The following is a 72,089-nucleotide window of genomic DNA, read 5'->3' as shown; positions in this document are numbered from 1 at the left end:
TATATGCCCCAGTACAGGAGAATGCCAGGGCCAAGAAGTGGGAGTGGGTGGGTAGGGGAGCAGGGTGGGGCAAGTGTATAGGGAATTTTTGGGATAGTATTTTAAATGTATATAAAGAAAATATCTAATGAAAAATAGAAAAAAGAAAAAAGAAAAAATGGAGGGAATGAATAAATCCCTTAAAGAAAATCAAGAAGGCCAAGAAAAATAAAATAAACACTTGAAGAAAAAAAAAAGAGAGAGAGAGATCCAAGATCTGAAAATGGAAATAAAACCAGTAAACATACACACACACACACACACACACACACACACACACACACACACAAAATGAGGGAATCTCAGCATAGAAAATCCAGGTGAGTGAGCAGGAACTACAAATGCAAGGCTTACCAAAAGACTGGAAGTCATGGAAAAAAGAATCTGGGGCATTGAGGATATGTTGGAAGAAATAGACACATCAGACAAAGAAAATGTTAAATCTAAAAATTCCTGACACAAAGCATCCACGATATCTGAGGAGATGAACTCAAGCAGGGCAGGAACGTCTAGATGATACAAAGACCATGGAAGAGTGTTGCTTACTGGTTTGCTCCCATGGCTTGCTCAGCCTGCTGTCTTATAGAACCCAGGAGGACCAGCTCAGGGCTGGAACCACCCACAATCTTCTGGGATCTTCCCCATCAATCACTAATTAAGAAAATGTCCTATAGGCTTGCCTACAGCCAATCTTACAGATTTTCTCAACAGGGGTGTCACCTTTCTAATGAATGTAGCTTATATCAAGTTGACACAAATCTGATACAAATTTGTCTTTGTATTTATGACTGGATTTTTAATTAATAAGATACTAAATATTGGTTTATATCTGTTTAAGATAGTTTGGAGAGTTATTTAGTTATTCTAGTTTTGAACCATTTTTAATAACTCTGGGAAGAAGTGAGTTGAATTTATATTAAATATTTGAAATGTCTGATTTTAATTAGTAATATAGGAGAGATGGAATATACAAATTATTATTATCTGTTGGATGTATATATTAGTATCAATCAAATCATGTTGTAGGATAGAGGCCTTTGGGCTCAAAAGTCAATTATGACAAGATGGTGGGACTCTATCCTCTGGAATGACTAGGAATTAATACTCTTATAACAGACTCACCAGGGATCTTTGCCCTTCTGTTACATGAGAATGCTTGAGAAAGGTGCTATAAGAAGCTATTAACAGTTTGACAAACCTTTATCTTAGATTCTCAGCCTCTGGAACCCTCAGAAGTAAACACACTTTATAAGTTGTTACAGAAACATGAACGAAAACAGCAACAAAATAACGAAACCAAAAAAAAAAAAAAAAAAAAAAAAAAAAGAAACAAAAAAATCAAAAACAAACCAACAACAAAACCGTAGCCAGGGCCTGGGGGAAAACCATTAGGTAATCTGCATTGAATTAAAAAAAAAAAACTATTATTTTAATTCAGGTAATATTAGACTTAAAAGAGAACTTGATTAGTGTTCTGTCTCATCACTTTAAGGATGAAAATTTTGAATTGAACTTTCTATAAAAGAATGTAAATATGGTGTTCATGTCTTTCTAAGTATGCATCTCAACCAATTCATATGGATTTTCAAATCACATGCTACTTTGTTCATATTTGAACAGTTTTATACAACCTTATTTTCTAGATAGAATTCACTTACATATGAGATTCCAAAATTGTGGCAGCATGCACAAATGCACAGGCTCAAGGCAGACACAATACAGGACTTAAAAGAGGAAAGGAACTTAAAAGCTCTCATCTAACCAAAAAGCTATTAGGGATTGATAACTTTTAGGAAAGTAAATATCAGTTTTCTTCAGAAGATTGTCAACCATACTTCACGGTAGGCCCCATGATCTTAAATAGTTGGCCAAGAACTATAAAAGTTTTGAACAGGAAAATTGATCTAATTTTGTTCTTTTATAATTTAGTTTACAAGTAGAAGTTAAAATCCTTTCCTTTCCTAGTATTGAATTAGAGCTCTGTGGAAATTCAGCAAAGATATTGTGAAAAACAAAATTGAAATATTTAAAAGTAAAGTTTAATTAAATTGTATACTATAGTATTTTTTTAAAAAATCATTTAAGTGATAATACACTTTTTCTAAGGTTAATTTTGTCAAATTCTTTTAATAGATACATAGTTATATATGCTTTACTAAACCTTTGTTAATTATTAATTTTCCTATATATTTATATTAACTTAATAAGCAGATATCATGGAAAAATTAATAGTAGTGGAAAATCCTAAATCAATAAAATATTGATAAAATTTAGTTATTATGATTTAAAACTTTAATCTTCTCTGATACATATTTAAGAATTATGGCTGCATATTAGATCGCACCTCATGTATCATTTATTTTCCCAAATATATATATATATGTGAGATATATATGTATGTATTTATGTATATATATATGTATATATATCTCACATCTGTTGCCAGTTTTACTTGCATTATAAGACTGCCTTGATAGCTTATTATTATATTTTAGGGATCTGAAAGAAATAACAAAGTAAATGAAGTACAAAAGATTTTTTTGGAGGACTGTAGGCAGATAAAGCTGATTGTCTCAAGAGACATTTTGTAATTACAGGATGATTTGTTTCGTTTTTTTTTCCTTTTCACTTCTTTTTTGCCATCATTGTCATAAGGAGTCATTTTTGAGGCTGCATTAAGATAAGCATTGAGAAAGAATACTGATGGTTCTTCAAAATGACATGCTTTGCTTGAGAATTATGCAAATCCCTTTAAAAGTCTCATTAAAAGATAATATTTAAGCTGAAATGTAAAAATTTTCTGTTAAATTCAGATCATTGAAGCATGAAGCTAAGTAGCAGCTCACTCTACACAGTGACATTGATACACACGGTAAATATTCCACTTTTATTTTGTCTCCTTTATATATCTGATCTCTCCATATGCCTTGTCTATTCTGATACAATTTCCTATATTTTAATAATTAGGGAAGGAATTTTCATGGAAATTCGACATTTTGAGTGAAATTGTAAAAATTCAATATAGGATCTGCACTTCAAATGAATTATATTAATATCATTAGTATAGATGTGAATGTGGTGGTCTGAATTAGACTGGTCCCTAGAGGCTCATGTATTTGAATGCTTAATGACTAGGGAGCAGACATATTTGAAAAAATTAGAAAGATTAGGAGGCATGGCCTTGTTGGAGGAAGTATGTCACTGAGGAAGGGCTTCAAGGCTTCAAAAGCAAATGGCAGACCCACACTCTTTGCCTGTGGTTCAGGATGAGGCTCTCAGCTACTCTTCCAGAGCCATGTGTGCAATCATGTTTTCTGCTATAATGATGATAGACTGGGTCTGTGAAACGGTGAGCAAGTCTCAATTAAATGATTTCTTTGTGCCTTGATTATTGTGTCTTTTCACAGCAATAGAACACTAAGGCAGTGAGCATCTCTTAATATACCAATAATAAGGGTTTGGAAATCTTTTGAGAATTAATTAAAAGTATTCTTGTGAACCTACATGCTTCATATTGCCTTTGCATGGGAAAAGAACTCACCACATTAATCAAAGTATTTGAAGAATAATGGAATTCATTTATAATCCTAGTCTAGTACATATTTTTAGTGACTGGATTTGTCAAATTTAGTGACAACCTGAAGGGCAATGTAGCAGTTGCATTGATTAGCAATTTAGAATGCAGTTTAGGTAATACAGAAGGCATTCTGGGAATTGTTGATAGATGATAGTAATATCAAGAAATACCAGCATTAAACTTATGAGATTTAAAGTTTTCTTGTCTACATATTTCTAAAGAAAAAAAAAGCAAGTCAAGATAACTGTCTTTGATGAAGGGAATAAAATATGTTTTTCACGTAGTGCATGGATTATGTTTTATAACTACATCTGTAGTTCTCCAAAGATAAATAAAATTGAAAAAGAATTTAGGTTGATCAAAACAAAGATCCACTCACACTTGATGATTGCAGTATTTGTTTTCCATTCTTGTTTATTTACAGAGAATTGGCTTGCTTCATAAATATAAAATTATGTTCAAGCAAAAAACTTTTCATATACATAAACAAATATCCTTGGAAACATTGAAGAGTGTTTACAGCAATAACTTTGAACTAAGAGTAGAAACCTGGATAATGAATATCTGGGAAAGTCAAAGTGCAATCTAAGTATAATTTTTAAAGTGGAATGTTAATTTTATAATGAATATTGGAATTCTACTCTGTAGCAGCAGTGAGACTGGTTGGCTCTGCTCACTTCCCATTACTTTGTGGAGGTTTAATATCTATGATTTATCAGAAATCACTTTCCTTTCTCAGAACTTTTCAGTGAGTTCCTATGAACTTAAGAGCACACTATTGCTGTGATTTCATATTGAAGGAGTTCTCATTAAATCACACACTGCTGTACTAAAATACATGATTACACAAAAAGTGCTGACACAAATGTTCTTTGATGTTACCTTTAACTTAGTTGATTTTCCTCTGAATGTTAAATCAAGGGTGAGGCCACCCTCTTCCTCATCTGCATAGAGATGAAGATGCTGCATAAATTCATTGTTCTTATACTTTAGATACACACATACATATGTCTAGCTGTGAGGGACAAATATTCTGAAGAAATCACTAATAAAACTACCATTTGGTATTACAGGATCTATGATTTTAAAATTATATTGGGTAATGAAAATTTCATTTTTTGTCATTTCAGTAAAGTACATTGTTTGTACGATTAACTAACTTAAGAACACTAAAATGTATTTGAAAAGCAAAGTTTAATATTGTTTCTTTCTGTAATAAATTTTGGAAATAAATAACAATACTACTGATAAGTATTTTTGACTCATTTGAATAATGTTTATGTTTTCCTAAGTACACATTTATTTTATATCACCATAACTTTCGCTTTAAAAAGATGTGCCTTTGTCAAATAATTCAGCACAGTTTAAAATCTTTTAAAGTAATAATTATTAGTTTACATGTAAATGTTGAGTGTGCATTTAGGAACTTAGCTTTAAATTTTTCATCTTACTTATATTTGATTACATTTATTTAATTGATATTTAAAATAAAAAGTCACCAGGATATAGATAGTTATAGATAAGAAGTAGAAAGACAGATGCTATTATAAAACTTATAGTGTATAATTATATTTCATACATATGACTTTTCTCCTAATTTGCTTTCAATGTTTGGAAAGAAATTTTAATGTCTCCTTACTCAATAATTTATAGTCTAAATTATGTTCTTTGAAAATATACTGTAGATATCACAAATCAATGTGTTAACCAAAAAATTCTAGATTTATATCACAAGGATGTGTGAATGCTCTATTTGACAGCCACTGGAAGTCTGGGCTACTTATAGCACTAATAATGCCTAGGTGACCAGTCAGCTTGCCCTCTCATTCAGTGAGGAAAAAGAAAGAGGAAAAAATATAAAGGCAGTTGTGCAGTTTTGCAAAGAAGCTAATGACTGTGATATTTTAGTACTCCTGAATTTCACTTCCGCATTGCATCATAGAGTTAGTGTAAGTCCAGGAAAGTTACAATGTTTGTATTAATTTGCACTAATATGTGTCCTATCAAGTATTAGTGAAAATAAAATCTCTAGTGGGAATATCCACAAACTGATATTTAAAGAACTGTGCTAGACCCTCATAGAGGCAAAGGGGAAGGGGATGGGAGAGGGGTTGTGAAGGGAGGAAGAGGGAGAGAAGAGAGACAGAGACAGAGACAGAAAGTCAGAGAGACAGACAGAGATACCATGGACAGGCTTGGGATTTTGAAATGCCAAAGCTTTTCTCATGAACACACTATCTCCAAAAAGCCACACCTATTCCAACTACAGCACACTTAATTCTTTTCAAACAGTCCCACTAGTGACTAAGCACTGAAATATGTGATTTTATGAAGACCATTCTCACACAAACTATCACATTCTACTTCGTGGCTCACATGAGATTTGAATCATCTGATGGTGCAAAATACATTTAGCTGAACTTCAAAACTCTGCTTAGAATTTTACGTCTAAGACACTGGCTCAATAAGTTCAAAACTGGATCAGAACATCTTTCCACAATACTTGTGGGCCAGTCAAACTTCTAATCCTTCTTCAAACTGGCCAACCATAAATTAGGAGGATGGAGCTCTTCAGAGACTTTAAAATACCCAGTCATTGAGAAGGGACTGAATTTTCAGGTACTGAAAGTTCCTCCTCTGTTTGTGAAGGGTAATCTTCTCTGTGTTTCTGTTGAATGTTGATATTACTACCCCCTAAGTAATACCTTTCTTTAATAACTGACTCAATTTACTGCTATTTGAGGTGCTATTGCTTGAGATTTATCTGTTGCTTCCTGTTGTACTCCCAGCTTGTCCTGCCTTTTATTTCTTTAATTAGCCAAGAATAGGAGCTTGATCAAGATTTCTAGCCCAAAATAATTTTTCTGTAGTACATCCTTCACATAGCAAGAATCCTGCAGTATATTCCTCCATAATTTGCTTTTCTGAATTCTTTATGATGTAATGAGTATAATTGATTGTAGAGGAATTTTAATCTAGCACACCTTTAATCCCTCAATCTGGAATACATACATACCCTTATTATACACCTTTAATTCCAAACAATGAAAGTAAAGTTAAAGTGCAGAAGGAAGCAGATATGTTTGAAAGTGATGTCCTAAGTCGGGCGTGGTGGTGCATTCCTTTAATCCCAGCACTCTGGAGGCAGAGACAGGCAGATTTCTGAGTTCGAGGCCAGTCTGGTCTACAGAGTGAATTCCAGGACAGCCAGGGCTACACTACACAGAGAAACCCTTTTTTGAAAAACCAAAAAAAAAAAAAAAAAAAAAAAAAGAAGGAAAAAAAGTGATGTCTAATTGAAGGACAGACAAAGTGGTGAATCAGAGAAAGAGTTGACAGAATCAGTCAGAGATAGGATATGGGCAATTCTCACAGGAAAATAGAGAGGAAATGGAGACACCTTAAGAACTGCACAGAGTGAGACAGGCACTGAGGGCATTTCAGTTGAGTGCTGTTCAGTTGAGTTTATGCAACTCAATGGAGTTCCATTGAGTTTAGTTCATGGAACCAGTGCTGTTCAATTCATGGAACTCAGAGACAGTTTTCCCAAGATGAAAAATCAGTGAGAAGCCAAGACAAGCTTGAATCAATCATCTTGGAGAGGAGTTTTGTGCCAGAACATCAGAGTTGAAACAGCCACCCTGATTTCAGAAAGAACTTACTCAGCATTTAGCCTCTGAGACAATTACATCTGGCAAATAAATATTCCTTTTATAATTTATAACAAAGAATGACATACTATAGGGAAATATTTTCAGATTATTTTTTGAAGAGTATTTTTTAAATACTTAGACATCAATAAATATACTTTTGTGAAGTGCTCTCAGATAACAAACATAAAACTAAACATTTTTTTCTAGTTTCTCTAGAAGAATGCATGGCATCTTCCATTACTTGGTTAATGCCTGGGGTAGCTGCTGGAAGACTGAATCCGTCCTCATTCTCTACGGCTATGCTTGTATTCAGTGTTTCTAGTTAAAATATGGAGGAGTGGGTCATGGCATCTCAGCTTAGCCAAAAGTGTGGCCCTTTGTGGACTAAGTGTGGACAGGATAAATCCTTGTTTTCTAAGTCTGAAGACTAACTCTATTTGTACCTTTGTGTGAGCTCTAAAATGGATAATGTTCAAAAGCCTGGCAAGTCATCTCCATTGCTAAAATAGTACCAGAAATGTAGTGGGAACAACCAGTCTCTTTATGATTTGATATAAGTTTCAATGTATGAGATGAGAGCCATGTCTGATTTTGTAATTGAAACCAAGAACATGATGTAAATGGGCCACAGGGTCTGGAAGAATATCTACTAAATGCCCACAGTGTTCAATGAATGCTTGATGATTTATTGCTGTACCCAGAGATTAGTCTATTATCACTGATCTTATCATAACAGTTTCTTCCTTCAATGAATTAAAACAGACACATATACCTAGTAAAGTTGAAGAAAGTGGAGATTGGGGATTGCTTAGCCCCAAATGGGATAATATTATACTCTTCATTCCTCTGAAGCATCAGGGATCATTGAAGCATTATAGAAAAAAAATATACCCACTGGAAGACCTATGAAGCTACAATAAATGACAGCACATTCAAGAGTATATGAATAACACAATTTGACTATGTGTCTAAAAGGGGCATGGGATACAAAGATGGCTCAGGGATGAAGAACTCTGATTATTCTACAGAGCCTTGAGGTTCAATGCTCATCAGTACCTGCATGCCAGTTCAAAACTTTATCTCCAGTTTCAGGGAATTTGATGATGATGGATTCTGAGGGCATTAGGAACACAAATGTTGCAAATACATACATACATACATACATACATACATACATACATACATACAGGCAAAGCACTCTTTGTAATTGTTTTTATTCACCTGAAGTAGTTGTTATCTTAAAGATTTACTGGTGAACATCCTTTCTATCTCTTTCTGAATTCTGGATGGTTCTTTCAACTCAGATGTTTTCACTGAACCACCTCTCCAAGCAGACTGATTCAAACTGACTTCTCTCAGTTTCTGACTAGATTGCTCTGATTGGTTTCAAACTAACTCTAACAATCTGTTCTAATATTTTGGCTCTCTTTCATTCTCTAGCTCAATCTGTCTTCACCTTTGTCTAGTTTTTACCTGAGCCACCTGTCTGTAAAACCATCCTGGTGAAAACTGCCTTTGAACTTTGTGAACTGAACTGCCAGCAACTCAACATAAACAAACTCAATTCCACTGCAACGCCTCTCAACTCACTAATTAGAACTCCTCCTCCTCAGAGGTATGATTAAAGGCATGTATCACCATGCCAAGACCTAAGATTTTTTGTCCCTAGAACTTGGTCTGTATCAGGCTGCCCTTGAATTCAGATCTGCTTGTCTCTCTCTCCTGAGGTTAAATTATGTATGGATTCCAACCAGAATAAATATGTTACTGGATTAAAATTCCTCTACAGCTTTTAAACATCAAGTAAATCCAATGATTTTAGTAAGAGAAGGACTGTTAACAATAAAGTGAATAAGATGGGCAGTGGTGGCACATTCCTTTAATCCCAGTATTTGGGAGGCAGATGGTCTACAAAGTGAGTTCCAGGACAGCCAGGGCTATACAGAGAAACACTGTCTCGATTAAAAAAAAAAAAAAAAGAAAATATATACATATATATATATATATATATATATATATATATATATATATATATATAGAATAGAATAGAAAACATACAACTTTGAAGAGTTATAGCATGGCAAAACCAAAATACATTGTAAAAACTCACAATCCAGAGACTGCTCCATCTGTGGATCCATCCCATCGACAGACACCAAACCCAGACACTATTGCTGATGCCAAGAAGCACTTGATGACAGTAGCCAAATATAGTTTTATCCTGAGAGGCTCTGCTAAAGCCTGATCAATACAGATGTGGATACTTACAGCAAACCATCAAAACTGAACAAGGGTACCTCAGTGGAGGAGTTGGGGAAGAACTGAAGGAGCTGAAGGGGTTTGCAACCCCATAGGAAGAACAACAATATCAACCAACCAGTCCCCTCAGAGCTACTAAGGACTAAACCACCAACCAAAGAGGGACCCACGGCTCCTGCCATATATGTAGCAGAGGATGGCCTTGTCTGGCATCATTGGGAGGGGATATCCTGACATTGCTTTTCCTTGTTGGTCTTTGCTGACAATGCTCTGGCATTTTTTCACCTTGTTTTCTCTGCTGACCTTTGCCTTTTGTGACTTCATAGAGAGAATCACACCAAAGAACCACTTCTTGCAGCTTCAGCAGACTGATGCCTATCAGCCTCATGATTTCTTCTGTATTGAGCTGCTATTGATGATTAGTGTGTAGTGTTTAGTTTTTAAGTGCTTACAACAAAAATGGAATGGTCCCAAGGAATTACATCTAAACAGGCCCATGTTTCTGTTTCTCCTATTAGCCATCTTCCTCCACTACCTTTGGTTCATGGGCTATAAGGGAAGTTGAAGCATTTAAGAACCCTTATTATCATAGGTTTTCAAAAATATAGGCCTACAATAAAAATTAATTTTTTCTTTGATAATTAAAAAGTGCAGCTCCACAGATGTTACCATATTTTAACTAGAACTTTGCTTAGTATTTATATTCTATAAAATTTGTATAGATATGCTCAGAGAAGCACTATTCATCATACCTCTTAGTAAAAGTAAAGCAAAACAAAAACTCATGAATATCAATCAAAAAAATAATATATTATTGTACATTCCAACATGGGAGCATTAGTATATTATAACAGTAAGTATTGTGAAAGAAAAATATACTATGATTGTTTGAATGAAAACAGCCCCTATATAGGCTTATATATTTTTATATTTGTTCTCCAGTTAATAGAACTCTTTTGAAATGATAGGAGTAATAGCCTTGGATTAACTATGTCACTGGATGTGGGATTTGATGTTTCAAAAACCCAAGCCAGATCTAGTATTTTTCTCTCTCTTCCATGTACTTATTGATATTATAAAAGCTGTCAGCTTCTGCAGCAGAATCATGCCTGCTTGCTTGATGTCATGTTCCCTCAATAGTCATGGACAAATTTTAAACTATGAACAAGAACCCAATTTAATATTTTCTTTCCATGGATACCTTGGTTATGATTTTTCTTCGTATCAAAAGGTCAATACTTAGGATAGATTCTAAATAAAATAAATATAAAAAATATTAGAAATTTCTATGATTCTATTCATCTTTGATGTACAAACAAGCATCTTTCTATAAACAAGGTAAATTATATTGGATTGCATTGGTAATATGTGCCGGAATTATTTTATAGTAATGAAATGTTATATATTATTAGATATTCAATATCCTGCTTCACAACTAATTAAATGACAATACTAAGAATCTTAATTATACCAGAAATCTTAAGAAAAAATTCCCAAAATAATAGAAGTAGATTGCATAGGTTTATAATTCTTGCTAAATATAAATCTCAAAAATATATTGCACATAATTATTTTTTCTGTTTCCAAAGAAGTAAATTAGAATTCAGTCTGTAGTTACTCCCTGTAAAATGGCCAATTACTTGATTATTCTAATTTTTGCCTTTTAATTAAAGATTAAATATCCTCATATATAATTTATACTCCTATTCAACCATGTTCTCTGAAAAAGATACAAATATTAGATTATAATAGATATCTAATAATTGATAAGGCAGGACATCAGATTAAATTTGATGCTCAAAATTATTTCATTTTACTTGAAACATTTATTTTAATACATTTTCTTTAAATATTTATTCCTGAGATACATCATTATGATTTACTATGTATCCAACAGAAAAACTTGATAGTCACAGTAAGACTTTAAAAATGATAATTAAGGATGTTGAACATTTTTTCAGGTGCTTCTCTGCCATTCGCTATTCCTCAGGTGAGAATTCTTTGTTCAGCTTTGAGCCCCATTTTTTATTGGGGTTATTTGATTTTCTGGAGTCCACCTTCTTCAGTTCTTTATATATATTGGATATTAGTCCCCTATCTGATTTAGGATGGGTAAAGATCCTTTCCCAATCTGTTGGTGGTCTTTTTGTCTTATTGATGGTGTCTTTTGCCTTGCAGAAGCTTTGCAACTTTATGAGGTCCCATTTATCAATTTGCAAATCAAAACAACCCTGAGATTCCACCTCACACCAGTCAGAATGGCTAAGATCAAAAATTCAGGTGACAGCAGATGCTGGCAAGGATGTGGAGAAAGAGGAACACTCCTCCATTGTTGGTGGGATTGCAAGTTTGTACAACCACTCTGGAAATCAGTCTGGTGGTTCCTCAGAAAACTGGACATAGTACTACAGGAGGATCCCGCAATACCTCTCCTGGGCATATATCCAGAAGATGTCCCAACCGGTAAGAAGTACACATGTTCCACTATGTTCATAGCAGCCTTATTTATAATAACCAGAAGCTGGAAAGAAGCCAGATGCCCCTCAACAGAGGAATGGGTACAGATAATGTGGTACATTTATACAATGGAGTACTACTCAGCTATTAAAAAGAATGAATTTATGAAATTCCTAGACAAATGGATGGACCTGAAGGGCATCATCCTGAGTGAGGTAACCCAATCACAAACGAACTCACACAATATGTACTCACTGATAAGTCGATATTAGCCCAGAAACTTAGAATACCCAAGATATAAGATACAATTTGCTAAACGCATGAAATTCAAGAAGAACAAAGACCAAAGTGTGGACACTTTGCCCCTTCTTAGAATTGGGAACAAAACACCCATGGAAGGAGTTACAGAGACAGAGTTTGGAGCTGTGACGAAAGGATGGGCCATCTAGAGACTGTCATATCCGGGGATCCAGCCCATAATCAGCTTCCAAACGCTCACACCATTACATACACTAACAAGATTTTGCTGAAAGGACCCAGATATAGCTGTCTCTTGAGAGACTATACCAGGGCCCAGCAAACACAGAAGTGGATGCTCACAGTCAGCTATTGGATGGATCACAGGGCCCCCAATGGAGGAAATAGAGAAAATATCCAAGGAACCAAAGGGATCTGTAACCCTATAGGTGGAACAACATTATGAATTAACCACTAGCCCGGAGCTCTTGACTCTAGCTATATATGTATCAAAAGATGGCCTAGTAGGCCATGAACGGAAAGAGAGGCCCATTGGACTTGCAAACTTTATATGCCCCAGTACAGCAGAACGCCAGGGCCAAAAAGTGGGATTGGGTGGGTAGGGGAGTGGGGGGGAAGTTATGGGAGACTTTTGGGATAGCATTGGAAATGTAAATGAGGAAAATACCTAATAAAAATATTTTTAAAATTAGATTTTAAAAATTACTTATAAAATAGAAAATATTGTTACCATAAATATGCCTTTGACAACTTTTAGAAGTTTATACTTCATTTCATGTCTTGAACAAATCGCAGAATATCATATTTTTTAATATATTTGACTACTATTTTAAAACATATTGTAGGACTATATTAACAAACATTAGCTACCATATTTGTTGTAAGGTTTGACTCCAGAATAAATATTTTACAACAAATAATGCATTCACATTTCAGAATGTGTCCAATTATTCCATAAACAAAAATTCAAATGGAAATGATTTTCCGGTGCCATAAAATCTTAGTTACAAGTTGTATATTTAAGGAGAAAAAGCTAAAATTTAATTATCATTTATTCTGTTCCTTGCATTATTTCATGGCTTCATATGAAACATAAGGACTTTAACAGTTAAAGAAAATATTTCTTAATGTTGCAATAAATGACATTGAAGACTTTCTGAGATAGATTTTGTGGAATACAGATTCATATATGTTGGCACCGTCAACTGGCACAAGATCACATTTCTTTTAATAATTTATTAGTCATTTGAGAACTTTGTACAATATATTTTACCATAATTAGCCCTTATCACAAATCCTTTGAGAACAAGTACCCTACATTACCAATACAATTTTATGTACTTTTATCTTTTTCTTTTTAATTTATCAAATATAGTTGCCACATTTATACTATTGAGTTTATGGCATTCTACCGAGGCATGATCACAATACCCCCTTCAGAAAATATTATCTTTTATCTATCTATCATCTATTTATCTACAGTAAATATGCTAGATTATCTATCTATCTATCTATCTATCTATCTATCTATCTATCTATCATCTATCTATCTATCTATCTATCTATCTATCTATCTATCTATCTTAAATCTACTATCTGTCAATTACAGATCATATTTTCTTCTTTGTTTTTTGTGTTTTTTGCTTCTTTCATTTCTTTCTCTGTCTTTCTTTCTCTCTCTTTTTTCCTTTCTCCTTTCTTTCTTTCTTTCTTTCTTTCTTTCTTTCTTTCTTTCTTTCTTTCTTCCTTCCTTCCTTCCTTCGTTCCTTCCATCCTTCCTTTCTTTCTTCCTTTCTTTCTTTCTTCCTTTCTTTCTATCTTCTTTGCTATCATCTATCAACCATCATCCATCTTCTATTTCTGCCTTTATATGTTTCTCTCTGTTTCTCACAAAACATCTATCAATTTATACTCGATATTAACTGGAGATAAGGAATTTTGCCCAACCCCATTGTCCATTCTGGGCTTTTATTTGAATTGAGATTACATAGATCTTGTTGTTGCTGCCCCAATTACGAGGAATTCATGAGTTTAACTATTCTACTATTTCAAAACAACAAAACAACAACAAAACAAAACAAAATAGAAAACCAAACCAAACCCCAAAACAACAACAACAACAACAACAACAACAACAACAACAACCAACAACCAACAGCCAACAAAACAGTTTCACATAGTCATCCCACTACTTCTGGCTATTAAAATACTTCCTTACACACTTTTGGAATGATCTTTGAGCCTTGGCAGGATAAGTGAGATTTAAATGCCTTATTAAAGATTGAGCATTCTGCAGTCTCTTATTCCCTGCACTTTGACCTGATGTATGTGGGCAAGTGTGCTAATTGCCACCTGTCTTAGTTACGGTTTCTATTTTTCTGATGAAACACCATGACAAAACACTAGTTGAGAAGGAAAAGGTTTATTTGGTTTGCAATTACACATTGTTGTCTGTCACTGAAGAAAAGTAGGACCGGAACCTGAAAGCAAAAGCTGATACAGAGATGATAGAGGGGAGCTGCTTACTGGCATCATCATAGCTTGGTCAGCCTGCTTTCTTAGAGAACCAAGAACCACCAGCTTACTATGGCACTGCCCACAATAAGTTGGGCCCTCCTCAAATAATCACAAATTAAGAGGATGACCTACAGTTGTATCTTGCGAAATCATTATTTCAGTTCAGATTTATTCCTTTTAAGATAACTCTAGCTCATGCCAAGTTGACATAAAACTAGTATACTAGGCAAACTATCTTCTAAAAAGTACAACCCAAAGCAAAAAACAAAAACAAAAACAAAAAAAAACAAAAAACCACTTTCATGATGAGGGTTAAAAGAAGCACTAATGTAAATGTATGATAAGTTATTAACAATCTGTCCAAAATCTAGTCACTTAGCAGAGTAATGATAGTAGATTTGCCCCTACATTCTATGACCTGTGTGGGTGTAGATTCTAGGCCCTGATATCTGTGCTAGATACAATTCTCATCTTGTATTTTAGACCTTAAATCTAATCAGAAAGTGCTTGATTATTCTCATTATGTTACTACTGCACCATGGCTCATGAATTTCTAGGTTGATCATTGCTATTCCTCAAAGAATTCATAGTTAGATAAGACTGGTGCTTACTTCCCTTCTCTGCTAGCAAGCATAACACATCTTATCAGTAGGAAGTTTACCCAAGAGGGATTGTGCTTCTCCCTTGCATATGCACCAGCTTGATATGTCCTCCTCAAATGCATTTTATCATCGAATATTTCAGTATATCTTTGTGATGAGAACTGAAGTGATTAAGCTTGCCCACTTCAATTTAAAATCAGATTTACCAATGTGACTCAGTTAATCAGAAATGTTTTTAAAATATTCTTGTTCTTCTCTTCTGGAGCAATGGAAAAAAAGTAAAATGCTAAGACATACTTTGTGATGAATGATAAAGTGATTTAAGTTCTTAGTACATCATTTTGAAGCATGAGATATCCCAAGGCATAAAGATGGGTATATTATTTCAAATCTTATATTAATTAAATACATACAGATTCATGAATATTAATTGTGTTGCCTTATAACTCAAGCACTAATAAATATACTTTATATTATATGCCCTGTTTAATCTTTATTGTTTATAATCATTCATGCTTTATGAAAAAATAATATCATAGAAAAATAACTCATATTTTTATTGTTTTAAGGCCTATAACCCCAATTTTATCAGCATAGTTTGAACATATATTTTTCTTTAATAAATATTAGTGTCACCATTTTTCATACATGTATAAACAACTATTTTGTGTTTTCAAGAACATAAGTGGTATCACTATATCTCTAAAGAAGTGATTGAACCTAGTTCATCATGAATGGTAGCTAAGCACTCTATCATTGAGTTAAAAGCTCTTGCCAGATTTACACATTATCATTAAGTATGTTTTTAAAATAATTCTTATTATTATAGTATATGAAGTAATAAATTATGTTTCATATGTAAGTGGCAATTTGAATTTAACTAAATCACTGCATAAATACATCTATTATCCATATTATACATGATAAAGTAGAGTTGTGCATAATATAGTTACTTAGAGTCATGAAATATAAATCTGAAAGCACACAAAATTAGTTGTTTAATAATATCTAAATGGAGAATATTGGTAGCTAGGAACTTTAGGATATCCTTGACTTTAAACATAGTATTTTAATAAGATGCTGAAAGTAAAAGTCTTGCTGGCAAAAATGGATCATATTGAAGTTCCTAATAGAAAGAAAAATGAAGAATAAATCAGAAAAGACTTCAGAAAATCAAGTTTGTATCAATAATAACATAAATGAAAACATAAACAATAGCCTATGTGTATTCTCCAATGAAAATGGAATTCAACACAGTATTTTAAGCAATATTAAAATTATTATCTGGAGAGTTGAGGGAATTTTGTTATAGAATAGTTATTTTAAAACTGTGGTCATAAATCTGGTAAAGAAGAGAATGCCTTTAATCCAAGAAATCCCAGGCATAGCAGGAAGATATGTATGGTTGACTAACTTGGTTTACATCATGGTTTTCAGGTCATCAAGAGTTAAAAGAACTGTGGTCATGTAAACTAACTTATACCTGTTTCTCTATAGTTATCTTTTTTTATGGATACAGTTGGTATTAGAAGGTTATAGTCATTATGTTGTGAAAATGTATGCTGGCAATTTATTTGTTGAACTGAGTCAAAAAGGAGAAGGTGAAGTATTAATTGTAGCTAGAAATCTCAAACAAAGTAGAATAAAATTAGTAGTATATTTTAAATGTTTTATTAAGTTATATTATTCTAAGTGCTTTCAGCCTACATTAAAGCCATTGAGATCATACCAGTAAGTTAAAATTTGCATATCAAAAAAGCAGATTTATAGAACAACTTATTTTCTCAGGAGGACACATTTCTCACTACATTTTTTTTCAGATATGATCAAAGATAACAAAGAAAGGAAAACCTCTCAGGACCTGAAGCACAAGTCAAGTAAACTAAATGGCTGAAAAATGCACTCGGGGGAGGATCATAGATTAATTAAGGACTGATATATTCCCATGGAATTTGAACTCAGTGTATGATAGTCTCATAAAAGTGTTTCAGTGGGATTTCAGAATTTCATTGTTAACTGGTTGTGGGGAGCGGGTGTGGCGGCAGTCCCAAAGGCGCCAGGGACTGCAGCTAAGTCATATGACTTGCACCTGACTTCCTCATATAAGACACAAACATCTTGAGTGCTGCACAGGTGTACCAGGATTCAGGTGAATCCAATTTGGTGGAGATATGCCCCTGCTGCCCTGATTAGCTGAAGCTGCGTGCCTGGTGAGGTGGCGTGGCCTGCTGTGCGTGGATGGGAACTGAGAGTATAAAAGAGTGAGAGGCCCAGGGTTCGGGGGAGATATAAAAACAAGGGAGATATAAACAAGGGAGATATAAACAAGGGAGATATAAAAACAAGGGGGAGATATAAACAAGGGAGATATAAACAGGGGAGATATAAACAAGAAGAATCAGGACGGAATAAACTGCTGTTAGAAGGACTGGTGGTCGCGTCGTTCTTGCTGGTCGAGAGCGGGCGCGACAACTGGTGACTTCTAAATGACCTTTTCCTCCATATTTGGGTAGAAGTGTTTAAATCAGAAATCATACTCCTTTGTTTCACCTTATGTATTTTGTAAGGGGAGAGGACATATGTGTTGAGTTATGTCATATATTACTTGATTATTAATATCCAAATCACTTATGTTTCATCTCAGTAAGTAAAAAGCAGAGACTTTATAGAAGCAGTGACTGTAATCAAATGCTATGAAATTTTCTTATATGCAGTAAAGTAATTTTAGGTCATTTTAGAATAGTAAATGTCCACTATGAACATAATTTTAGGGAGATATTGCAGGCTCAAAAGAAAGCAAAACCAGGCCTTAATGTGAGAGCATACCTAGTGTTTGTAAGAGTTCCAATAAGAATTACTGTGATCAGACTCTACAAAACAATTGAATTGTTGTCAGGAAATGAAGACAAGGACCATTGCAATTCTAAGATTTCTATCATTCCTTGCAAGACTTTTAGTTACTACTTGAGCATATAAGGGGCAAAACTTTGAGGACTTTTTAAAAAGTAACATCATAATGTAACCCATTGTTTATAACTGGCTCAGGTCTTTCATTATTTTGTGCTCTAGAGAAAAGAGCAGAATCCTGGGAGAGTGGAAGGTGATAGTGGAACATTTGTGGTATAGTGATGAAAACATGCTTAAAATTGAGGTGTATGTTGAGTGTTAAAGTTTATGTTTGGAAATGTATTCATACACCTCGAGGCAAGTGGTATGTGGTTATATAAAACATTAACTGAGTGAAGCATGGGGAGCAAAATAATAACTCACAATCCTGTGTGACCTCAGCTTTAGTTCTTGATTCCAAGTTCATGCCTTGAGTTCCTGCCTAGCTTGAGTTGTCCAATATCCATACACAGAGCTGAGGATGGAATATAGCTTACTAAATTACTGATCAAGAGATAAAACTCTGGTGTAAATATATGTTTGAAGCCTGTATTTATATACTATTTGTAGCTGTATGTTGAAAGCATGTGAAAATGTAAGGATTCATGAGTGGAAACACTCTGTAGTCAAAAATGAGTTAATTACCTGAAATGACTGTTCTTGATACAGGACAGTTACATTTTTTGCATATTTGATACATACAATAGTAAATTAAAAATTTTATAGTTATATGTTTCCATATTTAAAACTTTCATCTTAAGAGATGTGGGTAAAATTAATTTCAATAGTATAGTTAGGAGAATATTATTAGTGTTATTGTAGTCCATTCTGTAGTAAGTTATCAGAGATATTTGGTATACAATAATGGAGAGGTGATGATCAATGGTATTCAGTTCTGGTTAGAGTTAAAGTTGTTCCTGGAAATATGAGATCATTAATGTGTTTGATAATAAATGACAGTAAACATACATATTAATTAAGGTGATTGTGTGCAATCTAATTTCAGATCAAACAAATAAAAAACATGCATTAGGCAAAAACTAAAATACTGTGAATAAATTTTATACTTTAAAAATTATATATCAACATTGGTTCATTAATTACAACAAGTATACTAAACTAATAGGAAATCTTCAATGATACTGTTAATCAGTTTCTAGTTTTAGAAAATTGAATATTTTCTTTGAGGAATTATTTTTGTAAAATTACAGTTATTTTCAAAAATGTCATATAACTTAAATAAAGGTTGTCAGAATTTTGTTGTCGATAATAATCACATTCTTTTATATGAACCTTTGGATGGGTGTATGTCAAATGCAACACTATAGGAATTGTCCCCTATTCTGATTATTTCATTAGAGTTAAGTTTGCCAAAGAATCCCGGGTATAATGAAGGACCAGTTCTGTGAATTCCATCCTATTCAATTTGGAATGAATAGTGAGGGACCTGAATGTAACTTATTTTATTAAAAAAGGAATATGAAAAAACATTATTTTCTTTTGCTATCATCAACTAATGTAGAGTTTACAGTAATAAAACAAGAAAATTGAACTATGACATTGGTGGTAGCAATTTGATGAAGAAGAAGAAGAAACATCTGGAAGTAATAAAAAATAAGGAGAAAAATTTATCTTTACCATCTCAAGAAATACAAAAGAAATTTGTGCATTTGAGATGGATGTTAAAGGGAAATTCATGCAGTTTTGACACATATCTGGAGAAAAAACGGTGGAAATAATTGAAATAAAGATTTTAAAACTATTGGACAACTTAAAATTTCTGAAAGAAAATATTTCAGGCATTGGAAGACAAGCAAGGAGTTAGGAAAGGAAATGTCAAAGACAAGTTGAAGCCCTTAAACTGACTGATATTAAAATATCTGGACATTCTGTTGATAACTAGTACCAATTATGATAAATGGAATTATAGAAATATTTCTGGCATGCCTAAAGCAATAGGTATAATGGGTCTGTAAGTTACTTACAGTCATAGATCTGAGAGAGCTCATAGGATCCACAAAGAAGACTAAAAATTGTTGGTGATGGTTGTTTTTTAGAAAATCATCATTTGAGTTCTTTGGTAATTGGGCTCTGAGTGCCTCCAAAAAGATTTAAAACAATCATCCATCCTGACCAAGTAGGTTTTATTCCAGGGATTCAGGGATGGTTTAATATACGGAAATCCATCAACGTAATCCATTATATAAACAAACTCAAACCCAAAAACCACATGATCATCTCCTTAGATACGGAGAAAGCATTTGACAAAATCCAACACCCATTCATGATAAAACTCTTGGAAAGATCAGGAATTTAAGGCCCATACCTAAACATGATAAAAACAATCTACAGCAAACCAGTAGCCAACATCAAAGTAAATGGTGAGAAGATGGAAGCAATCCCACTAAAATCAGGGACTAGACAAGGCTGCCCACCTTCTCCCTACCTATTCAACATTGTACTTGAAGTCCTAGACAGAGCAATTCGACAACAAAAGAAGATCAAGGGGATGCAAATTGGAAAGGAAGAAGTCAACATATCACTTTATGCAGATGATATGATAGTATATATAAGTGACCCATAAAATTCCACCAGAGAATTCCTAAACCTGATAAACAGCTTTGGTGAAGTAGCTCGATATAAAATTAACTCAAACAAGTCAATGGACTTTCTCTACATAAAGAATGAACAGGCTGAGAAAGAAATTAGGGAAACAACAGCATTCTCAAAAGTCACAAATAATATAAAATACCTTGGCATAACTCTAACTAAGGAAGTGAAAGCTCTGTATGATAAGAACTTCAAGTCTCTGAAGAAAGAAATTAAAGAAGATCTCAGAAGATGGAAAGATCTCCCATGCTCATGGATTGGCAGGATCAACATTGGAAAAATGGCTATTTTGCCAAAAGCAATCTACAGATTCAATGCAATCCCCATCAAAATTCCAACTCAATTCTTCATCGAATTAGAAAGAGCAATCTGCAAATTCATCTGGAAAAACAAAAAACCTAGGATAGCAAAAACTCTTCTCACGGATAAAAGAACCTCTGGTGGAATCACCATGCCTGACCTAAAGCTTTACTACAGAGCAATTGTGATAAAAAACAATGACATGGTACTGGTATAGCAGCAGACAATTAGACCAATGGAATAGAACTTAAGACCCAGAAATGAACCCACACACCTATGCTCACATGATCTTTGACAAGGGAGCTAAAACCATCCAGTGGAAGAAAGACAGCATTTTCAACAAATGGTGCTGACACAACTGGTATCATGTAGAAGCATGTGAATTGATCCATTTCTATCTCCTTGTACTAAGGTCAAATCTAAGTGGATTAAGGAACTCCAGTTAAAACCGGAGACACTGAAACTTATAAAAGAGAAAGTGGGGAAAAGCCTCGAAGATATGGACACAGGGGAAAAAATCCCTGAATAGAACAGCAATGGCTTGGGCTTTAAGATTGAGAATCAACAAATGTTACCTCATAAAACTGCAAAGCTTCTGTAAGGAAAAAGACACCGACAATAAGACAAAATGGCCAACAACAGATTAGGAAAGGATCTCTACCTATCCTAAATCAGATAGGGGAGTAATATCCAAAATATATAAGGAACTCAAGAAGGTTGACTCCAGAAAATCAAATAACACCATTAAAAATGGGGCTCAGAGCTAAACAAAAATTCTCACCTAGGGAATACCAAATGGCTGAGAAACCCCTGAAAAAATGTTCAGCATCCTTAATCATCAGGGAAATGCAAATCAAAACAACCCTGAGATTCCATCTCACACCATTCAGAATGGCAAAGATCAAATATTCAGGTGACAGCAGATGCTGGCATTGATGTGGAGAAAGAGGAACACTCCTCCATTGTTGGTTGGAGTCCAAACTTGTAAAACCACTGTGGAAATCAGTCTGGAGGTTCCTCAGAAAATTGGATGTAGTACTACTGGAGGATTCCACAATACCTCTCCTGGGCATATATCCAGAAGATGTTCCAACTAGTAAGAAAGAAACATGCTCCACTATGGTCATAGCAGCCTTATTTATAATAGCCAGAAGCTGGAAAGGACCCAAATGCCCATCAACAGAGGAATGGATACAAAAAAATGTGGTACATTTACACAATGGTGTACTACTCAGCTATTAAAAAGAATAAACTTATGAAATTCCTAGGCAAATGGTTGGACCTGGAGGGCATTATGCTGAGTGAGGTAATCCAATCACAAAAGAACTCAAATGATATGTACCCACTGATATGTAGATATTAGCCCAGAAAATTAGAATATCCAAGATATAAGTTACAATTTTCAAAACACATGAAACTCAAGAAGAATGAAGACCAAAGTGTGGACACTTTGTCTCTTCTCGAATTGGGAACAAAACACCCATGGAAGGAGTTACTGAGACCAAGTTCAGAGCTGAGAAAAAAGGATGGACCATCTAGAGACTGCCATATCCAGGGATCCATCCCATAATCAGCCTCCAAATGCTGACACCATTGCATACACTAGCAAGATTTTGCTGAAAGGACCCTGATATAGCTGTCTCTTGTGAGACTGTGCCACGGCCTAGCAAACACATAAGTGGATGCTCACAGTCAGCTATTGGATGGATCCCAGGGCCCCCAATGGAGGAGCTAGAGAAAATACCCAAGGAGCTAAAGGGATCTGCAACCCTATAGGTGGAACAACAATATGAACTAACCAGTACCCCAGAGCTCTTGACTCTAGCTGCTTATGTATCAAAATATGGCCTAGTTGGCCATCACTGGAAAGAGAGGCCCATTGGACTTGCAAATTTTATATTCCCCAGTACAGTGGAAAGCCAGAGCCAAAAAGTGGGTGGGTAGGGGAGTCGGGGGGAGGGTATGGGGGACTTTTGGGATAGCATTGGAAATGTAAATGAGGAAAATACCTAATAAAAATAATTAATAAGACATCCATAATGTAGCTTATACCTAATAATAAAAGATTGAATGCCATTTACCTAAAGTCAAAAGGCAGGATATCTCCTTTTATCATATCTATTCAGCACTGCAAAAGAAAATAAAATGTAAAACTCTTTCTGTATTCAGTATGGAGAAAACCCCCAAGATATCCTTGAAAACAAAAATCAAACAACTAGAGGGGCTGTAGAGATGGTTCCGTGGATAAGAGCACCCTCTACTCTTCCAGAGGACCCAGGTTCAATTCCCAGCATCCATATTGCAGGTCATCACTCTAAGTTCAGCTCCAGATGTTCTGGCATATTCACACAGATATACACGGGGGCAAAATGCCAATGCACACAAAATAATAACAAACAACTTTAAAAACCCTATGTTAAAGATAAAGTAATGGGAAAACATCCCATGCTTTGAATACTTGATATGGTGACAGTTTATCCCAGACTAATCTTGATCTGATGATTAAAATTTATTTTTCAAAAAAAAAAAAAAGAAAGAAAGAAAGAAAATCATTGAGTTACTTGAATCCAAGTACCTATGTTTCTTTTTTTTCCATTTTTATTAGGTATTTAGCTCATTTACATTTCCAATGCTATACCAAAAGTCCCCCATACCCACCCACCCCCACTCCCCTACCCGCCCCCTCCCCCTTTTTGGCCCTGGCGTTCCCCTGTACTGGGGCATATAAAGTTTGTATGTCCAATGGGCCTCTCTTTCCAGTGATGGCCGACTAGACCATCTTTTGATACATATGCAGCTAGAGTCAAGAGCTCCGGGGTACTGGTTAGTTCATAATGTTGTTCCACCTATAGGGTTGCAGATCCCTTTAGCTCCTTGGGTACTTTCTCTAGCTCCTCCATTGGGAGCCCTGTGATCCATCCATTAGCTGACTGTGAGCATCCACTTCTGTGTTTGCTAGGCCCCAGCATAGTCTCACAAGAGACAGCTACATCTGGGTCCATTCGTTAAAATCTTGCTAGTGTATGCAATGGTGTCAGCGATTGGATGCTGATTATGGGGTGGATCCCTGGATATGGCAGTCTCTACATGGTCCATCCTTTCATCTCAGCTCCAAACTTTGTCTCTGTAACTCCTTCCAAGGGTGTTTTGTTCCCACTTCTAAGGAAGGGCATAGTGTCCACACTTCAGTCTTCATTTTTCTTTAGTTTCATGTGTTTAGGAAATTGTATCTTATATCTTGGATATCCTAGGTTTTGGGCTAATACCCACTTATCAGTGAGTACATATTGTGTGAGTTCCTTTGTGAATGTGTTACCTCACTCAGGATGATGCCCTCCAGGTCCATCCATTTGGCTAGGAATTTCATAAATTCATTCTTTTTAATAGCTGAGTAGTACTCCATTGTGTAGATGTACCACATTTTCTGTATCCATTCCTCTGTTGAGGTGCATCTGGGTTCTTTCCAGCTTCTGGCTATTATAAATAAGGCTGCTATGAACATAGTGGAGCATGTGTCCTTCTTACCAGTTGGGGCATCTTCTGGATATAAGCCCAGGAGAGGTATTGCTGGATCCTCCTGTAATACAATGTCCAATTTTCTGAGGACCTTCTATTTCTATCTTGTGAAAAAGTTTGTGCAGAACTGGAATTAGATCTTCTTTGAAGGTCTGATAGAACTCTGCACTAAACCGGTCTGGTCCTGGGCTTTTTTTGGCTGGGAGACTATTTATAACTGCTTCTATTTCTTTAGGGGATACGGGACTGTTTAGAAGGTCAACTTGATCCTGATTCAACTTTGGTACCTGGTATCTGTCTAGAAATTTTTCCATTTCGTCCAGGTTTTCCAGTTTTGTTGAGTATAGCCTTTTGTAGAAGGATCTGATGGTGTTTTGGATTTCTTCAGGATCTGTTGTTATGTCTCCCTTTTCAGTTCTGATTTTGTTAATTAGGATTTTGTCTCTGTGCCCTCTAGTGAGTCTAGCTAAGGGTTTATCTATCTTGTTGATTTTCTCAAAGAACCAACTCCTCGTTTGGTTAATTCTTTGAATAGTTCTTCTTGTTTCCACCTGGTTGATTTCACCCCTGAGTTTGATTATTTCCTGCCGTCTACTCCTCTTGGGTGAATTTGCTTCCTTTTTTTCTAGAGCTTTTAGATGTATTGTCAAGCTGCTAGTATGTGCTCTCTCCCGTTTCTTCTTGGAGGCACTCAGCGCTATGAGTTTCCCTCTTAGAAATGCTTTCATTGTGTCCCAAAGGTTTGGGTACTTTGTGGCTTCATTTTCATTAAACTCTAAAAAGTCTTTAATATCTTTCTTTATTCCTTCCTTGACCAAGGTATCATTGAGAAGAGTGCTGTTCAGTTTCCACGTGAGTGTTGGCTTTCTGTTATTTTTTTTTTTATTGAAGATCAGCCTTAGTGCATGGTGATCTGATAGGATACACGGGACAATTTCAATATTTTTGAATCTGTTGAGGTCTGTTTTGTGACCTATTATGTGGTCAATTTTGGAGAAGGTACCATGAGGTGCTGAGAAGAAGGTATATCCTTTTGTTTTAGGATAAAATGTTCTGTAGATATCTGTCAGATCCATTTGTTTCATCACTTCTGTTAGTTTCAGTGTGTCCCTGTTTAGTTTCTGTTTCCATGATCTGTCCATTGGTGAAAGTGGTGTGTTGAAGTCTCCCACTATTATTGTGTGAGGTGCAATTTGTGCTTTGAGCTTTACTAAAGTTTCTTTAATGAATGTGGCTACCCATGTATTTGGAGCATAGATATTCAGAATTGAGAGTTCCTCTTGGAGGATTTTACCTTTGATGAGAACGAAGTGCCCCTCCTTGTCTTTTTTGATGACTTTGGGTTGGCAGTCAATCTTATCAGATATTAGGATGGCTACTCCAGCTTGTTTCTTCATACCATTTGCTTGGAAAATTGTTCTCCAGCCTTTTATTCTGAGGTAGTGTCTATCTTTTTATCTGAGATGTGTCTCCTGTAAGCAGCAAAATGTTGGGTCTTGTTTTTGTAGCCAGTTTGTTAGTCTATGTCTTTTTATTGGGGAGTTGAGACCATTGATGTTAAGAGATATTAAGCAAAAGTAATTGTTGCTTTCTGTTATTTTTGTTGTTAAAGTTGGCAGTCTGTTCTTGTGGCTGTCTTCTTTTAGGTTTGTTGAGGAATTACCTTCTTGTTTTTTCTAGGGTGTTGTTCCCATTCTTGTATTGGTTTTTTTCTGTTATTATTCTTTGAAGGGCTGGATTCGTGGAGAGATAATGTGTGAATTTGGTTTTGTCGTGGAATACTTTGGTTTCTCCATCTATGGTAATTGAGAGTTTGGCTGGGTATAGTAGCCTGGGCTGGAATTTGTGTTCTCTTAGTGTCTGTATAACATCTGTCCAGGCTCTTCTGGCTTTCATAGTCTCTGGTGAAAAATCTGGTGTAATTCTGATAGGCTTGCCTTTGTATGTTACTTGACCTTTTTCCCTTACTGCTTTTAGTATTCTATCTTTATTTAGTGCATTTCTTGTTCTGATTATTATATGTCGGCAGGATTTTCTTTTCTGGTCCAGTCTATTTGGAGTTCTGTAGGCTTCTTGTATGTTCATAGGTATCTCTTTCTTTATATTTGGGAAGTTTTCTTCAATAATTTTGTTGAAGATGTTTGCTGGTCCTTTGAGTTGAAAATCTTCATTCTCATCCACTCCTATTATCCATAGATTTGGTCTTCTCATTGTGTCCTGGATTTCCTGGATATTTTGAGTTAGGATATTTTTGCATTTTCCATTTTCTTTGATTGTTGTGCCGATGTTCTCTATGGAATCTTCTGCACCTGAGATTCTCTCTTCCATCTCTTGTATTCTGTTGCTGATGCTCAAATCTATGGTTCCAGATTTCTTTCCTAGGGTTTCTATCTCCACTGTTGCCTCACTTTGAGTTTTCTTTATTGTGTCTACTTCCCTTTTTAGGTCTAGTATGGTTTTGTTCATTTCCATCACCTGTTTGTATGTTTTTTCCTCTTTTTCTGTAAGGACTTCTACCTGTTTGATTGTGTTTTCCTGTTTTTCTTTAAGGACTTGTAACTCTTTAGCAGTGTTCTCCTGTATTTCTTTAAGTGATTTATTAAAGTCCTTCTTGATGTCCTCTACCATCATCATGAGATATGCTCTTAAATCGAGGTCTAGGTTTTCGGGTGTGTTGGGGTGCCCTGGACTGGGCGAAGTGGGAGTGCTGGGTTCTGATGATGGTGAGTGGTCTTGGTTCCTGTTAGTAAGATTCCTATGTTTACCTTTCGCCATCTGGTAATCTCTGGAGTTAGTTATTATAGTTGACTCTGTTTAGAGATTGTTCTTCTGGTGATTCTATTACCGTCTATCAGCAGACCTGGGAGACAGATTCTCTCCTCTGAGTTTCAGTGCTCAGAGCACTCTCTGCTGGCAAGCTCTCTTACAGGGAAGGTGCGCAGATATCTTGTTTTTGGACCTCCTCCTGGTCGAAGAAGAAGGCCCAAAACAGGGCCTTTCTCAGAAGCTGTGTTGCTTTGGCAGTTCCCAGAAGCTGTCAGCTTCTGTGGTGCAGCCTCTCACCTGTGCAGACTAAATTCCTAAGTTCCAGGGAGTCCTGGAACCAAGATGGTGACCGCTGCTGCTGAGGCTGAGGCCGCCTCCCAAGCCAGGCGGACACCTGTCCTCTGGTCCGGACGGTGGCCGGCTGTCTGAGGCCTGCCAAGGGTGCTGCCTCAGCGTCTCTGTGCTTCCGCCCGTCCCAGAAGCTGTCCGGTTCTCTGGTGCACCCTCTCACCTGTTCAGACTAATTTCCTAAGTTCCGCGGAGTCCTGGAACCCAGATGGCAACCGCTGCTGCTCATACCTATGTTTCTTGTCCTAGATCCATGAGTGACTATAGATAACAGTAGGTTAGTATATCGTTTTTATTTTATTAAACCCATGGACACAATGTAGAATAATCTGGGGAAAGAGAATTTTCTTTTGCTTTTTTGTTTTAACAACAATTAATTTATTGATGGATTGAAGAATATAATTTTAATGGGACAATAACAAACAACTGTGGATAAAAACAATTTGCTATACAGCCAAGAGGGGGTTTATTCTTAGAAACTTTAAATATTTAAATCAGGAAGCTTCTGAAGTATTTCTCAATCAGATCAGTATTAGACAATTATTTCCTTTATACAATTCTTATATCCTTTCATTTGATCACAAAGTCTGACAGATATTTCATAAAGAATATTCCTGTTCATGTAGACCTCAGCCATGTATCCTAGCCACTCTCATGCTCTTCACCTTTAACAATCCTCATTGTAGTGTTTTTGTTTGTTTGGGTTAATAGCAATTTATTTCCTAAAGTATTGTTTACACAACTTGGATAGCCTTCCAAAGCAATGAAACAAGCAAGCAAGGAGGTATCATCAGAGAAAGCCAGCCAAGAGCAGATTCACAGGGACACAGAACAGAAGTAGCCTGATTCAGTGAAATCTAAACCAAGCTAACATTCGCAGAGAAGTTGAGCTGGGTCACTCAAAGAGCTCTAATATCACCTCAATTTGTGACATCAGTCCCAGTCCCTATGCTTCTCAGTGATCTGCATAGTATCACAAAGAGGTAGAAAGGTCAAGCCATTAGGAAGCTCATGAGACAATACATTCAAGGCTTGGGCCAGGATTATGAACTAACTGCACATCTTCCAACATTAAAATTTTCCAAGTATAAAATTCATTCTGAGTTTTTGCAAAACTTTAAGACAATGAGGACAATCTAGTACTTTAGAACTGATATAAGTCAGGCACTTCTGTAACACTAGTCCTTCTGTTTGAAAATGTGAAGAATAATCCAGACTAGAGAACACTGAGGCATAACCCATGCTGTAGAGCAATTGGGGGCAGCACTTCACAGTGCCTAACCTTGTTCAGAAAACTACAAAATGGCTCTCTACCATATTGTCAAAACAGCCACTTGGGTGGTGACAATGTCCCAAAGAGAAGCATACTGCCTGGCAATAGGCAATAGACTATTTTCTGAATGTCAACACTGTACCCAGAAAACACACACACACACACACACACACACACACACACACACACACACACACATATATGTTTGAAAATAAAATGTCAGTAGTAGAGAGACCTGGGAAGCCACCTAGGAAACATGGCTCTGCAAGCTTCACCAAGAACACCTTTTAAGAACATGTCTGCTCAGAATCCCTGTGATAACATACCACTACAAGGGACCAAGGGATCCACATGCTTCCAAGAGTAGTAGTGCATTCTGAAAAGTTCCTGGATAGGTAGTGTCCCAGAGACATATGAGAAGGTAGATATATAAATCACCAGTCCACTAATTATCCTGCCACATCAGGAACAGGCTTAAAAGCAGAGCCCACAGTCAAGGAGAATACAGGGAATCTCAAAGAAAGGGGGCAGCTAAAAGACTAGATGGAGAAAAGGTTAGACGATAGGGAGGTTGGAAATAACAGACACAAGGACTTAGGAACATGATGGAGTTTTGATGAAGGGAAGTCAGTGTGGGCAATGGGCTGTGCACAGACAGCCTGGTCTCCAGTCAAGCATAGGTCTTGAACCCTGGGGGACCTTATGGGTGGTGATTTCCACCTAAATGGGATGGAAGGTGTTTGATCATGTCTCCTGGACCCCTGGCTCCTGTCGAAGTTACCACCCTCACAACCCCTGCAGGAGAGGCATGTGACTATAATTCAAGAAAACAATGTCCCAAGCTTCTGGCATTCTGGCTAGACTCCACCCCCACAGGTATCTGACTATAGGCAGGTATGCCCCTCCCCACAATTGCCTGATAGCCCAGCCCACTATGAAAGGAACTGCTTGGCCCTTTCTAACCCTCTTTAAGCTCTCATCTTTCTTACTCTCTTTTCTAGCCCTCCTTTTCTCTCACCCTTCCCCTTTTCTTCACGTGGCCATGGCTGTCCTCTCTCCATCTTTTTACCTTCTCTCTTTTCACCCTGTCTTTCTACAATAAAGCTCTAAAACCATTGATTGTCTCTGCTCATCAAGGTTCGCCCTGCTTGACTGATGGGATAGTCTTTCCCCTAACACATCTAACCTCCCGCTGGAAGACCTTCCTGTACTCCAGCCATGGACTGGACCAAGGAATCTTATCTTCTTGGGAACCACCCAGGTCCTCCCTCTCCCCATGCTCTCCCCCCCCCTTTGGCCCCTGGGCTGACCAAGCCACCCCCTGGGGCCCCAATTCAGTTCTCTGTTCTTCCATGGTGTTCAGAGGTGTCTGGATTGCTCAAGGCTGAGAACCTGTACCTAGGACTGCCCCTTGTCCACCACCTGCCGAGCTGGGATTCTGTGGCGTCTCACAGCCAGACACCTACCCGGCCCTCATGGAAAGCATGTAGAAAGCATGTGGCAATCCTTCTGGGTCCACCAGCTCAGAGTACCAGAACTCTGGTGGGACGTGGGTTTTCTCCCACTCCCTTTATTTCCCCATGCTCACTGCCCTGCAAGGCATCATGGATATGTTCCCCATCCAGTGGAAGCTTAGATGGCTCGTTCTTGATATGAGATCCTGTTTCATTTCCTCAGACAGGATGGATGCATGACACTCAGCAGGAAAACAGAGGAAGGTGGTACTTACAAATAAAGACCTGGTAGATGGATACTGACTAGAAATAGATAGAGGGTATCATTCTGTGACTCCATGCTTATACACCAAAGGCAAGTTTGTATGGACAGAAGACACTTCAGGTTACCATGCAAGAGCTGTAGTATTCTGGGAATGGGGGATGAAAGTATGGGGTGAGGCTGGAGGACAGAAGGACGTTTCAGCTCTTAAATACTAAAAAGCAAAATTAATTTGGTTTCTGTCCTTTGGTGAAAAAATTGGATGCTCATCTTCTGTTGTACATCCTCCTTCTCCAAAACCTTAATGGATTCTGTAAAAGATATGGCACGAACTCCTTCTTGGTCAGCCTCCTGGATGATCCTGTCTGCAATACTGCCCATCTGCCCATCTGAGATATTCACTCCGACCATCATTCCCAGTACCTTTAACAGCTCATCATGAGGAAATCTTCTCATCTTTTCCCAAATCATAGAGTAAAGTGCAAAGTGCACTTGAAAGCAAAGTGCAGTCTGTGGTTCCAGTCTATTCACATCTTTGTTCTTTGTGTTATCCTCCATGGGTCAGAAAGTTCTCATGAATGCTCAGAAGTTTACCTGATCCTCTCCTTCTGAGAAAAGCATTGATGATCCTGTCCCCTAGTGGGTTGATGACAAGTTCTGAAATCTTCCCAGCTGAAAGCCCTGTTCTCCCTTTTGTCCATGTGTGTGATCTGATTGTGGTAAAAGCCACTCTCCTTCTTGATCTCCTCCAGCTCTTCATCCTGCAGTAAAGTGGAGGCCCGAGACCTATCACCCCACCATGGTGACAGGCGGCCTCCGGGAGCAGAGGCACCAGAAGCAGTGGTGGCAAGAAGGAAGGAGGGAAAGGTTTTTAATGTGAGAAATTGTTTCCCTTTGATTGCCTTTAGGCAGTGGAACATTTAGCCAGTGGAACATTTTCTTGATTAATGATGTCTGTGGGAGAGCCAAGGCTGTCCTTTGTAGTGACACCTCTTGCCATTGGCATGTGCTTGTTTGAAAGATTAACTGAGTGAACCTTGGGGGAGTAAAACAATAAGTAGCAGTCTTCTGTGATCTCAGCTTCAATTCCTGTTTCCTGCATCTCAATATGACTAGTAAATATTCAATATTGAATATTCAAGTTCCTGCCTTGAGTGCCTTCCTGGTTTTCCTTAGTGATAGACTATGGTGCATGAGCAACAATAATTTTTTTCTCTGGAATTTCCTTTGATCATGGGCTCTATCATAGAAATAGAAATCAAACTAAGATATTCATATATCTAAATTTGGGGCTCAGACATAAAGATATAAGACATAAAAACTCAAAAAAAAAAAAAACCTGACTATCAACATTGTGAGAAACATATAACAGGGATTTGTTGCTTATCATGAAATTGGAGATAACTAAGGACTAGTCCTATAACACGAATAATTAAGCTTTACAAAGAATAATGGAAAAAGCTTAAGAAGGGATATTGAAGTAATGTAAACTTCTCTCTAGCCTTGGTTTGATCTTGCTTATCAGCGTAATGCAAAGCAAAAGAAAAATAAAATATTGATTAAATTCAATTTTATGTTAATACTCCCCCACAAAATTAAATGTTTCTGGAGAACAATTATTCTGTTTCTTTGTTATATTTGCAGACAGACCATTTTGCCTCCTCATGGAATTAACTACTCAATTGCACTATCCTTTTATCACAAAATGAATTTAGTAGGTGTCTGCTTTGTTAAACTTGTGTAGTACAACTCCCAGACCATGACTATAATTTTTTTTTTTGGCTCCCTGAAGAAATGTTAATGCATTAAGATAGATATTGGATCATGCTTATAATCTCAGAACTCTGGAGGTAGAGGCATAAGGATTGATCCTTCTTGAGTACAGCCTATTCTATAGTTAGTTCTAGGATATTCATGCTAGTTTTCCATGTAGTCTTACTCTTTTAGATAAAGTTGCTATGCTTGCATCTCAATATGACTAGTAAATATTATTTCACAAGTTCAGTTTAAGAATATTTTCTGGATCTTCAGCACAAACCCAGTGGAGGGTCCCAAGGTCCCAAGAGGACTCTCCATGCCACAGACCCCCAGCACACCCAGGATCTTGGGATCACTGGTAAGTGGAACCCAACTTCAGTTAAAAAAATCCTGGAGGGTCTTGTGCCAGCAGGAACAGGGACATAGGAACCCTGCTCAACCATAGGCTGGGAATCCTACTGGTGGCTCAAACTCTTCTCCATCTTGGGAACAAACTGGGCAGGCCCTAGCACAAGCAGGATCTTGGGATCACTGAGACCAGTCTATTCAGGAGAGCACATGGGAGGCAGAAGCAACAGAGCTTCTTGGACAGGGTCCATTTGGACCTTCATCCTCAGCCAGGAAGCAGAGCTGAGACCCAGACCCCTGGGCACCTTCCTTGCTAGAGGAGCATCAGCCTCTAGGGAGGGCTCTAACCCAGGACTCGGGAGGTGGATCTGAGCTCCAGACTTCTGGGCACCCTCCCTGCAAAAAGAGAGTTTGCCTGCAGAGAGTGCTCTGAACACTGGGACTCAAGAGAGAGATGGACTCCCAGGAGTGCTGACAGAGGCTAACAGAATCACAGTAGGAACCAGCTCCAGCCAGAGACAGCTAGAACATCTAACACCAGAGATTACCAGATGGTGAAAGGCAAACTTAAGAATCTTACTAACAGAAACCAAGGCCAATTGGCATCATCAGAAACCAGTATGCCCACCACAGCGAGTCCTGGATACCCCAATACACCCAAAAAGCAAGAATCAGATATAAAATCCTATCTCGTGATGGTGGTAGAGGATTTTAAGAAGGGCATTAATAAATCACTTAAAGAAATACAGGAGAACACTGATAAACAGCTAGAAGTCCTTAAAGAGGATATACAAAAAGCCCTTAAAGAATTACAGGAAAACACAACCAAACAGGTAATGGAGTTGAACAAAACCATTCAAGATCTAAAAAGGGAAGTAGAAACAATAAAGAAAACCCAAAGGGAGACAACTCTGGAGATAGAACTCCTAGGAAAAAAAAATCAGGAACCATAGATGTGAGCATCAGCAGCATAATACAGGAGATGGAAGAGAGAATCTCAGGTGCAGAAGATTCCATAGAAAACATAGACACAACAATCAAAGAAAATGCAAAATCCAAAAGATCCTAACTCAAAAAATCCAGAAAATCCAGGACACAATGAGAAGATTAAACCTGTGGATAATAGGAGTAGATGAGAATGAAGATTTTCAAATTAAAGGGCCAGTAAATATCTTCAACAAAATGATAGAAGAAAACTTCCCTAACCTAAAAAAAGAGATGCCCATGAACATACAAGAAGCCTATAGGACTCCAAATAGACTGGACCAGAAAAGAAAATCTTCCCAACACATAATAATCAGAACAACAAATGCAGTAAATAAAGATAGAATATTAAAAGCAGTAAGGCAAAAAAGTCAAGTAACATACAAAGGCATACCTATTAGAATTACATCTGATTTCTCACCAGAGATTATGAAAGCCTGAAGATCCTAGACCTTAAGAGAATACAAATGCCAGCCCAGGTGTCTTAGTTAGGGTTTTACTGCTGTGAACAGACACCATGACCAAGGCAAGTCTTATAAAAACAACATATAATTGGGGCTGGCTTACAGGTTCAGAGGTTCAGTCCATTATTATCAAGGTGGGAGCATGGCAGCATTCAGGCAGGCATGGTGCAGGAGGAGCTGGGAGATCTATGTCCTCATGCAAAGGCTGCTAGTGGAAGATTGACTCCTAAGCAACTAGTGTGAGGATCTTAAGCCCACACCCACAGAGGCACACCTACTCCAACCAGGTCACATCTCCAAATTGTGCCACTCCCTGGACCAAGAATATACAAACCATCACACCAGCTTATTATACTCAGCAAAACTCTCAATAGATGGATAAGCCTAGGTATTCCATGACAAAACAAAATTCACACAATATCTTTCCAGGAATCCAGCCCTTCAAAGGATAATAAAGGGAAAACTCCACACAAGAACAGAAATTATACGCTAGAAAAAGCAAGAAATAAATCCTTCAAAAAACCTAAAATAAGAGAGCCACGAGAATAGAACCCCAACTCTAACACCAAAAATAACAGGAAACAATAATTACTTTTACTTAATATCTCTTATTATCAATGGCCTCAATTCCCCAATAAAAAGACATAGACTAACAGACTGGCTACATAAACGGGACCTAACATTTTGCTGCATATAGAATACTCACCACAGGGACAAAGAGAGACACTATCTCAGAGTAAAAGGCTGGAAAACAATTTTCCAAGCTAATGGTCAAAAAAGAAACAAGTTGGAGTCGCCATTCTAATATAGAATAAAATCAACTTCCAACCCGAAGTTATATATATATATATATATATATATATATATATATATACATACATATACATATACATATACATATACATACATATATATATATATATATATATATATATATATATATATATATATATATATAAAGACAAGGAGGGACACTTCATACTCATCTAAGTTAAATTTACCAGGATGAACTCTCAATTCTAAGTATCTATGCTCCAAGAACAAGGGTAGCCACATTCATTAAAGAAACTTTAGTAAGTTCAAAGCCCACATTGTACCTCGCACAGTAATAGTGGGAGACTTCAACACCCCACTCTCATCAATGGACAAATGCTGGAAACAGAACCTAAACAGACACATTGAAACTAACAGAAGTTATGAAACAAATGGATTTAACTGATATCTACAAAACATTTTATCCTAAAACAAAAGGATAGAACTTCTTCTCAGCACCACATGGTACCTTCTCCAAAACTGACCATATAATTGGTCACAAAACAGGCCTCAACAGATACAAAAATATTGTAATTATCCCATGTATCCTATCACATCACCATAGACTAAGACTGATCTTCAATAACAACATAAATAATAGAAAGCAAATATTCACTTGGAAGCTGAATAACACTCTACTCCATGATACCTTGGTCAAGGAAGAAATAAAGAAAGATATTATAGACATTTTAGAGTTTGATGAAAATGAAGCCACAACATACCCAAACTTATGGGACACAATGAAAGCAGTATTAAGAGGAAAACTCATAGCCCTGAGTGCTGCCAAAATAAAAAATAAAAAAACTAGACAGAGGATAGGAGTAGCAGTTTGACAACACACCTAAAACCTCTATAACAAAAGGAAGCAAATTCACCCAAGAGGAATAGAAGACAGGAAATATTCAAATTTAGGGCTGAAACTAACAAAGTGGAAACAGAAAGAACTATGCAAAGAATCAAAACCAAACCAGGAGCTGGTTCTTTGAGAAAATCAAAATGATAGATAAACCCATAGACACACTAACTAGAGGGCACAGGTACAATATATAAATTTTAAAAAATCAGAAATGAAAAGGAAGACATAGCAACAGAACCTGAGGAAGTCTTAAACATCATCAGATCCTAATATAAAAGGCAATACTCAACAAAACTGGAAAACCTGGATGAAATGGACAATTTTCTAGGCAGATACCAGGTACTAAATTTAAATCAGGATCAGATTAATGGTCTAAACAGTCCCATATCCCCTAAAGAAATAGAAGCAGTCATTAATAGTCTCCCAACCAAAAAAAAAAAAAAAAAAAAAAAAGCGCAGAACCAGATGGGTTTGGTGCAGAGTTCTATCAGACCTTCAAAGAAGACCTATTTCCAATTCTCCTCAAACTATTCCACAAAATAGAAACAGAAGGTACTCTACCCAATTCATTCTATGAAGTCACAATTACACTGATAACTATACCACATAAAGACCCAATAAGGAAAGAGAACTTCAGACCAATTTCCCTTATGAATATCAATGCAAAAATACTGAATAAAAACCTTGCAAACCGAATTCAAGAACACATCAAAACAATCATCAATCATGATCAAGTAGGCTTCATCCCAGGGATGCAGGGATGGTTTAATATACAGAAATCCATCAACGTAACCTACTATATAAACAAACTCAAAGACAAAAACCACATGATCATTCTGTTAGATGCTGAGAAAGCATTTGACAAAATCCAATAACCCTTTATGATAAAAGTCTTGGAAAGATCAGGAATTAAAGGCCCATAACTAACATAATAAAAGCAATATACAGCAAACCAGTAGCCAACATCAAACTAAATGGGAGAGAAACTTGAAGGAATCCCACTAAAATCAGGGACTAGACAAGGCTGCCCAATTTCTCCCTACATATTAAATATAGTACTTGAAGTCCTAGCAAGAGCAATTAAACAACAAAAAGAGATCAAAATGATACAAATTGGAAAGGAAGAAATCAAAATATCAATATTTGAAGATGATATGATTGTATATATAAGTGACCCTGAAAATTTCACCTGAGAAATCCTAAACCTGACAAACAGCTTCATTGCAGTAGCTGGATACAAAATTAACTCAAACAAATCAGTGGCCTTTCTCTACACAAAGGATAAACCGGCTGAGAAAGAAATTAGGGAAATAACACCCTGCAAAATAGCTGCAAATAATATAAAATACCTTGGTGTGACTCGAACTAAGGAAGTGAAAGATATGTATGATAAGAACTTCAAGTCTCTGAAGAAAGAAATCAAAGAAGATCTTAGAAGATGGAAAGATCTCCCATGTTCATGGATTGGCAAGATTAATATGGTTAATTGGTTATCAAAATGCTTATCCTGCCAAAAGCAATCTACAGATTCAATGCAATCCCCATCAAAATTCCAACTCAATTCTTTACAGAGTCAGAAAGGGTAATGTGCAAATTCATCTGGAATAAAAAAAAAAAAAAAAAAAAACAACCTAGGATTGCAAAAACTATTCTCAACAATAAAAGAACCTCTGGGGGAATCACCATGCCTAATCTCAAACTGTACTACAGAGAAATTGTGGGAAAACAAAACAAAACAAACACACAAAAAACTGCATGGTACTGGTACAGCAACAGACAGGTAGATCAATGGAATAGGATTGAAGACCCAGAAATGAACCTACACACCTATGGTCACTTGATCTTTGACAAAAGTGCTAAAACCATCCAGTGGGGAAAAAAAAGACATAATTTTTAACAAATGGTGCTGTCTTAACTGGCAGGTATCATGTAGAAGAATGTGATTTGATCCATTTTTATCTCTTTGTACAAAGCTCAAGTCTAAGTGAATCAGGAACTCCACCTAAAATCTGAGACACTAAAATGTATGGAGGAGAAAGTGGGGAAATCCCTTGAAGATGTGGGCATAGGGGAAAATTCCTGAATGCAATAACAATGGTTTGTGCTGTAAGATTGAGAATTGACATTTGGACCTCATAAAATTGCAAAGTTTCTGTAAGGCAAAAGACATTGTCAACAAGAGAAAAGGCCACCAACTGATTGGAAAAGGATTTTTACCAATCCTAAATCTGATAGGGGACTAATATCCAATATATATAAAGAACTCAAGAAGCTGGACTCCAGAAAATCAAATTACCCCATTAAATAATGGGGTCCATAGCTAAACAAATAATTCTCAACTGAGGAATACTAAATGTCTGAGAAGCACCTGAAAACAATTTCAACATCCTTAATCATCAGGGAAATGCAAATCAAAACAACCTTTTGATTCTACCTCACACCTGTCAGAATGGCTAAGATGAAAAACTCCAGTGACACCAGATGCTAGTGAGGATGTGGAGAAAGAGGAACACTCCTCCATTGCTGGTGGGATTGCTCACTGATGCAATCACTCTGGAACTCAGTCTGGCGGTTCCTCAGAAAATTGAACTTAGTACTACTGGAGGATCCAGTATATATATCCAGAAGATGTTCCAACTGCTAATAAGAACACATGCTCCAATATGTTCATAGCAGCCTTATTTATAATAGCCAGAAGCTGGAAAGAACCCAGATGTCCCTCAAAAGAGGAATGAATATAGAAAAATGTGGTACATTTACAAAATGGAGTACTACTCAGCTATTAAAAATAATGAATTTATGAAATTATTAGTCAAATGGATGGATCTGGAGGATATCATCCTGAGTGAGGTAACCCAGTCACAAAAAACCTCACATGATATGCACTCATTGATAAGCAGATATAAGCCTAGAAACTTAGACTATCTAATATACAATTTGCAAAACACATGAACTCAAGAAAAAGGAAGACCAAAGTTTTGATACTTCATCCCTCCTTAGAATGGGGATCAAAATACCCATGTAATGAGTTACAGAGACAGAGTTTGGAGCTGAGACAGAATGAGGGACCATGCAGAGACTGCCCCACCCGGAATCCATACCATAATCAGCCACCAAACACAGACACTATTGTACATGCCAGCACGATTTGCTGACAGGACCCTGATATAGCTGTCCCTTGTGAAGCTATGCCAGTGCCTGGCAAATACAGAAGTGAATGCTCATAGTCACTTATTGTATGGAAATAGGGCCCTCAATAGAGGAGCTGGAGAAAGTACCCAAGGAGCTGAAGGGGTCTATAACCCTATAGGAGGAATAGTAATATGAATTAACCAGTACCCCCTGAGCTTGTGTCTCTATCTGCATATATAGCAGAAGATGGCCTAATCGACCATCATTTGAAGGAGAGGCCCTTCGTCTTGAAAGATTATATGCCCCAGTATAGGGGAATGCCAGGGCCAGGAAGTGGGTGTGGGAGCGTTGGGGAGCAGGGCAGAGGGTGGGTATAGGTGACTTTCGGTATAGAGTTTGAATTGTAAATGAAGAAAATATCTAATAAAAATTGTTTAAATAGAAAAATAAGAATATTTTCTGCTAACTTCATCCATCAGTTTAAATATCAAATATATTTTCTCTACTTGATCACCACAATCAGCATCAACAATGCCATCATGTTTTTTTTTTTTTTCCGTAAGTAAAATAGAGTGCCATTGGATCATGGGATGATTAAGAATTTTCAATTGAAAGGATCTTGAACAATCAAGAGTAAAAATGTCTGGTCCAATTTCTAAAGGAGTTTGTACATTAGGTTACTTGGACCCACCCTAAATCTATACAACACCATTGTATTGGTGGGGTACTGGATTGAATAGAATGGAGAAATTACGTTGAGTATCTGAATATCAGAATTCATTGCACTCTATATCATGCTATATCATGCTATCACTATAATGTTACAGGCTGTCTCAAGCTCCTGACGCTGTTACTTTCCATCCTATAATTGTGAGTAAAAAATTAACACTACCTTAATTTGCTTTCATAAGAAATAATACATATAGAAAAAAAGTTGTTTCTTCCCAAAGAAAGACTTTCACTTCTGTAATTCCACTTATAGCACATTCCTTGCAAAATTCTTGTGTTGTCTCAAACCTTTCTCGTGCTACTCTCTACCTATGTCAATAAGAATTTTGCTTACATTGATTCACAGAATCTATTTGTGTTACAAGTTATCACTGATATATAAGTTTCTAAACATAATGGATATTTAGTCTGTAAACTATGTCATAATTTTTAAAAATATATTACTATATTCCATCATTTCTATTTCATGAATACCTCATTATATGTATATATATATATATATATATATATATATCTTTTTTATTATATTTTATGTTACTTTCTAATTTTGAAACTCTAGAATAATCTCACTTTTTATTTAATATTCATCCCTTGAAGATCTCATACCTTCTGAAGGTATGAGATTATCACCTCTGTGGCAAGGATTCTCCAAATATAACACCAATCAGAATTTTCCCCATGAACTCAATATACATAATTTCAAAAGACCTACTCAGATCTGCACATGGCTGTCAAATATTTCCAAATGTAACAGAACTATAAGCAACTGAGTTACCGGTTTCTTTCTCATGTGGGAATTGATCTATACTCACTCTTCTTCATTTCTTTATGTATAACTTCAATTTTCTAGCTCCTTTATAGAAAGAGAAAGTAGTATTTCTTTGATTATTTTTTCTGACAGCACAAATCTAATTATCAGTAAATTGTGTTATATATACTTCAAATATGAATTCTGTCTGGAGATCTTTTCTCATGCAGTCATTCTGATTGACAAGGCATGCTACATTTTCAAACAGTTTCTGAATTTGATTTTCTGCTTTCATCTTTGCAATACATTCCTTTGCCAGTTGGAGACTGTTCAAGCAGTACTTTGAGTATATTTACTTTGGTGGTCATATGTCAGGAGTTCCTGTCTGACAGAAAAAAAAGACAATGTCGTCTTCAATATTATACAAGGGTCTATATGCCTCAAATTTCCTTGATTCCATTATCTTTGGGTCCTTCTCTTGGTTACCCTTTGACACATTTTCTGGGATCCCGTTCATAAACCATGACACACTTGCTCAAACTTGTGGGATTGTCTCTATTTCTTATACCTGTCTAACCCATTTCTCACAGAGCTCAAGCTTCGACTACCATCATTACCTTCTCTCTTTTAGTCTTAGGTCAAATATCTGTTTCTAAATTATTTTTAGTATTACATGAAACAAGTTGAGTATTCCCATTACAGACAGCTATATATTTGACAGCCCTAATCTATTATGGTCTCTAATTTTATTTATTAATGTATTTGCGCATTTTGTAAACTTTCTTGTCCTCAGCTAACAGAGAAGCATCCAATACTAAGTTCTATTCTTAATTAAAGGGACAAATCAAATGTGGAGAAGCTGGTCATACATAAACTCAAGTAATAATTTCAATAAAGATGGCACTATCAGTTTCAAATGAATTGAATAATATTGTTCTTAGACAGAGCAACATGTTCATGTGTGATTTAATAAAATACTGTGAAGTTCTCAAAATTATAGCAAATCATTTGTGTCACCTGGTCTTGTAGGTGAAGTATGCCCACACACCTATGGTCACTTGGTTTTTGACAAAGGTGCTAAAACCATCCAGTGGGGGGAAAAAAGACAGCATTTTCACCAAATGATGCTTACTCAACTGGCGGTTATCATGTAGAAGAAGGCAAATTGATCCATTCTTATCTCCTTGTACAAAGCTCAAGTCTAAGTGGATCAAGAAACTCCACATAAAAACAGAGACACTAAAACTTATAGAGGAGAAAGTGGGGAAAAGCCTTGAGGATATGGGACAGGGGAAATTTTTCTGAAGAGAGCAGTAATGGCTTGTGCTGTAAGATCGAGAATTGACAAATGGGACCTCATAAAATTGAAAAGTTTCTGTAAGGCAAAAGACATTTTCAATAAGACAAAAAGGCTACCAACAGATTGGGAAAGGTTCTTTTCCAATAATAAATCTGATAGGGGACTAATATCACACACACACACACACACACACAAACACACACACACACACACACACACACACACACACACACACACACACACACACACACACATACATATATATCAAGAAGATGGACTCCAGAAAATCAAATAACCCTATTATAAAATGTTGTACAGAGCTAAACAAAGAATTCTCAACTGAGAAATACCAAATGGCTGAGGAGCACCTGAAAAAATGTTCAACATCCTTAATCATTAGGGAAATGAAAATCAAAACAACCCTGAGATTCTACCTCACACCTGTCAGAATGGCTAAGATCAAAAACTCAGGTGACACCAGATGCTGGTGAGGATGTGGAGAAAGAGGAACACCTCTCCATTGCTGGTGGGATTGCTCACAGGTACAACTACTCTGGAAATCAGTCTGGCAGTTCCTCAGAAAATCAAACAAAGTACTACCAGAAGATCCAGCAATACCTCTCTTGGGTATATAACCAGAAGAATTTCCAATTTGTAATAAGGAAACATGCTCCAATATGTTCATATCAGCCTTATTTATAATACTCAGAAGCTGGAAAAAAGCCAGATGCCCCTCAATGGAGTAATGGATAGAGAAAAAGTGGTACATTTACACAATGGAGTACTACTCAGCAATTAAAAACAGTGAAATTATGAAATTCTTAGGCAAATGGATGGATCTGGAGGATATCATCCTGAGTGAGGTAACCTAGTCACAAAAGAACACTCATGATATGTACTCGTTGATAAGGGAATATTAGCCCAGAAATTTAGACTACACAAGATACAATTTGCAAAACACAGGAAAATCAAGAAGAAGGAAGACCAACTTGTGGATACTTCATTCCTCCTTAGAATAGAGAACAAAATACCCATGGAAGGAGTTATAGAGACAAATTTTGGATTTAAGATGAAAGGATGGACCATCCAGAGACTACACCTCTGGGGATCCATCCCATAATCAGCCACCAAACCCAGACACTAATGCATATGCCAGCAAGATTTTGCTGAAAGGACCCTTATATAGTTGTCTCTTGTGAGACTATGCCAGTGCCTGTCAAATATGGAAGTTGATGCTCACAGTCATCTATTGGCTGGAACACAGGGCCCCAAATGAAGGAGCTAGAGAAAGTCCTCAAGGAGCTAAAGGGGTCTGCAACCCTATAGAAGGATCAACAATATGAACTAACCAGTATCTCCCAGGGCTATGTCTCTAGTTCTATATGTAGTAGAGGATGGCTCAGTTGGCCATCAATGGGAGGAGAGGCCCTTGGCCTTGCGAAGATCATGTGGCCCAGTACAAGGGAATGCCAGGTCCAGGAAGTGGGAGTGGGTGGGTTAGGGTGCAGGGCAGGCAAAGAGTTGAGGGGACTTTTGGGATAGCATTTGAAATTTAAATGAGGAAAAAAAATCTAAAAACAAAACAAAACAACAACAACAACCCCCCCAAAACCCAATAAAAACAAAAACAAAAACAAAAACAAAACAAAGCAAAACAAAGCAAAACAACAAGAAAAAAAAGTTCATAGCCAGGATTGTGGAAATGTTGACTGGAAAAGATCAAGAACACCTGAAATGAACTGAAGTTACTAAAGAACAGTAGAAGACAGTCTGAGTAGGGTTAAGAGAGGCCTTGGAATGACTTGTTTGTTTTAAGTAAAGTTAGGCAGCATTTTCTGTGACCCTAATTAAAAAAAAATCAATAAGAATACACCACTTCTTGTATAAATGTCCAGAATAAGCCTACATTGTAAACAGGTTGATGTTTCAGTTTGGTTATAATGTTTGAAAGATACACACATTAATTGTGTTTGTAAATGAATGTTAAAATATTGTTCCCCATATATTAAGCTTCATAAAGTGTACAGTGAATATCTGAGGAACATAAATGATGTCAATGAAAAATTGAACTTAATGTCAAAGGAATTTTCTTACATGTTCAAACAATTGTTTGAAAGCACCAAGTAAGAAACTGCTAGTCACTGTATTATGGCCATACAAAAACAGTTGAAATGATTCATATTTTCAAGACAGATAACAACGTTGTGATTTGCAAATGAGTGGCTAACATGGGGTAGAAAGAGAATATGTGTTTGGAGATGAGAATCTGAATAAGTAAATTTGTCTATTTGGTAGATAAAATAATTCTGACTACAAAGAGAAAATGTAGAATATCCCAAACATACACTATAAAGAAGACAGTGGATGTATGCAAATTTTTCTTGAAAACAATAATGTGACATGAACTTTGGTGCCATCTAAAACTATATTTCAAGAAGCTGATAAAAATATTCATTTGGAAATGATAACCCAATCCAGGAAGTTATAATACTGGCTTTAACACTCTTCTACTAGTGAAAATATTAAACACAATTGTGGTTAACAAATTAAGAATGAATTTGTCTTTAACTCCATGTCTGATTTAAGCATGCATGTTTTATAGTCCCTGGTAACTATATATTTTAAATACATTTTCTCAAATTTCATACATTTGATTAAGGCTGCTTTTTGAATGGGAATCCATCCCATAAACAACCACCAAACCCAGACACTGTGGCAGTTGCCAACAAGAGTCTGCTGACAGGAGCCTGATATAACTGTTTCCTGAGTGCTTTTGCCAGTGCCTGGCAAATACAGAAGTGGATGCTCACAATCATCCATTGAACAGAGCAAAAGGCCCCCAATGAAGGAGCTAAAGAAAGTACCCAAGGAGCTGAAAGGGTCTGAAGCCCCATAGGAGGAACATCAGTATGAACTAACCAGTACCCTCAGAGCTCCTTGGAACTAAACCACCAGTCAAAGAAAACACATGGTGGGAAATGTGGCTCTAGTTGTATATGTAGCTGAGGATGGCCTAGTTGGTCATCAATGGGAGGAGATGTCCTATGTCCTGTGAAGGTTCTGTGCCCCAGTATAGGGGAAGGCCAGGATTGGAAATGGGAGTGTGTGAGATGGAGAACAGGGGAAAAGGGGTGGAGATAGGGGTTTTTCAGAGGCAATCTAGGAAAGGGGATAACATTTGAAACATAAATAAAGAAAATATCTAATAATAAAAAAAAAAGAGTCCAATCATACTGACCAAGAAGACTTTCAGAAAAAAAAAAAATAGACGTTTAGGTGACTCTTGAAGGTAACTTGTCCATCACAGTGGTTGTCCTCAAAATCTAGTAGGTCAATGAGTAAAGTATGTCAGTAATCAGCTACTCACAGGGATAAATGTGATAGAAAAAATGCAAGGTTCTTATTTTAGGAGTCAGGGCTATTTTCTTTCTTTCTTTTTTTTTTTTTAAATTAGGTCTTTTCTTCATTTACATTTCCAATGCTATCCCAAAAGTCCCCCATGCCCTCTCCCCACCGACTCCCCTACCCACCCACTCCCACTTCTTGGCCCTAGCAAAAAGTTAGGAATATACATGATGTAACTCACAGACCATATGAATATGAGCAATAAGGGAGGTTCAAGTGTGGATATATCAATCCCATTTAGAAGAGGAAACAAAATAATCATTGGGTCGCAGAGGAAAGGAGGGACCTGTGTGAGAGACAGGAAAGGGGAAAGAAAAAGGAAAGCAGGATCAGGTATGGGAGAAGACAAGAGAGAAACTCAGAGGGTGAGGGAAATGAATAGAAATACATAGCAGTGTGGTGTGGAGGACCCTCTAGAAAGTCTCACATACTCAGGATCCAATGGAGGTGACCTTAAGCAAAATGCTCAACATTGGGGACATGGAACCAAAAAAAAAAATATGACCACTTCCAGTAGATAGACATGGCTCTCATTTGAGACATCGGGCTACCCACCCATCATCAAAAGTTTTGACCCAGAATTGTTCCTATCTAAAACACAGACACACACACACACACACACACACACACACACACACACACACACACACACACGCACACACGCGCATACACACACACACACACACACACACACACACACACACACACACGGAAGAAAATGGAGCAGAGACTTGAGGAAAGGCCACCCAGAGAGCAGCCCAACTTAGCATTCATCCTCTGAAAAGGCACCAAACCATAACACTATTACTGATGCCATATTGTGCTTGTAGATAGGAGCCTAGCATACATGTCCTCTGAGAGATTCTACTAGAACCTGACTGCAACAGATGTAGATACTTAAAGCAAACCATTGAACTGAAGTCAGCCACCCCAATGGAAGGACTGAAAGAGCTAAAGGAAACTGTGATCTTATAGGAAGAACAACAGTGTCAACTAATCTGAACCCTTCAGAGCTCCCAGAGAGTAAGCCACCAAACAAAGAGCATACACTGGCTGTTCAGTCGCCCTGTTGTATCTGTATCTGAGGACTGACTTTCCTGCCCTCAGTGGAAAAATGATGTATTTAATCTTATAGAAACTTAATGCCTCAGGGAAGAGGAATGTTAGAGGTATGTGATGTGAGTAGGTAGGTGGGTGGGGGAGCACCCTCTCAGAAGCAAAGGGGATGGGAAATTGGGTGAAGAACTAGTAGGTGGGAGCAAGAAGTGGGAGGCAACATTTCAAATCTAAATAAATTAATTAATAAAAGATAAACTATGATTCCCAAACTGAAAGAGTGGCAGAGCTTTCAATTGTATATCTCGGCAATGTAGAAAATAAAAAGATTCCAAAGAGAGGAATTTGAGGTAACACAGTAAATTTCTGTTGTTTCAGAAATAATGAAACTTACACAATGGAGTACTACTTAGCTATTAAAAAGAATAAATTTATGAAATTCCTAGGCAAATGGATGTACCTGGAGGGCATCTTCCTTAGTGAGGTAAACCAATCACAAAAGAACTCACATGATATATACTCACTGATAAGTGGATATTAGCCCAGAAACTTAGAATACCCAAGATATAAGATACAATTTGCAAAACACATGAAACTCAAGAAGAAAAAAGACCAAAGTGTGGACACTTTGCCCCTTCTTAGAATTGGGAACAAAACACCCATGGAAGGAGTTACAGAGACAAAGTTTGGAGCTGAGACAAAAGAATGGACCATCTGGAGACTGCCATACCTGGGGATCCATCCCATAATCAGCCTCCAAACGTTGACACCATTGCATACACTAGCAAGATTTTGCTGAAAGGACCCTGATGTAGCTGTCTCTTGTGAGACTATGCGGAGGCCTAGCAAACACGGAATGGATGCTCACAGTCAGCTATTGGATGGATCACAGGGCCCCCAACGGAGGAGCTAGAGAAAGTACCCAAGGAGCTAAAGAGAACTGCAACCCTATAGGTGGAACAACAATATGAACTAACCAGTACCCCCCAGAGCTCTTGTTTCTAGCTGCATATGTATTAGAAGATGGCCTAGTCTGCCACCAGTGTAAAGAGAGGCCCATTGGTTGTGTAAACTTTATATGTCTCAGTACAGGGGAACACCAGGGGCAAGAAGTGGGAGTGGGAGGGTAGGGCAGTGAGGGGGGAGGGTATGGGGGACTTTTGGGATAGCATTGGAAATGTAAATGAAGAAAACACCTAATTTAAAAAAGAGAAATAATGAAACTCTTGGTTACACTTATGCCTGCTATTCAAGAGTTTCATGTTCATATTTAGCTTTAGATTGGAGACAACAACCATAGCCAAAAACTCTCTGGAATCATGAAGTATAAAGTCTAGTGTACCATATAATAATACATTATTAAACACATGGTAGTAATGAAGGCTTTTTTTTTTTTTTGGTATTTTCTTTATTTAGATTTCAAATGCTATCCAGAAAGTTTCTTCTACACTTCCCCCGCCCTGCTCCCCTACCTACCTACTCCCACATCTTGGCCCTGGCGTTCCCCTATACAGAGGCATATAAAGTATGCAAGACCTACTACATATGCAGCTAGAGACACAAGCTCTGGGGTAACTGGTTAGTTCTTATTGTTGTTACACCTATAGGGTTGCAGACCCCTTCAGCTCCTGGGGTACTTTCTCTAGCTCCTCCATTGGGGGCCCTGTGTTCCAACCAATAGCTGACTATGAACATCCACTTCTGTATTTGCCAGGAATTAGCATAGCCTCACACGAGATAGCTATATCAGGGTCCTTTCAGCAAAATCTTGCTGGCATATGCAATAGTGTCTGGGTTTGGTGGCTGATTATGGGATGGATGGTCCATCTTTTAGTCTCAGCTCCAAACTTTGTCTCTGTAATTCCTTCCATGGGTATTTTGTTACCTATTCTAGGGAGGAATGAAGTATCCACAGGTTGGTCTCCCTTCTTGAGTTTCTTTTCTTTTCTTTTTTTATTACGTATTTTCCTCAATTACATTTCCAATGCTATCCCAAAAGCCCCCCATACCCTCCATCCCACTCCCCTACCCACCCATTCCCACTTTTTGGCCCTGGCGTTCCCCTGTCCTGGGGCATATAAAGTTTGCGTGTCCAATGGGCCTCTCTTTCCAGTGATGGCCCGAGTAGGCCATCTTTTGATATATAGAGAGTCAAGGGCTCCGGGGTACTAGTAGTTCATAATGTTGTTGCACCTACAGGGTTGCAGATCTCTTTAGCTCCTTGGGTACTGTACTGGCTAGTTTTGTGTCAACTTGACACAGCTGGGGTTATCACAGAGAAAGGAGCTTCAGTTGAGGAAATGCCTCCATGAGATCCAACTGTAAGGCATTTTCTCAGTTAGTGATCAAGGGGGAAAGGCCCCTTGTGGGTGGGACCATCTCAGGGCTGGTAGTCTTGGTTCTATAAGAAAGCAGGCTGAGCAAGCCAGGTGAGGCAAGCCAGTAAAGAACATCCCTCCATGGCCTCTGCATCAGCTCCTGCTCCCTGACCTGCTTGAGTTCCAGTCCTGACTTCCTTTGGTGATGAACAGCAGCATGGAAGTGTAAGCCGAATAAACCCTTTCCTCCCCAACTTGCTTCTTGGTCATGATGTTTGTGCAGGAATAGAAACCCTGACTAAGACAAATTGGTACCAGCAGAGTGGGGTATTCCTGTGACAACCTGACCATGTTTTGGGGAGGACTGTGGAAGGACTTTGGAACTTTGGGCTTGAAGATCCATTCGTTGTTAAGAGCTCTGTCGGATGTTGTGTAGGAGCTTGGAAGATAATGTTGAGAACAGTGCAGAAGATGGAGGCCTGGCTTGTGAAGTTTCAGAGGGAAAATTAAAGACTCTTTTCAGGGACATTGCTATTTTGGAGTTTGATTATTCTGTGGTTCTGGTTAGCTGGGACTGAAGAATCAGTTGTGATTAACAAGATACCAGAACTACTAAAGCAAAACCTTTGCATTACTGGGACTATTGATGCTGGTTAGCTGGAGCTAAGAAATTAGCGGTGATTAAGAAGAGACCAGCATCATTGAGGTGACATCTTCTGGAAGTGTTTTCTGAAAGCACAAAGAGGCTGTGTTCCAGAGATGGCCAAGGTTGTACTCCTGCTGCAGTGGGACTTGGTAATATGTAAGGGTCACCCAGGTGGTACTGGTTTTGAAGGCATGAAGGGGTCACGCAAAGCAGCTGAGGCTCGGCACTGTGAGAGGCCATGGAAGGCCATTGGTGAAGGTGCAGCCTCAGTTGCAATTGAAGGCCCAGGACTGAAGGGGTCATGCAGTGTTTTAGAGATGCCAGTACCATGAGATGACCACCAAGAGCAGCAGCAGCAGTGGAGTACAGGCATCTGGAGCCTAGAGGATGATGTGTGTGCTACAAAGGGCCTGGCTGGAGAAGTGACCCAAGCCCTTGGAGGAGCCCAGAAGATCGTGAGTTGGATCCCAGACATTGGACGGTTGGAGATTGACTTTTGCTTTTGATTGTGACTATGCCCTGATATTTTCCCTCTTGAAGGAAGAAACTGTTTTAGTGGAGCCCACAGTTAAGAGACTTTTAATTGTAAAAAGACTTTGAATTTTAAAAGAGATGGATATTTTAAAGAGATTGAAATTTTAAGAATATGTTAAGACTGTGGGACTTTTAAAGTTATTTAGAATGGGGATGAATAAGATTGTAAGGGTTGAGGCTTACTAGTGATGTTTTTGTGTGTCAAGTTGACAAGGGGTCAATTGTACTGGCTAGTTTTGTGTCAACTTGACACAGCTGGGGTTATCACAGAGAAAGGAGCTTCAGTTGAGGAAATGCCTCCATGAGATCCAACTGTAAGGCATTTTCTCAGTTAGTGATCAAGGGGGAAAGGCCCCTTGTGGGTGGGACCATCTCAGGGCTGGTAGTCTTGGTTCTATAAGAAAGCAGGCTGAGCAAGCCAGGTGAGGCAAGCCAGTAAAGAACATCCCTCCATGGCCTCTGCATCAGCTCCTGCTCCCTGACCTGCTTGAGTTCCAGTCCTGACTTCCTTTGGTGATGAACAGCAGCATGGAAGTGTAAGCCGAATAAACCCTTTCCTCCCCAACTTGCTTCTTGGTCATGATGTTTGTGCAGGAATAGAAACCCTGACTAAGACAGGTACTTTCTCTAGCTCCTTCATTGGGGGCCCTGTGATACATCCAATAGCTGACTGTGAGTATCCACTTCTGTGTTTGCTAGGCCCCGGCCTAGTCTCACAAGAGACAGATATATCAGGGTCCTCTCAGCAAATGCTTTTTAGTGTATGCGATGGTGTCATCGTTTGGAGGATAATTATGGGATGGATACCTGGATATGGCAGTCTCTAGATGGTCCATCATTTTGTCTAAGCTCCAAACTTTGTCTCTGTAACTCCTTCCATGGGTGATTGTTTCCAATTCTAAGAAGGGGCAAAGTGTCCATACTTGGGTCTTCATTATTCTTCAGTTTCATGTGTTCTAAAAATTGCCTCTTATATGAAGGGTATACTAAGTTTTGGTGCTAATATCCAATTATCAGTGAGTACATATCATTTGAGTACTTTTGTGATTGTGTTACCTCACTCAGGATGATGCCCTCCAGGTCCAACCATTTGCCTAGGAATTTCATGAATTCATTCTTTTTAATAGCTGAGTAGTACTCCATTATATAAATGTACCACATTTTTTGTATCCATTCCTCTGTTGAGGGGCATCTGGGTTATTTCCAGCTTCTGGCTATTATAAATAAGGCTGCTATGAACATAATGGAGCATGTGTCCTTCTTAATAGTTGGGATATCTTCTGGATATATGCCCAGGAGATGTATTGTGGGATCCTCCGATAGTACTATGTCCAATTTTCTGAGGAACCGCCAGACTGATTTCCAGAGTGGTTGTACAAGCTTGCAATCCAAACAACAAGGAAAGAGTGTTCCTCTTTCTCTGCATCCTTGCCAGCATCTGCTGTCACCTGAATTTTTGATCTTAGCCATTCTGACTGGTGTGAGATGGAATCTCAGGGTTGTTTTGATTTGCATTTCTCTGATGATTAAGGATGTTGAACATTTTTTCAAGTGCTTCTCAGCAATTTGGTATTCCTCAGGTGAGAATTGTTTGTTTAGCTCTGAGCCCCATTTTTAATGGGGTTATTTGATTTTCTGGAGTCCACCTTCTTGAGTTCTTTATTTATATTGAATATTAGTCCCGTATCAGATTTAGGATAGGTAAAGATGCTTTCGCAATCTGTTGGTGGCCATTTTGTCCTATTGACAGTGTCTTTTGCCTTGCAGAAGCTTTGCAGTTTCATGAGGTCCCATTTGTCAATTCTCGACATTACAGCACAAACCATTGCTGTTCTATTCAGGAATTTTTCTCCTGTGCCCATATATTCGAGGCTTTTCCCCACTTTCTTCTCTATTAGTTTCAGTGTCTCTGGTTTTATGTGGAGTTCCTTGATCCACTTAGATTTGATCTTAGTACAAGGAGATATGAATGGATCAATTCGTATTCTTCTACATGATAACCACCAGTTGTGACAGCACCATTTGTTGAAAATGCTCTCTTTCTTCTACTGGATGGTTTTAGCTCACTAGTCGAAAATCAAGTGACCATAGGTGTATGGGTTCATTTCTGGGTCTTCAATTCTATTCCATTGGTCTACTTGTCTGTCACTATACCAGTACCATGCAGTTTTTATCACAGTTACTCTGTAGTAAAGCTTTAAAAGGTCAGTCATGGTAATTCCACCATAGGTTCTTTTATCCTTGAGAAGAGTTTTTGCTATCCTAGGTTCTTTGTTAGGATGAATTTGCAGATTGCTCCTTCTAATTCGTTGAAGAATTGAGTTGGAATTTTGATGGGGATTGCATTGAATCTGTAGATTGCTTTTGGCATGATAGCCATTTTTACAATATTGATCCTGCCAATCCATGAGCATGGGAGATCTTTCCATCTTCTGAGATCTTTTTTAATTTCTTTCTTCAGAGCCTTGAAGTTCTTATCATACAGATCTTTCACTTCCTTAGTTAGAGTCACGCCAAGATATTTTATATTATTTGTGACTATTGAGAAGGGTGTTGTTTCCCTAATTTCTTTCCCAGCATGTTTATTCTTTGGGTAGAGAAAGGCCATTGACTTGTTTGACTTAATTTTATATCCAGCTACTTCACCGACGCTTTTGATCAGGTTTAGGAGTTCTCTGGTGGAATTTTTAGGGTCACTTATATATACTATCATATCATCTGCAAAAAGTGATATTTTGAATTCTTCCTTTCCAATTTGTATCCCCTTGATCTCCTTTTGTTGTCGAATTGCTCTGGCTAGGACTTCAAGTAATAAGTTGAAGAGGTAGGGAGAAAGTGGACAGCCTTGTCTAGTCCCTGATTTTAGTGGAATTGCTTCCAGCTTCTCAACATTTACTTTGATGTCAGCTACTGGTTTGCTATAGATCGCTTTTATCGTGTTTAAGTATGGGCCATGAATCCCTGATCTTTCCAAGACTTTTATCATGAATGGGTGTTGGATATGGTAAAATGGTTTCTCAGCATCTAATGAGATGATCATGTGGTTTTTGTCTTTGAGTTTGTTTATATACTGGATTACGTTGATGGTTTTCCGTATATTGAACCATCCCTGCATCCCTGGGATGAAACCTACTTGGTCAGGATGGATGATTGCTTTAATGTGTTCTTGGATTCAGTTAGCGAGAATTTTATTGAGTATTTTTGCATCGATATTCATAAGGGAAATTGGTCTGAAGTTCTCTATCTTTGTTGGATCTTTCTGTGGTTTAGGTATCAGAGTAATTGTGGCTTCATAGAATGAGTTGGGTAGAGTACCTTCTATTTTGTGGAATAGTTTATGCAGAACTGGAATTAGATCTTCTTTGAAGGTCTGATAGAACTCTGCACTAAACCCTTCTGGTCTTGGGCTTTTTTTGGCTGGGAGACTATTAATGACTGCTTTTATTTCTTTAGGGGATATGGGACTGTTTAGATAGTTAACTTGATCCTGATTTTTCTTTGTTACCTCGTATCTGTCTAGAAATTTTTCCATTTCATCCAGGTTTTCCAGTTTTGTTCAGTATAGCCTTTTGTAGAAGGATCTGATGGTGTTTTGGATTTCTTCAGGATCTCTTGTTATGTCTCCCTGTTCATTTCTGATTTTGTTAGTTACGATGCTATCCCTGTGCCCTCTAGTGAGTCTAGCTAAGGGTTTATCTATCTTGTTGATTTTCTCAAAGAACCAACTCCTCTTTGGTTAATTATTTGAATAGTTATTCTTGTTTCCACTTGGTTGATTTCACCCCTGAGTTTGATTATTTCCTGCTGTCTACTCCTCTTGGGTGAATTTTCTTCCTTTTTTTTCTAGAGCTTTTAGATGTGTTGTCAAGCTGCTAGTGTGTGCTCTCTCTAGTTTCTTTTTGGAGGCACTCAGAGCTATGAGTTTCCCTCTTAGAAATGCTTCCATTGTGTCCCATAGATTTGGGTATGTTGTGGCTTCATTTTCATTAAACTCTAAAAAGTCTTTAATTTCTTTCTTTATTCCTTCCATGACCAATGTATCATTGAGAAGAGTGTTGTTCAGTTTCCACGTGAATGTTGGCTTTCTATTATTTATGTTGTTATTGAAGATCAGCCTTAGTCCATGGTGATCTGATAGACTGCCTGGGGCAATTTCAATATTTTTGTATATGTTGAGGCCTGTTTTGTGACCAATTATATGATCAATTTTGGAGAAGGTCCCGTGAGGTGCTGAGAAGAAGGTATATCCTTTTGTTTTAGGATAAAATGTCCTGTAGATATCTGTTAAGTTCATTTGTTTCATTACTTCTGTTAGTTTCACTGTGTCCCTGTTTAGTTTCTTTTCCACGATCTGTTGATTCATGCAAGTGGTGTGTTCAAGTATACCACTATTATTGTGTGAGGTGTAATGTGTGCTTTGATCTTTACTAAAGTGTCTTTAATGAATGTGACTGCCCTTGCATTTGGAGCATAGATATTCAGATTGAGAGTTCTTCTTGGAGGTTTTATCTTTGATAATTATGAAATGTCCCTCCTTGTCTTTTTTGATAACTTTGGTTTGGAAGTCGATTTTGTCCGATATTAGAATGGTTACTCCAGCTTGTTTCTTCAGACCATTTGCTTGGAAAATTGTTTTCCAGCCTTTCACTCTGAGGTAGTTTCTGTCTTTTTCCCTGAGATGGGTTTCCCGTAAGCAGCAGAATGATGGGTCCTGTTTGTGTAGCCAGTCTGTTAGTCTATATCTTTTTATTGGGGAATTGAGTCCATTGATATTAAGAGATATTAAGGAAAAGTAATTGTTATTTCCTTTTATTTTTGTTGTTAGAGTTGGCATTCTGTTCTTCTGGCTGTCATCTTTTTGGTTTGTTGAGGGATTACTTTCTTGCTTTTTCTAGGGCATGATTTCCGTCCTTGTATTTTTTTTTTTCTGTTATTGTCCTTTGAAGGGCTGGATTTGTGGAAAGATAATGTGTGAATTTGGTTTTGTCTTGGAATACTTTGGTTTCTCCATCTATGGTAATTGAGAATTTGGCCAGGTATAGTAGCCTGGGCTGGCATTTGTGTTCTCTTAGTGTCTGTATAACATCTGTCCAGGCTCTTCTAGCTTTCATAGTCTCTGGTGAAAAGTCTGGTGTAATTCTGATAGGCCTGCCTTTATATGTTACTTGACCTTTCTCCCTTACTGCTTTTAATATTCTCTCTTTATTTAGTGCATTTGTTGTTCTGATTATTATGTGTCGGGAGGAATTTCTTTTCTGGTCCAGTCTATTTGGAGTTCTGTAGGCTTCTTGTATGTTCATGGGCATGTCATTCTTTAGGTTTGGGAAGTTTTCTTCTATTATTTTGTTGAAGATATTTGCTGGCCCTTTAAGTTGAAAATCTTCATTCTCGTCAACTCCTATAATCTGTAGGTTTGATCTTCTCATTGTGTCCTGGATTTCCTGGATGTTTTGAGTTAGGATCTTTTTGCGTTGTGTATTTTCTTTGATTGTTGTGCTGATGTTCTCTATGGAATCTTCTGCACCTGAGATTCTCACTTCCATCTCTTGTATTCTGTTGCTGATGCTCGCATCTATGGTTCCAGATTCCTTTCCTAGGGTTTCTATCTCCAGCGTTGCCTCACTTTGGGTTTTCTTTATTGTGTCTACTTCCCTTTTCAGGTCTTGGATGGTTTTATTCAATTCCATCACCTGTTTGGTCGTGTTTTCCTGGACAGTAAGGGACTTGTGCCCCTGATCAGGCCGGGTTATCTGCTTCTCTAGTTAATGCAGTCTCAGGTCCCTTGAGATTGGATTGGAGAAGATGCTGTCTTCCACTCACCAGATGTCTTAGGATCCTGTGGGTGATCCTGTGTGGGTCCTTGTGGGTGTTCGCAGACTCTGCAGGCAAGGCACTCTGGTGCTGGAGTGGACCGGAAGGGACTTGTGCAAAGATAAGGCCAGGTTATCTGCTTCCCTAGTTAATGCAGTCTCAGGTCCTGCGAGATTGGATTGGAGCAGCCCTTCTTGAGTTTCTTGTGTTTTGCAAATTGTATCTCGGGTATTCTAAGTTTCTGGGCTAATATTCACTGATCAATGAGTACATATCAAGTGACTTCTTTTGTGATTGGGTTACCTCACTAAAAATGATATCAAATTGGACATAGTATTACTAGAAGATCCAACAATACCCCTTCTGGGCATATACCCAGAAACTATTCCAACTGTTAATAAGGACACATGCTCCACTATGTTCATAGCAGCCTTATTTATAATAGCCAGAATCTAGAAATACCCCAGATGTCCCTCAACAGAAGAATGGATACAGAAAATATGGTACATTTGCCCAACAGAGTACTTCTCAGCTATTAAAAACAATTAATTTATGAAATTTTTGGGCAAAAGGATGTATTTGGAAGTAATGAAGGCTTTTAAGCATATAGTGTGTGAGGCACTGTAAGAAATTTGTGAAATTGGGTAATGTCACAGTTAGGTCCAGGTTAGTAAGCTGTTTGAAAATACATTTAGAAGATTTTTCCTGTTTCACACTTAGGAATGTAGATTCTTGTCCATATTTCATCCTGATGTTACATATTTGCTCAGCTAAGGAAAGAAAATATGATCCCAAAAGGGGAACATTCTGCACAAAGAAGACTGGGGAAGCAGATTATCTGTCTCAGGATGGCTATGTGAGTGGGCTGTTTAAATAACAAATGCATTGGACTCTTCAAGTACTATTTAAACCTGAATTTAAAATAATGTTTGTTCAAAAATTAAATGTATGTTAGCAATATTTCCAGGAGTGAATAAATAAAATGTCTTTTAGAAGGAAAGAACTCTCCATCAGAATTCAGATATTTCGTAGGTGGAAAAAGTTAACTGAAAGTCTGTGTAACTTTAAATTTTGTTTTTTTCAACCTAGTAACATTATAAGAAAGAATTTAATGACAGTGAATATGAGTAAGAAATAATAAAACCTATGATTCCACTTGTAAGCATTTAAAATATTGAGGTTATAAAATGCATAACTATTATAAGTTCCTTTATATTTACCTATAGAGTAAAGCATTTAAAGAACTGTGAGGCAAAAGAAGGTATTAACTGTAGCAGAATTTTTAAGCTAAAAAAAATAAAAAAGTTAGGATTATTTTTGGATGCAAATGTGGGGCTTTGTTTTGATAATAGACAGCAATACTGCTTGTAAAGAAGTTCACTAAGACATACTATTGAGAGAATTATTCCAAAGTAAAGTTATTTTTTTCTTACACAATTGAGACACAGAGAAAAAAGATGACTTAGGAGTCAAGAGCACTTGATGTTCTTGTAGAAGAACAAAGTTTAGAACTCACCAATTGGTGGTGGTGGTGGTGGCTCAGAATTGCCTGTAGCTCCATCTTCAGGTGATCCAGTACTCTTTTTCCAGTCTCTTCTGGTGTTCAAACTCATATGTATATAAACACAAGAACACATGTAATTTAAAACTTAATTTTAAATTCAAAACAAAACAATTCTGACAATAATGGTGATGAGAAAAATTCACAGATAGATATCATGAACCCCCACCACCTTAAACCTGTGTGTTGGAACAATTTGTCTCCAGCTGGTGTTATTATGTATGGAGACTCTGGCTCCTTCAGGAAGTGGGATTTAGCTGATGGAGATATATTGTTGAGGCTCTAGGGTGGGGCATGAAAGTTAGAATGCTGTCCTGCATCTATCTTGATGCCTGTTTTCAGATTTACCAAGATGTTAATTGCTCCGACTTAGTTCCCACAATCCTGCATGTAGTAGAACAGTAATGCAATCTCTGTCCTGATAACTCTATCACATTGAAGAATGAGACATTCTCCTTTGAGTTATTATGTCAGACATGTTGTAAAAGTAACAAGAAAAGTGATACGGTAGACAGTATCAGCAAAACACCTGAAAAGTACTGAAAGTTATTTTCATGTTAAAATTTCTATTATCACACATAACTGCAATACAATATATCTAGCAGCATTGTAAAATTTATATACATATGATATGTACATATATATGACTGAAAATATATAGCAGCTACATGGTGTTAAAGCACTTAATTGACTTCAAAGATGTAACACTGGGTAATTAAATATATGCAACATGACAATATCAAATAAAATTAAACTAGTTTTAGTAGTAAGAAACTTTGTGATTCTATCTTCCTTGAAAAAGTAAAATACAGGTCTTACATGACACATTTAATAAAAATACCATTTCTTTGTATATTTTCAAAATAAAATGAGCACAAACATATATTGATAATAGCAAAATGCTAATTACTGCAGACATATATTTTAGATGTACCAAATCACAATAAAGGTACATTAATCAGAGTCATTATATTGAGTATATGCCTTTTTACTCTATTGAAATACTGTTTATCTCACATGTATTGCTTTGTCTCATTGCCATTTTCTGACTGATCACCACTATTACTGTGCCCTATCATAACATCCCATACATACTTAAAACAAGTAAAGGTGGAATTGTACCCTTCAGAACTAAATAGGCATTTTATACAACATGTTCTTGGTAATGGAACCTGAACAACATTTATCAAATTCAGTAGGAAAAGTCTTCACAGTCTATTATCATTCAGATTCCAGAAATGAAATAAGAAGAGATATTTCAAACTTTTTGAACCATTTTCTTAAAGAGATTTAATCCATATTAGAAATATTTAGTAACCTTATTGTTACTGTAGGCAATTAGTCACACAAAGGATGAATTTGGCCTCCTCATTGAGAAGAGAATTGCCATTACCTATACATGCTTAAGTTTTCTTTAATGTCTTTTATAGAACTAACTCCTTTTGATGTATGATGTATAGAGAGGTTTTTCTATTTATTAGAATTCTTGACCTTTGGATCTTGGTGTTTATATTTTAAAGACATTTACAGGACTGGTATTGCTGGATCTTCCGGTAGTACTATGTCCAATTTTCTTAGGAACTGCCAAACTGATTCCCAGAGTGGTTGGACCAGCTTGCAATCCAGCAATACCACTCCTGGGCATATATCCAAAAGATGTTCCAAATTGTAATAAGGATACATTCTCCACTATGTTCATAACAGCCTGACTTACATTAGGCAGAAGCTGGAAAGAACCTGGATGTCCCTCAACAAAGGAATGGATACAGAAAATGTGGTACATTTACACAATGGAGTATTGCTCAGCTATTAAAAACAATGAATTTATGAATTTCTTAGGCAAATGGAGGGATCTGGAGGATAACATCCTGAGTGAGGTAACCCATCACAAAAGAACACACATGATACACACTCACTGATAAGTGGATATTAGCCCAGAAACTTAGAATACTCAAGATACAACAAACAAAAAAACAAACAAACAAATAAATAAATACAATTTAAAAAGACTTTTCCATTCTTGTTTGCTTTCTGTGTGGTTTTAGTTGATATAGCTCATATCTTTAACAGATAGCTTTTTCTTTCATTTCTTCCTCGTCTAATTATCTAATTATCTTCAACATCATCATAATATTTTTCACTATCATCATAATCATCATTTTCCCTGTCATTCATGTATGTGTATATCCCTGCTTCTTTCTCTCTAGCTACCAGCTGCTCACCACTAATGTGCACTGGCCCTGAACCACATTTCTTTCATTTTTATTAGATATTTTCTTCATTTACATTTCTAATGCTATCCCCAAAGCCCCCTACACCCTCCTCCGCCCTGCTCCCCAACCCACCCACTCCAGACCACACTCCTGAATCACATTTCAACCAAATTATGGTAACAGTCACAACTATCTGAGACTCCAATTATAGATACAACCAACACGTTTACAACCAAGAGTTTCCTTTGGGAGCTTTGAGAGTCCACTACCTGTGGTCTTATGGTAATTCATCTTTTGGTGCTGCCCTTAACCCCACTGCTCTTATTGATAATTGTTGCTCATGTTCATCAGCTAAAAATAAGTTCAGAGGGCCCTCCATGTCTATAGAGTCTTCCATGAAGGGGAGGCACATATTTTGGTGTGTAGATATGACAGCTTACTGCTTCTCAGATCAGACATGCAGAATAGAATCATACCAGAGAAAGTCAATATATTCTTAAGAAAAATGTATTCTATTTAGGAAAGAATCCTAGAAATTTAATTCTAAAGGAATTTTTATACTGTAAACTGAGTAATTACTAAGGATGATTCCATAATAAAATTTGAAACCGCAAATGAAGTGTAAAAATAATATTTTAAAAGCTATTATATAGTGAAATAATTATTTAAAATTAGTATTTACAAGTGCTGACAAATAAAGGAACAAAAATAATGACTATTGAACTAATGTCTCAATTCCCAACGAGGTGTCCTGTTCCCATACCATTAAATCCAATTGCACTGAGGTGTGCGTCAGTTATTTCACAGGCACCAATGAGTATCACAGCCATTGCATTCATTCTGAAAGGACAGTGGTCTTATTGCAATGTTTTACCTAGAAGGCATACAGGAGCTGGGCCACCACAAACCAAGCCATTGATGCCAGCACTAGATTACTCTAATTTTAATTTGAACATTTTTATTGGTTTGGCTCTCTAACCTGAAATTCCTGATATCTAATCGCCATACTCTGTCCTGCTCCACTTACAGAAGTCACTGCTCATTGTAATCAGCGGTTTTCACATCCTGTTCTCTTATGCCTTTTTTCTCTTCACAGGCTGGAATGACTCTACAATAATTAGTAAAGAAAATTAGACTGAAGTAATAGAGATAAAACTAAGGAAGAAAAGTAGAAATGCCTATCAATTTAATGCTATTTATTTGGCTTCTCTAGTACTCACTCAGTGGTAAAGCACTTTGTTGGGTGATTTTGAACTAATATAGACAGTGGAAACCACCTTTTTTTGAGACAGGGTTTCTCTGTATAGCCCTGGCTGTCCTAGAACTTACTTTGTAGACCAGGCTGGCCTCAAACTCAGAAATCCTCCTGCCTCTGCCTCCCGAGTGCTGGGATTAAAGGCGTGTGCCACCATGCCCAGCTGGAAACCACCTTTATGACACACAGTAATCTAAGAATCATACTAGAAAGCTGTCAGCTTTTGAGTGTCTCCAAAAAATAGCAACACAAGGGAAAAGAAATATATAAGCAAAAGAGAAGACTTACTTCTCTCATGATTGCCTTTTATTTATTGTTTTTGCCTCTGTTAATATTTAGTCTTGTGTCATTCCCTTCCATTAAATGTGGGCTGAACCATGGAATTATCTTCTAACAAACAGACCACAACATTCATGAAATAGTATCTTTATGATTAGGTTACTAAAATTAGAGAATTTAGCTTACTAATCTCCCTTCTACTGTACTTTTGTGCTTGTTTCCACCCTAATCTCCCTCTTAGTCTTAGCTTCACATTCCACCAAGCACAAGTGAATCTAAGCTCATTGAATCTTGAGATGGTTTAGTCCAGATAGATACTCTCTGACAGACTTTGATCTAGAACATACTATATGAAGGCATTCCATGAAGTACGACATATAGAAAGTACATATATATATATATATATATATATATATATATATATATATGAATCAAAACAAGCTTATTTGGTTTCAATTTATTAATGAAAGGATACTCAGGTAATATATATATATATATATATATATATATATATATATATATATATAATGTGTATGTGTATATATATATATATAATGTGTATGTGTATATATATTTAAGATCGACTATTGAAAATTCATTTGATGTCCTGTGGAGATGGACTCTCCAAGTTCCCTCTCCCCAAAGTAGGGCATTTCATCTAAAGTCCCTCCCTTTGAGTACTGAGAGTCTCTTCTTTCCCAGCTCTCTGGTACATTCTGAAGGGTTCCCCCAACCCCCTTTGCCCTGAGGTTGCATGCTTCTACTCTTTCTGCTGGCCTTCAGCGATTTTAGTCCTTTTCCCTCATCCAATACTTGATCATGATCATACCTTTTTGACCACCCCTCCTCAATCCCCTATCCCTCCCAGGTCCTTTCCTTCCCCCACCCCCTTGTGATTGCTTTCTTCTCCCTCCCAAGTGGGATGGGACGTCCTCACTTGGACCCTTCAGCTTGTTGACCTTTTTGAGTTCTGTGGGCTGTATCTTGGGTATTCGGCACGTTTTTTGTTTGTTTTTCTTTTATGTTTTCTTTTTCTTCTCACTCTCTCTCTCTCTCTCTCTCCCTCTCTCTCTCTCTCTCTCTTTATTTCTTTCTTTTTCCTCCTCCTCCTCCTCCTCCTCCTCCTCCTCCTCCTCCTCCTCCTCCTCCTCCTCCTCCTCTTCTTCTTCTTCTTCTTCTTCTTCTTCTTCTTCTTCTTCTTCTTCTTCTTCTGGTTAATATCTACTTATTACTGAGTACATACCATGCATGTGCTTTTGAGTCTGAGATATCTCTCTCAGGGTGATATTTGAAGGATTCTCTTCAATGGCTTCCTGTCTAAACTTTTGTTTGTGGGGAGGAAGGCGGTTTTACAGAAGCTTTAAATGTCTCTCATTCTTAATTATGATTCTACAATCATCAATAACACTGGAAAAGGAGCTTTCTTGTCCATAACAACAAGAGACAGCATGGATCATAGACTTCTACATGGCCTCCAGCAGCAACAGGGACAGAACATGACTTCAGGTGGCAGCCCAGATGTCTACATGCCATCCAGTGGTGATACTGACCTGTTGGTGGTAGCATAGACCATTGAAACCAATGTGACCTCCAGCAGCATCCAGAACTGTGTAGGTCTTTTGAAGGTCCCAATATGAAAAACAAACAAACAAACAAACAAACACAAACAAAAAACAAAAAGCCTTTCTTAAACTCAGCAAATCTTCTATTGCTCAGAGAAGACAAGGCAATTTTGAGACTGAGCAGGGCATTCTGGGGAAGAGCCTGTGTGAGTTCCAGTCTGTTCCATACTACCCTGCAAGCTCTATTTGTCAATGACTTGCTGCCCTGTCCACCACACTAATGCTACTACCTACAGCCACCTTCCCACAGACAGAGAGACAGACAGTTTAAACCATTTTACAGGCAAATATTCATTGCTGTTATTGATCATACTTAATATCAGACACTGGTCTGGTTCAAATTTTCTGGTTTTTGAAGCTCCATAAATTTTGGACTATCATTGAAGTTTATCTCAGATATCCTGTTGTTGCCCAGGGTCAGGGTAATTTTGCAATTTAGCTGGCCATCTTGAGTCAGAACTCAAGAGAACTTCAGGCTAATGTATACCTCTTTTCTCAGCTGCTGGCTTCACTGTGGGGGGTGGGACCATCAACCATTGGGCTTACAGTCCATGGCAGTACATGAGTCTTGAGCTTTCTTCCATCAAATGAGGGCTGGGGTTGCCATTCCACAGTCAAAACTCAGACCCATTATTGTTCCTGTCTGAAAGAACTGCAGGGATAGAAATGGAGAGGAACCTGAGGAGAATAAGGCCCAGCAACAGGTCCAAAGAGGGATCCAGCTCAAGGGGAGGTCCCAAGGCCTGACACTATCACTCAGGCTGTGGAACTCTCACAAAAAGGGACCTAGTATGACTGCACTCCAGAAGACCAAACAGACATCTGAAAGAGTCAGATGCAGATATTTGCACCCAACCAATGGACAGAAGCTGCTGACTTCTGTGGTTGAATTAGGAGAAAGCTGGAATAAGTTGAGGAGGAGGGTGACCCTCTAGGAGGACCAGCAGACTCAATTAATCTGGACCCCTGAGATCTGTCAAACACTGGACTACCAAACCAATAGCATAAACCAGCTGATATGAGGCCCCCAACACACATACAGTAAAAGACTTCCGGGTCTGGGTTTAGTGAGAGAAGATGCACCTAATCCTGAAGAGACTGGAGGTCCCAGGAAGTTTAGAGGTCTAGTGGGTAGGGGGCGTGGGGGCATCCTCACGGAGACACGGGGCAGGAAATATAAAAAGAAAATGAACATTAAAAAAAGGAAAAAGAAAAAAAGAAGAAAATTTATATTTATCAGTTTGGCAGTTAATTGATATAGAAAAATATTTTACAGAATGTAACTCAAGGGAAAAATAATGAAAACCCAAGTTGATTCTGTAAACATTAAAGAAAATTATTCAGGGGATAGATAGACTCATATTAAAAATATATCATATGCAAGACAACAATTAACAAGAAAATGTCAACAAATAATTTTATTATCATAGTCTATTTTTGTTAATACTAGGGTTAGTATTTTTAATCAACTTTATTCACTTGTTTTATACATAATATACTAGTATTTTTTCAAGACACGTTTTATCATGGATTACTGAGCACATATCTAAATAGTTAGCATTATAATTGAAGGCTTTATATTACCTTCATCAAATTGGAATTTCTCATTTGAAATGATTACTCTTATAAATCTTTCCAAATCATAAATCCTAAGAAACTTATCAGGCATTTAACTATGGTAGGTGGGTTGGGAATATTTAAAGAGATTGCATTTCTAATCATGATCAAAGCATTTAAATCAAAGCAAAACAGAAAATTGTGCTTGAGTGACTGGTAAAATCAGTGTGATATGAAAAAAATAAGAATATATCAATTATTCTAAGAATATCAATTTATTATTTTATTTGCATTTTGAACATATTTAAGATAGTGACAATGAAATATGGTCATTTATCTATTATTTATCCCCATAAAATAAATGTGACAGATTAAGGTACTTAAAACTCTACTAAATTAAAGTTAATCGATAGAAACAATTTAAATTTACATCTTCTCAATAGGAAGTAGGCTCCTGAAAAAGAATTTTTAATACCAATAATTTAATACTGAATAAATATTTATAAAAACATATCTACTTTGATGACCACACCAAAATTTGAAGAAGATAATATTCATAGCTTTAAAGAAATGTAATTGGAAACTTACTGTCTCTTTCTTCTATCCCCATGGTCCTTAATAAATATTGCGCAATGGTTGGATATATTTTGCTTTTCATAGAGTTGTTCCTGTGATGTTGTAGGTATAAAATAAGAAAGCCACTAAAAGTAACCTGACCTCAATGGTCCAATCCAATTGATAAATCTCCTCTGCTCTCTCTCCTCTACAGTCTCATTCTGATCTGTCATTTGTCATTCAACTTCCAAATACACGACTTAAGGTTTGGGGTTCATTTTACAATTCTTACTTGAGCTCAATGCCAATTTACCAAACAAACAAACGAAAAACCTATGCATTAGTATTTCCAAATGATTATTTTTGTTGATTTTTTGAACTCAGAATTTATCCACCTGAATTCCTAGTAACATTTTTTGTCTCACTAAATTGTACTAGGGGTTATCCTGATAGAAATTCAGAAATATTGATATATCATTCTTATATTTCATCTACCCCCTCCTGGCTTTTATTTATCATATTATTGTGAAATTATGAGAGCACACAGTTTTCAAATCTACTGATATCTTTCAATACCGGGCCTTATTGGGCTTACTTTTTGATCTTCCAATTCACTTTTCAGAGAGATTCATTTACACAGTTTGTCCATATATACAAATTATACACAGTCTTACTAGGTTGCCATATTTCAAATGCTCAAACATTTATTTATGTAGTTTTGACTGTTTCATAAAGCATTGAAATGTCTGACCATTCCTCCTTAAGATATAAATTTTATAGTCATGGATATTGTATGGTTACCACTTCGGAAATTCGGGTACACTGTATTTTTGTAGATTTTTTTCATATTCATAATCACATATTTATTCCTTAAATTTTAATGAAATTTTATGTGTACTATTTCACCGGTGTATTTAATTTCTTTCTTTATGGTCACTTATAAAAAACAGACTTAAACTCTGCTGTATCTTTGTGGCAGTGGTTATACTGTCTGTCTGTCTCCCCCTTTCCCCTCTGTGTGTGTCTGTGGTTGTGTGTGGGTATGTAGGGTTATTGGGGTCCCATGTTCCCTCTGCCACAGGACTCGGTCTCTGGGGAGGCAGGACATGGGAAGTTGACTCTGCTTAATCCACAAGGTCACATGGTGGATGCTGGGCCATAGGGCAGCTCCCTGGGACACTGCTCCAGGAGTGGGGAAGCACAATATCAGTCTCAGAACAGCCAGAGATGGCTTGTGTCTCTCCAGGCATGCGAGGAGGCTGGGGATGTCTGTTTCTGAGGCTCTCGAACATCCAGGCACTGCTAGAAGCTACAGAAGAGCTGAGAACTGAGTAGGGCTCTGTGTGCTGGAGGGAAAAGAGGAGATCACTGGCTGGTCTGAGGGGAGGGTTCTTGGCTCAGCAGACAGCAGACTTGGGCTTGGACTTGGTGGCAGCCATGACTGGGAGCACAGAGAGGCCTTCTACAGGAGATTAGATGGGCCCTCTCTAGGCAAAGGGCCTATCTTCATGGCTCTTCATGGTGGCTTCTGATTAAAAGAGGCAGTTCATGGTTTTAAGGCATTTATTGTCATGGTAGAAAGAAGTAGATGAGTAAAATCATACCCCACTTCTCAGGATGGGCCTAAGATTAAATACATTTTGCAGGGAGGAGTGTCTGGGAAGGAAAGCTTATTGGTTAAGTCCTCCAGGACTCTATTTATCTCATTGAAATGGAGATCTGTCTTGAGCCTATGAGTATACAGATCACATCCTCTACAAGTTCAGGGGTTTGGGGTATTGCCCTTACATGACTGATGACCACAAATCTATGGAGAGCTGCGACTAGTAATAGGGGCCTGGTGCCTGGGAACAGGTGACATGCTTATCATCCCTTCAAGATATCCAGGGTTTCGAGCTCAACCAGGAACAAGGCTACCTTTCACAATCCTACCTGTGAAGAGTTGAATATGGTTAAAAAGAAGATATAAATAACATAAACTTAAATTTTGATTTTTGTTACTGAGGTCAGTACTTTGAAAACATACATTACCTTAATTTTAGGATTGGACAACTAAACCTTGTTATAAATGAGCTCAACCAAATGCATGAAATCATCAACCAAAGGATTTTTTTTTCAGTTCACAGAGCAGTGTGGATCTGAGTATTAATTGCAAACAGATGTTAATATTTCCTTCATATTTTATTTTTCAATTTTCATATATTTAGTATGACCCATAAATGACTATGTAAACCAATCTGGTTGTTCTTCAGAAAATAGAAAATAGTTCTACCTGAAGACCCAGCTATACCAATCCTGGGCATATACCCCCAAAAATGCATGGCCATACCTTAAGGACACATGCTCCACTATATTCATAGTAGCTTTATTCATAATAATGAGAAACTGGAAATAACTCAGGTGCCTGTCAAACAAGAATGAATACAGAAAATGTGGTTCATTTACACAGTAGGATACTATTCAGCTATTAAAAACAGAGTCATCATGAATTTTAGAGGCAAATGGATGAAACTAGAAATTATCATCCAGATTGAAGTAACCCAGATCCAAAAGAACATGCTATGTACTCACTGATAATTGGATATTAGCCATAAAGTACAAGATACCCATCATATACTGCATAGACTCAAAGAAGCTAAACAAAAGGAAAGGCCCAAGCAAGAATGCACAAATCTCACTTAGAATAGAGTAGTCATTAGAATAAAGTAGTCATAGGAGACAGAAAGAGTGATAGAACTGGATGGGAGAAGAGATGTGGCAGGGTAAAAGGGGAGGGAGCAGGATCAGGTGTGTGTGAAAGGCAGGAGAGAGGACAATGGACCAGGAGAATGAATGGAAGTCTCCTGCTGCTGGGGTTGGGAGCAATGGGGGAATTTCTGGGAAGTGCCAGTGACTTGGGATGGAGGAGAATTCCAGGAGCCAATGAGCATGTCCTTAGCTGAGATACATAGCACTGAGGGTTTGGAACTGGAAGATTTCATCTCCTAATGACAGGCAGGTCCCAAGTGGACAGATAAGGACACCAACCCACCCACAAAACTTTTGACCCAAAGTTTGTCTCGTCAAAAAAAGAAATCAAAAAACAAACAAAAAACAACAACATCAAAAATCCCAAAAACACAGGGATGAAGATGCAGCAGAGACTGTGGGAATGGAAAACCAAAATCAACCGAACCTGAGACTCATCCCCATGGGCAAGCACCTGACACAATTGATGATACTCTGTTATGAATGCAGACAGGAAATCGAGCATTGCTATCCTGAGAGGCTCCACCCAGCACAGGACTAAAACAGAGGTAGAGACCCACAGTCAAACACTGGACCAAAGTCCAGGACTCTTATGGAAGAGATGGGGCCAGAAGAGTTGATGGCACTGAAGGGAAGAGAAACTCCACAGAGAGACCAACAGAGTCAACTAACCTGAACACTTGGGAGCTCAGAGACTGAACCAGCAACTAAAGTACATACTCAGGGTGGACAGAGACCACTGGTATGCATGTAGCAGATGGGCAGTTCAGTCTTCATGTCTGTCCCGCAACAACTGGATGAGGGCAGTCCTTAGACCTGTTGCTTGTGGGTGGAATTTATTCTCCAACTGTGCTGCATTTTCTGGCCTCCGTGGGCTAAGATAAGACAAACCCTTCAGAGATATGAGGACCAGACAACTTTTCAGAGGAGAAGAGAAGGGAAGATGGGGAAAGAGACTCTCTAAGGGAGGACCTGGAGGCAGGGCAGTGGTCAAGAAATAAAATGAATAAATAAATAAATTAATAGAGAAAAAACAGACTGACTTATTTACAGGTTAAGATGCAAGTCCAAATATTTTGCAAACTTTTTCCTTTCAAACATTGAATCTTGAAAAAAAATTCAGGTTTAATTTACTGTTAAATTTCTAAACAAACAAACAAACAAACAAACAAACAAAAAACGTACTGGAAAGGGTTGATGCACTTTAGGTTGGTTGGAGCTTTCTGTATCTCTGAGGCTGACCATGAACTAGGATGTTTCTGTTTCTATTGCATAAGGACTCAAGTTATATAATCGCACCACTATGCTGCATAGCCTCATCTTTAATATGGTGATGGATTGTTCCAAAGGCAAACTTAACGCATAAAGAAATGAATAGTGCTGGTATAAACCCAATATCAATTTCTTTATCAGAAATATTTAGCCTATTTTTTAAAGTCTATTCCATTCCCTAATCTCAGATTAAAAAAAGACTGTTCTTTTCTAGTTTTATGAATGAAATTAAGATGCACTTTCTCTGCCTACACCTTTTTTTTCTAATTAAAGATATCTTCAGGCATAATGGCAAAATATTATGGCAAGTAACTCTCTCCAGGAATGTTGTATATTCATGTGAATATTATGCACACATATATGTATGTACACATGCACACACACATACATATGTATATGTATGTGTGTGTGTGTGTGTGTGTGTGTGTGTAGCAGATCAAATATGCTACAATGTATGTATCCTAAAAAAACATGTCTATGAACAACTGTAAAAGTTGTTCTAATTTTGTTGATTAGTAACTTAGAAAAATATTAACTAAATGTTTATAACCGTAAGAAACTCATCCAAAGATTATGATATTCAGTGTTATTTTAAATTTGAAGCATGTATACTATTTTTCTAGTTTTACATGGTAAGATAATATAGAAGAAAGGAGATGGACCCAATTATGAGTCATTAAAGCCCTTTAAAAATTTTAATGCTCAATGAATGCGTTTTCTCAAAACGTTGGAAAAATGAACTTAAAATTTTCTACGTTATGAACTAGAGTATGTATCACATGAAAGAATATATCTTTGTATCAATTTCAATATAAATTCTAATTTTAATAGCACTATATATAAAAAGGTACTATTATATCCACAATCAATTGTGGTTTTATTCATATGAAGATGAGTTTACTTGATTTCTTGTTTCAGATATACAGCATTTATTAGCATAATTTTTATTGAGAACTTCAATGTGTTCTTAAACCTCCACATTAATTGCATTTTCAAATGTAGGCAGAAACTTAGAAATAATGTAAGATTATAATTGGTAATAGAATAATACTGTCATGCCTGATTGCATGTAAATTACTACATTTTAGGAGCTGTGGAACTACCTGAAAGTATAAAATTATGTTGGATTGTTATTAAAAAGATGTAAATGTTGCTGTTTCCCAGTATTCATTATAGGTACCAACTATCTGCTTGATAGATTTTCCATTTTACTCAACAGCATAGCATCTTGACAAGTATATCTGACACTATGTAAGTATTTATTAGAAATATAAGCACCCAATTAAATGCTATTTATTCTCTGTGAGAACAAATGTGCAACATTATATTGCTCTGAAGATTTATTTTAAAAGATGTGAACGTATTGAATATTATCAGGCAGAACATAATGAGACTGAACAACTTATCTTGAACACACTCCACCCCCATTGAAATATTGTATATTTTGTATAGAAATGTTTTATGGTAGTGAATGGTATTTTATAATGACATTTATTATTCATTGCTCTTTCCCTCTTAAAACTTTTGTATACTTACATCTTTTAGCTTATGATCTGGATGTCTTACCATATCAAAAGAGTATATTTGTTACAAATAGAATTATAATTATAATATTGCAAATTGTCACACACTGAAACAACCATCTTTTTTATTTTCTTGCTTGCTTAGATTAATGTCTTGATGACAGCCAGGACATTTAAAGTTGTGTTACTAATGGCTTCATAGAGTCCATCATCTTTCATCATATTTATAACGACGATTATGAATAAGCTTTTGTCATTTATCATTGACAATTAATCAATAACTATTTTTAAATTATTGTAGAAATAGTGTGATTAGTTCTATATAAGGTGAATATATATCTGTCTAATCATAACATTTAATTGAGAAAGACACAAGGGACCCGTTTATGTCAAATGCCAGTTTATGTAGTCCAATGGCTTGAGGTAGTGGGACTGCTTTGGTTGAATTCATGATAATGTATAAATGAAGGGGAGGAGTGATATGGATGAAATAGACCTGTGAACCTCTGATAATTGATGAAACAGTGAGTGAATTGTCCCAGTATATTCCTGAATTTTCATAATTGTACTGGCCATTTCTCTATTTTATAACAGAACCTTAACTAAAACTAATGAATACATGTTCCACCTCCTGCATTACACTTCAGTGAATCTATTTCCTTGAGATGAATGATTGGTAAGATATTTTATTTCTTTGAAATACTTACTTATGTTTGGCAATGGTATTGTTTTTCATATATCGTACTACATAATTTTCATTTCAGATAACATAGGAATTGAGGAAATCAATGTTAGATAATATTCATAATGGAGTTATTTTCATAGACACATTTTTTATGAAAATATGAAAGTCAATGGCTCCTGAAGGTTGTGAAGTGTTGAAACAGAAGAGCACGATAATGACCATGGACTGACAAGAAGTGGCTGGTATTAAGGGTCCTAACCTTTGTGTCACTGTGAATTTTTTTAGCGATTAGGTAAATAACAAAGTAATAGGTCAGAAATGTAAAATCATATGAATATTTTTCACATAAGTTCTAACTACATAACTCATAATCAAATTCTCATGATTATTTAATCTCACTTAACATCAATATCTTCAACTAGGAATTGATTAATATCTTGTCCAAATTTTTCAAAGTATCTGTGTATGTTACTGTTCATCTTATTCTTATATTGTATCAGACGTATATTCACACAACAGTAATGCATAGAGGTTTTCTTTTAGTGATAGTGTATATTGAACTTAGGACCTTGGTGTATTGGTCAAGTACTCCATTACTGGACAGCATACTCACATGTCTGTTATTCTTTTCCTTCCCACACAGCTAGTTATTGTCACAGAATGCTGTTTATTTTGCATAGCACTGTATTTATATAATCACGTGTTTTATAAATGAATAATGACTATTTGTCCAACATAAGTGTAGTTTCAGGTTTCCATTTAATTAATGAAAGAAAATGTAACAAAGGTGTATTTTGAAAACTTGAATTTGGAAATGATGAAATCCTAAAATAAATACAAATTTTAAAAATTCTAAGCTACCCTTTGAGGTAATGGCTACAATAAATTTTATTTGCTAATTTGTGAACACTATAAATTAAGCCAGTATTTGCGCCATTAGAAATTGAATTCAGCATGTCACTGCAGCAGATATATGTCGCACAATAATTATGAAATGATATAAAATAACCCTAAGAATGAATACTTGATTTGAAATGGATGGTTTCTCTATTCACCAGGTTGTATGGATTTTAATTATGCTACCTGTATATGATATATGGGGCAGTATCACCAACCAAGCCTGAGTTCTGCATGTAAGAG

The 72,089-nt window shown here is 37.1% G+C and overlaps 1 pseudogene; it reads right to left on the bottom strand.

The window, feature by feature from the left end:
- Positions 1 to 30,984: 30,984 nt before the first annotated feature.
- Positions 30,985 to 60,292, bottom strand: Gm9685 (annotated as a pseudogene).
- Between the last annotated feature and the right edge of the window lie 11,797 nt (positions 60,293 to 72,089).

This window comes from Mus musculus, chromosome 8 (assembly GCF_000001635.26).
Source record: "Mus musculus strain C57BL/6J chromosome 8, GRCm38.p6 C57BL/6J".
In the NCBI taxonomy this organism is placed as follows: Eukaryota; Metazoa; Chordata; class Mammalia; order Rodentia; family Muridae; genus Mus; species Mus musculus.
Note: the sequence above shows the minus strand (reverse complement) of the source record. Positions and strands in the feature narration are given on the sequence as shown.